The sequence below is a fragment of the Moschus berezovskii genome, chromosome 3 (genome assembly GCF_049115385.1).
Source record: "Moschus berezovskii isolate FMDL1 chromosome 3, NW_MosBer_1.0, whole genome shotgun sequence".
NCBI classification, from domain to species: Eukaryota; Metazoa; Chordata; class Mammalia; order Artiodactyla; family Moschidae; genus Moschus; species Moschus berezovskii.
In genome coordinates this window covers 3,892,720-3,963,701 of record NC_142462.1, presented here as the reverse complement: position 1 = coordinate 3,963,701, position 70,982 = coordinate 3,892,720, and positions in this window count along the sequence as shown.

The following is a 70,982-nucleotide window of genomic DNA, read 5'->3' as shown; positions in this document are numbered from 1 at the left end:
TTACTTCAGGGAACTCAGTTCCCCTTTTGTGTTGGAAGGGGAACTTCTAGAGTACTCTCGAGCCATTAAATGGAAATATTACCTCTTCTCGATTTGAGTCCATAAAGTGTGTTCTCCTATCCACTGAGGTCGGAGGTTAGAGCACATTCTGAGTCGCCTATTTGGAGTAAGTTACACTTTTTCCTATCAAGCGGGATGTGGGATTTCTCTTGAGATTCTGCAGCGCAAAATTTCCTCATCTCACTTTGAGGGGATAATTTTGTTGTGTTTCTCGAATTGCTGTGAGAAGCTGGTGATACTTCTCGAGTGTGCGAGGGGAACCTCAGGAACTCACTCGACTTACTTCAGGATAGTCAGGTCCCATTTTGTGCTGGAAGGGGAACTTCCAGATTACTCTCGAGCCCTTTAATGTTAATAGTGCCTCTTCTCGATTTGAGTCCTTAAAGTTTTTTCTCCTCTCTACTGGGGACGGAATTTAGAGAACTTTCAGAGTGCCATAAAGTTTGTCAAGTACCATTTTGCCTTTCAAGCGGGAATGTGGATTTTCCCTTGAGATTCTGCAGCGCAAAATTTCCTCATCTCATATTGAGGGGATAATTTTGTGGTGTTTCTCGAGTTGCGGCGGGAAGCTGGGGGTAATTCTCGAGTTGGGACGGGGACTTCAGGAACTTTCTCGGGTTGCTTCAGGGAAGTCAAGTCTCCTTTTTTGTTGGAAGGGGACTTCCAGATTACTCTCCAGCCTTTAATGGGAATATTTCTTATTCTCGATTTGAGTCCATAAAGTTGTTTTCCTCTCCACAGGGGAAGGATGTTAGGGAACATTAGGAGTCGCATAAACGAAGTCAATTACCCTTTTGCCTTTCAAGCGGGAATGTGGGATTTCTCTTGAGATTGTGAACCGGAAAATTCCTCATCTCACATTGAGAGGTTACTTTTGTGGTGTTTCCCTAGGTGCGGCTGGAAGCTGGGGGTACCTCTCGAGTTGCGACGGGCACCTCAGGAACTCGCTCGGGTTGCTTTACGGTAGTCAGTTCCCCTTTTGTGTCGGAAGGGGGACTTCTGGTTTACTCTCGAGCTGGAAGAGGGGAAGCTGAGGGTACTTACTTCTCGAGTTTGGATGGGGACCTCAGTACCTCGCTCGGGTTACTTCAGTGAAGTCAGGTCCCCTTTTGTGTTGGAAGGGGAATGTCCTGTTTACTCTCGAGCTGTTAAATGGGAATTAGTGCTCATCTCAAATTGAGTCCATAATTTTGTGGTGTTTCACGAACTGCGGCGGGAAGCTGAGGGTACTTTTCCAGTTGCGACGGGGACCTCATGAACTCGCTCAGGTAGCTTCAGGGAAGTCAGGTCCCCTTTTGTGTTGGAAGGGTAACTTCCGATTTACTCTCGAGCCGTTAAGGGGAAAAGGTCTCATCTCGAATAGAGTCCATCAAATGTGTTTTCCCTCAATGGGGACTAATGTTAGTGAAATTTCTGAGTTTCATAAAGGGCGTGAAGTACCCTTTTGCCTTTCAAGAGGGAATGTGGTATTTCTCTTGAGATTCTGCAGCGGAAAATTTCCCATCTCTCATTGAGTGGATAATTTTCTGGTGTATCTCGAGTTGCGGCGGGAAGCCTGGGGCACTGCTCGAGTTGCGACGTGCACCTCAGAAACTCGCTCGTGTTGCCTCAGGGAAGACAGGTTCCCTTTGGTGTTGGAAGGGGAACTTCCGGTTTACTCTCGAGCCCTTAAATGGAAATATGGGCTCATCTCGAATTGAGTCCATAAAGTGTGTTCTCCTGTCCAATGGGAACGGCTGTGTGAGGGAACTTTGTGAGCCGCATAAAGGGTGTCAAGTACCTTTTGCCTTTCAAGAGGGAATGTGATATTTCTCTAGAGATTCTGCAGTGCAAAATTTCCTCATCTCGCATTGAGGGGATAATTTTGTGGTGTTTTTCCAGTTGTGGCGGAAATCTGGGGCTACTGTTCAAGTTGCGACGGGGACCTCAGGAACTTGCTCAGGTTTCTTCAGGGAAATCAGGTCCCCTTTTGTGTTGGAAGGGGAACTTCCGGTTTACTTTCGATCTGTTAAATGGGAATAGGGACTCATCTCGAATTGAGTGCATAAAGTGTGTTCTCCTGTCCAATGGGGACGGCTGTGTAAGTGAACTTTCTGAGTCGCACAATGGGTTCCAAGTACAATTTTCCTTTCAAGAGGGAATGTGGTATTTCTCTTGAGATTCTGCAGCGCAAAATTTCCTCATCTCGCATTGAGGGGATAATTTTGTTGTGTTTCTGGAACTGCGGCAGGAACCTGAGGGTACTTCTTGAGTTTCAACGGGGACTTCAGGAAATCGCTCGGCTTGCTTCAGGGCAGTCAGGTCCCCTTTTGTGTTGGAAGGTGATCTTCCGATTTCCTCTCGAGCCATTAAGGGGAAAATGTCTCATCTCGAATAGAATCCATCGAATGTGTTTTCCCTCAATGGGGACTAATGTTTGTGAAATTTCTGAGTTTCATAAAGGGTGTGAAGTACCCTTTTGCCTTTCAAGAGATGGAATGTGGTGTTTCTCTTGAGATTCTGCAGCGCAAAATTTCCCATCTCTCATTGAGGGGATAATTTTCTTGTGTATCTCGAGTTGCGGCGGGAAGCCTGGGGCACTGCTCGAGTTGCGACGTGGACTTCATACACTCGCTCGTGTTGCCTCAGGGAAGACAGGGCCCTTTGGTGTTGGAAGGGGAACTTCCGGTTTACTCTCGAGCCCTTAAATGGGAATACGGGCTCATCTCGAATTGAGTCCATAAAGTGTATTCTCCTGTCCAATGGGAACGGCTGTGTGAGGGAACTTTCTGAGTCGCATGAAGGTTGTCAAGTATCTTTTGCCTTTCAAGAGGGAATGTGATATTTCTCTAGAGATTCTGCAGCGCAAAATTTCCTCATCTTGCATTGAGGGGATAATTTTGTGGTGTTTCTCGAGTTGTGGCGGGAATCTGGGGCTACTGTTCGAGTTGCGACAGGGACCTCAGGAACTCGCTCAGGTTGCTTCAGGGAAGTCAGGTCCCCTTTTGTGTTGGAAGGGGAACTTCGGATTAACTCTCGAGCCGTTAAGGGGAATAGGGTCTCATCTCGAATAGAGTCCATAAAATTTGTTTTCCTGTCCAATGGGGAAGGCTTTGTGAGGGAACTTTCTGAATCGAATAAAGGGTGTCAAGTAACCTTTTGCCTTTCAAGAGGGAATGTGGTATTTCTCTTGAGATTTTGTAGCGTAAAATTTTCTCATCTAGCATGGAGGGGATAATTTTGTTGTGTCTTGTGTTGCGGCGATTAGCCTGGGGTACTTCTGGAATTACTACAGGGACCTCAGGAACTCGTTCGAGTTGCGTCAGCGAAGTCAGTTCCAATTTGGTGTTGGAAGGCGAAGTTCCGGTTTACTCTCAAGCCGTTAAATGGGAATAGGGCCTCATCTCGAATTGAGACCATAAAATATGTTCTCCTCTCCAATGGGGAATGATGTTAGTGAAATTTCTGAGTCGCATAAAAGGTGTCAAGTACACTTTTGCCTTTCAAAAGGGAATGTGGTATATCTCTTGCAATACTACAGCGCAAATTTTCTTCATCTAGGAATGAGGGAATAATTTTCTGGTGTTTCTCGAGTGGCGGCGGGAAGTTGGGGGTACTTCTCGAGTTGTGGCGGGGACCTCAGTAACTTGCTTGGGTAGCTTCAGGGATGTCTGGTCCCCTTTCTTATTGGAAGGAGATTTTTCGTGTTACTCTCAAGCCGCTAAATGGAAATAGGGGCTCATCTCGAATTGAGACCATAAAATGTGTTCTCCTCTCCAATGGGGACTGATTTTAGTGAAATTTCTGAGTCGCATAAAGGGTGTCAAGTACCCTTTTTCCTTTCAAGAGGGAATGTGGTATATCTCTTGAGATTCTGCGGCACAAAATTTTCTCATCTCCCATTGAGGGGATAATTTTGTGGTGTTTCTCCAGTTGCTGTGTGAAGCTGGGAATACTTCTTGAGTTGCGACGGGAACCTCAGGAACTCGTTCGGGTTGCTTCAGGGAAGTTAGTTCCCATTTGGTGTTGGAAGGGGAACTTCTGGTTTACTCTCGAGCCGTTAAATGGGAATAGGGGCTCATCTCGAATTGAGTCCATAAAGTGTGTTCTCCTCTCCAATGGCGCCTGATGTTTGTGAAATTTCTGAGTCGCATAAAGGGTGTCAAGTAAATTTTTGCCTTTCAAGATGGTATGTGGTTTTTCTCTTGAGATTCTGCAGTGCAAAATTTCCTCATCTCGCATTGAGGGGATAATTTTGTGGTGTTTATCGAGTTGCTGCGGGAAGCTAGGGGTACTTCTCGAGGTGCCACTGCTACCTCGGGAACTCGCTCCGGTTGCTTCAGGGAAGTCTGGTCCCCTTTCTTGTTGGAAGGGGATTTTTCGGTTTACTCTCGAGACGCTAAATGGGAATAGGGGCTCATCTCGAATTGAGTCCATAAAATGTGTTCTTCTCTCCAAAGGGGACTGATGTTAGTGAAATTTCTAAGTCGCATAAAGGGTGTCAAGTACCCATTGCCTTTCATGAGGGAATTCGGTATTTCTCTTGAGATTGTGCAGCGCAAAATTTCCTCATCTCGCATTGAGGGAATAATTTTGTGGTGTTTTTCAGGTTGCGGCTGGAAACTGGGGGTACTTCTCAAGTTGAGACCCGGACCTCAGGAAATCGCTCGTGTTTTTTCAGGGAAGTCAGGTCCCCTTTTGTGTTGGAAAGGGAACTTCCGGTTTATACTCTATCCATTAAATGGGAATAGGGGCTCATCTCGAATTGAGGTCATAAATTGTGTTTTCCTTTCCAATAGGGACTGATATTAATGAAATTTCTGAATCGCATAAAGAGTGTCAAGTACTCTTTTGCCTTTCTGATGGAATGTGGTTTTTCTCTTTAGATTCTGCGGTGCAAAATTTCCTCATCTGGCATTGAGGGGATAATTTTGTGGTGTTTCTCGAGTTGCCGCGGGAAGCTGAGGGTATTTATCGAGTTGGGATGGGGACCTCAGTACCTCGCTCGGGTTACTTCAGGGAAGTCAGGTCCCCTTTTGTGTTGGAAGGGGAACGTCCTGTTTACTCTCGAGCTGTTAAATGGGAATTAGTGCTCATCTCAAATTGAGTCCATAAAGTGTGTTCTCCTCTCCAATGGGGACTGATATTAGTGAAATTTCTGAGTCGCATAAAGGGTGTCAAGTACCCTTTTGCCTATCAAGAGGGAATGTGGTATTTCTCTTGAGATTCTGCAGCGCAAAATTTCCTCATCTTTCATTGAGTGCATAATTTTTTGGTGTTTCTCGAACTGCGGCAGGAAGCTGAGGGTACTTTTCCAAGTGCGACTGGGACCTCAAGAACTCGCTCAGGTTGCTTCAGGGAAGTCAGGTCCCCTTTTGTTTTGGAAGGGGAACTTCCGATTTACTCTCTAGTCGTTAAGGGGAAAAGGTCTCATCTCGAATAGAGTCCATCAAATGTGTTTTCCCTCAATGGGGACTAATGTTAGTGAAATTTCTGAGTTGCATAAAGGGTGTGAAGTACCCTTTTGCCTTTCAAGAGGGAATGTGGTACTTCTCTTGAGATTCTGCAGGGCAAAATTTCCTCATCTCTCATTGAGGGGATAATATTACGGTGTATCTCGAGTTGCGGCGGGAAGCCTTGGGCACTGCTCGAGTTGCGACGTGGACCTCAGATACTCGCTCTGGTTGCCTCAGGGAAGTCAGGTCCCCTTTGGTGTTGGAAGGGTAACTTCCGGTTTATTCTCGAGCCGTTAAATGGGAATACGGGCTCATCTCGAATTTAGTCCATAAAGTGTGTTCTCCTGTCCAATGGGAATGACTTTGTGAGGGAACTTTTTGAGTCGCATAAAGAGTGTCAAGTACCCTTTTGCCTTTCAGAGGGAATGTGGTATTTCTCTTGAGATTCTGCATTGCAAAATTTCCTCATCTCACATTGACGGGTTAATTTTGTGGTGTTTCTCGAGTTGTGGCAGGAAGCAGGGGATACTTCTCGAGTTGCGGTGGGGACTTCAGGAAATCTCTCGGGTTGCTTCAGGGAAGTCTGGTCCCCTTTCTTGTTGGAAGGGGATTTTTCAGTTTACTCTCGAGCCGCTAAATCGGAATAGGGTCTCATCTCGAATTGAGTCCATAAAGTGTGTTCTCCTCTCCAATGAGGACTGATGTCAGTGAAATTTCTCAGTCGCATAAAGGGTGTCAAGTACCCATTGCCTTTCATGAGGGAATGTGGTATTTCTCCTGAGATTGTGCAGCGCAAAATTTCCTCATCTCACTTTGAGGGAATAATATTGTGGTGTTTTTCGGGTTGCGGCTGGAAACTGGGGGTACTTCTCGAGTTGCGACATGGACCTCAGGAAATCACTTGGGTTTTTTCAGGGTAGTCAGGTCCCCTTTTGTGTTGGAAGGGGAACTTCCGGTTTACTCTTGAACCGTTGAATGGGAATAGGGGCTCATCTCGAATTGAGTCCATAATGTTTGTTCTCCTCTCTAAGAGGGACTGATATTAATGAAATTTCTGAGTCGCATAAAGGGTGTCAAGTAACCTTTTTCCTTTCAAGACGGAACGTGCTATTTCTCTTGAGATTCTGCGGCACAAAATTTCCTCATTTCCCATTGAGGGATAATTTTGTGGTGTTTCTCGAGTTGCGGCGGGAAGCTGGGGTTACTTCTCTATTTGCGACGGAGACCTCAGGAACTCACTCGAGTTACTTCAGGGAAGTCAGGTCCCGTTTTGTGCTGGAAGGGGAATTTCCGGATTACTCTCCAGCCCTTTAAGGGCAATAGGGCCTCTTCTGGAATTGAGTCCATAAAGTGTGTTCTCCTCTGCAATGGGGATGGATTTAGGGAACTTTCTGAGTGGCATAAAGTGTGTCAAGTACTGTTTTGTTTTTCAAGCGGAAATGTGGGAATTCTCTTGAGATTCAGCATTGCAAAATTTCCTCATGTCGCTTTGAGGGTATAATTTGGTGGTGTTTCTCGAATTGCGGCGGGAAGCTGGGGTTACTTCTCTATTTACGACTGAGACCTCAGGAGCTCCCTCGAGTTACTTCAGGGAAGTCAGGTCCCCTTTTGTGCTGGAAGGGTAATTTCTGGATTACTTTCAAGCCCTTTAATGGGAATAGGGCTTCTTCTCGAGTTGAGTCCATAAAGTGTGTTCTCGTCTCCAATGGGGACGGATGTTAGGGAACTTTCTGAGTGGCATAAAGTGTGTCAAGTACCCTTTTGGCTTTCAAGCGGGAATGTGGGATTTCACTTGAGATTCTGCAGCGCAAAATTTCCTCATCTCGCATTAGGGGGATACTTTTGTGGTGTTTCTCATATTGGGGCAGGAAGCTGGGGGTACTACTCGAGTCGCGACGGGGACATCAGGAACTCACTCATGTTACTTCGGGGAAGTCGGTCCCCTTTTGAGCTGGAAGAGGAACTTCCGGAATACTCTCGAGCCCTTTAATGGGAATAGGGCCTCTACTCGAGTTGAGTCCATAAACTGTGTTCTCCTCTCCAATGGGGACGGATGTTAGGGAACTTTCTGAGTGGCACAAAGTGTGTCAAGTACCCTTTTGCATTTCAAGCGGGAATGTGGGATTTCACTTGAGATTCTGCAGCACAAAATTACCTCATCTCGCATTGACGGAATAATTTTATGGTGTCTCTCGTGTTGCGGCGGGAAGCTTGGGGAATTCTAGAGTTGCGACGGGGAACTCAGGAACTCGCTCCGTTTTTTTCGTTGAAGTCAAGACACCTTTTGTGTTGGAAGGGGAACTCTGGATTACTCTCGAGCCGTTAAACGGGAATAGGGCCCCTTCTCGAGTTGCATCCATAAAGTGTGTTCTCCTCTCCTAAGGGGATGGATGTTACGGAACTTTCTGAGTGCTACAAAGTGTGTCAAGTACACTTTTACCTTTCAGGCGGGAATGTGGGAATTCTCTTGAGATTCTGCAGCGCAAAATTCCCTCATCTCGCATTGATGGGATAATATGGTGGTTTTACTCGAGTTGCGGCGGGAAGCAGGGTGTAATACTTGAGTTGCGACGGGGACCTCAGGAACTCACTCTAGTTACTTCGGGGAACTTAGGTCGCATTTTGTGCTGGAAGGGGAACTTCCGGATTACTCTCCAGCCCTTTAATGTGAATAAGCCCTCTTCATGAGTTGAGTCCATAAAGTGTGGTCTCCTCTCCAATGGGAACGGATGTTAGGGAACTTTCTGAGTGGCATAAACTGTGTCAAGTACCCTTTTGCCTTTCAAGTGGGAATGTGGGATTTCATTTGAGATTCTGCAGCTCAAAATTACCTCTTCTTGCATTGACGGGATAATTTTGAGGTGTCTCTCTTGTTGCGGCGGGAAGCTTGGGGTATTACTCGAGTTGCAACGGGGACCTCAGGAACTTGCTCCGGTTTCTTCAGGAAAGTCAGGTTCCCTTTTGTGCTAGAAGGGGAACTTCCGGATTACTCTCGAGCCCTTTAATGGGAATAGGGCCTCTTCTCGAGTTGAGTCCATAAAGTGTGTTCTCCTCTCCAATGGGTACGGATGTTAGGGAACTTTCTGAGTGGCATAAAGTGTGTCAAGTATGCTTTTGCCTTTCAGGCAGGTATGTGGAATTTCTCTTGAGATTCTGCAGCACAAAATTTCCTCATGTCGCATTGAGGGGATAATAATGTGGTGTTTCTCGAATTGCGGCGGGAAGCAGGGGGTACTTCTCAGGTTGCGACGGAGACCTCAGGAACTCACTCGGGTTGCTTCAGGGAAGTCAGGTCCCCTTTGGTGTTGAAAGGGCAACTTCCGGTTTACTCTCAGGCCTTTAAATGGGAAAAAGGAATCATCTCGAATTGAGTGCATAAAGTGTGTTCTCCTCTCCAATGGGGACTGATGTTACTGAAATATCTGAGCTGCGTAAAGTGTGTCAAGTACCCTTTTGCCTTTCAAGAGGGAATGTGGTATTTCTCTTGAGATTCTGCAGCCCAAAATTTCCTCATGTCGCTTTGAGGGTATAATTTGGTGCTGTTTCTCGAATTTTTGCGGGAAGCTGGGGTTACTTCTCTAGTTGTGACGGGGACATAGGAACTAACTCGAGTTACTTCAGGAAAGTCAGGTCCCTTTTTGTACTGTAAGGGAAACTTCCGGATTACTCTCGAGCCCTTTAATGGGAATAGGGCCTCTTCTCGAGTTGAATCCATAAAGAGTGTTTTCCTCTCCAATGGGGACAGATGTTAGGGAACTTTCTGAGTGGCATAAAGTGTGTCAAGTATCCTTTTGCCTTTCAGGCGGGAATGTGGGATTTCTCTTGAGAATCTGCAGCGCCAAATTTCCTCATGTCGCATTGAGGGGATAATTAGGTGGTGTTTCTCGATTTGCGGCGGGAAGCTGGGGGTATTTCTCGAGTTACAAAGGGGACCTCAGGAACTCACTCAAGTTACTTCGGGGAACTCAGGTCGCATATTGTGCTGGAAGGGGAACTTCCGGAATACTCTGGAGCCCTTTAATGAGAATAGGGCCTCTACTCCAGTTGAGTCCATAAAGTGTGTTCTCCTCTCCAATGGGGACTGATGTTAGCGAACTTTCTGAGTGGCAAAAAGTGTGTCAAGTATCCTTTTGCCTATCAAGCGGGAATGTGGGATTTCACTTGAGATTCTGGAGCGCATAATTACCTCATCTCGCATTGACGGGATAATTGTGTAGTTTTTCTCATTTTGCCCTGGGAAGCTTGGGGTATTTCTCCAGTTGCGACAGGGACCTCAGGAACTCACTCCGGTATCTTCAGGGAAGTCAAGTCCCCTTTTGTGTTGGAAGGGGAACTCAGGATTACTCTCGAGCCTTTAATTGTGAATAGGGGTCATCTCGAATTGAGTCCATAAAGTGTGTTCTCCTCTTCAATGGGGACGACTGTTTGAGGGAAATTTCTGAGTCTCACCCGGCGGTGCAGACACGAGAGATGACGTCCCCTCCAGCGTAGACACAAGAGAAGCCTTCCCTGCTTGCGCAGACGGGAGAGACCCCAGCTCCTCCTGCGCAGTTTCCAAGTCGATGGCCCCGCACGTGCAGACTCGAGAGTCACCGGCCCCGTCCGCTCAGACCCTAGAGTCCCGGGAACCTCCCACGCAGACACGAGAGACCCAGGCCCCGACAGGGCAGTCTTGAGAAAAGCCGGCCTCGTCCGCGAAGACGCGAGAGAACCGGGCCCCGCAAGGGCAGACACGAGAGACCCCGGACCCACCCGTGCAGACGCGGGAATCGCCGGCCCCGCCCACGCAGACGCGAGCATAGTTGCGAGAGATGCAGGCCCTGGCGCAACCGACCATGCAAAGATGCGTGGCATTGAGGAGTTTCCCCATGCCTGAGGCAATGGAAGGCGGCCAAGAGGAGGTACCCCACGTCCAATAGGTGGTGGCTGTGTGGGGGAGGGCCGAGAGGAGATACTCACGTTCAAAGACAGAAGGGGCAGCCTTGAGAACATACCCCTCATCCAAAGTAAGGTGCAGCAGCTGAGCTTTCTTGGAACAGCTGTGAAGACATATCCCACACCCAAGGTAAGAGAAATTTAAAGAAGATGGTAGGTATTGCGAGGGGGCATCAGAGGGCAGACACACTGAAATCATAAACAGAGGAATCTAGTCAATCTGATCACATGGACCACAGCCGAATGTGGTCCACTGGAGAAGGAAATGGCAAACCACTTCAGCATACTTGCCTTGAGAACTCCATGAACAGTATCAAAGGGCAAAATGACAGGATACTGAATGAGGAATTTCCCAGGTCGGTAGGTGCCCAGTATGCTACTGGAGATCAGTGGACAAATAACTCTAGAAGGAATGAAGGGATGGAGCAAAAGCAAAACCAGTACCCAGTTGTGGATGTGACCGGTGATAGAAACAAGGTCCGGTGCTGTAAAGAGCAATATTGCATAGGAACCTGGAATGTTAGGTCCATGAATCAAGGCAAATTGGAAGTGTTCAAACAGGAGATGGCAAGAGTGAACATAGACATTCTAGGAATCAGGGAATTAAAATGGACTGGAATGGGTGAATTTAACTCAGATGACCATTATATCTACTACTGTGGGCAGGAATCCCTTAGAAGAAATGGAGTAGCCATCATGGTCCACAGAAGAGTCCGAAATGCAGTACTTGGATGCAATCTTAAAAACGACAGAATGATTTCTGTTCGTTTCCAAGGCAAACCATTCAACATTACAGTAATCCAGGCCTATGCCCCAACCAGTAACACTGAAGAAGCTTTTGTGCCTTTCAAGAGGGAATGTAGTATTTCTCTTGAGATTCTGCATCGCAAAATTTCCTCATGTCGCATTGAGGGGATAATTTTGGGGTGTTTCTCAAGTTGCAGCGGAAAGCTGGGGGTGATTCTCGAGTTGCGACGGGGACCTCAGGAACTCGCTCCGGTATCTTCAGGGAAGTCAAGTCCCCTTTTGTGTTGGAAGGGGAACTCAGGATTACTCTCGAGCCTTTAATTGTGAATAGGGGTCATCTCGAATTGAGTCCATAAAGTGTGTTCTCCTCTCCAATGGGGACGGCTGTGTGAGGGAACTTTCTGAGGCGCATAAAGGTTGTCAAGTACCCTTTTGCCTTTTAAGAGGGAATGTGGTATTTCTCTTGAGATTCTGCAGCCCAAAATTTCCTCATCTCGCATTTAGGGCATAATTTTGTGGTGTTTCTCGTGTTGCGGCGGGAAGTTCGCTGTACTTCTCAAGTTGCGACGGGGACCTTAGGAACTCGCTCGGGTTGCTTCAGGGATGTCAGGTCCCCTTTGGTGTTGGAAGGGGAACTTCCAGTTTACTCTTGAGACATTAAATGGGAATAAGGACTCATCTCGAATTGCAACCAAAAAGTGTGTTCTCCTGTAAAATGGGGAAGAGTGTGTGATTGAACTTTTTGAGTCGCATAAAGGGTGTCAAGTACCCTTTTGCCTTTCAAGAGGGAATGTCGTATTTCTCTTGAGATTCTGCAGCGTAAAATTTCCTCATCTCGCATTGAGGGGATAATTTTGAGATGTTTCCCGAGTTGCGGCGTGAAGCTGGGGGTACGTTTCGAGTTTCGACGGGGACCTCAGTAACTCGTTGCAGTTGCTTCAGGGAAGTCAGGTCCCCAGTGGAGTTGCAAGGGGAACTTCCGGTTTACTCTCGATCCGTTAAATGGGAATAGGAGCTCAACTCGAATTGAGTCCATAAAGTGTGTTCTCCTGTCCAATGGGGACGACGGTGTAGGGAACTTTCTGATTCACATAAAGGGTGTCAAGTACCCTTTTGCCTGTCAAGAGGGAACGGGGTATTTCTCTTGAGATTCTTCTGCGCAACATTTCCTCATCTCGCATTGAGGGGATAATTTTGTGGTGTTTCTCGAGTTACGGCGGGAAGCTGGGGGTACTTCTCGAGTTGCGACGGGGACCTCAGGAACTCGCTCGGGTTGCTTCAGGGAAGTCAGTTCCCCTTTTGTGTTGGAAGTGGAATTTCCGGGTTACTCTCAAGCCATTAAATGGGAATAGCGCTCATCTCGAATTGAGTCCATAAAGTGTGTTCTCCTCTCCAATGAGAACGGCTGTGTGGGGGAACTTTCTGAGTCGCATAAAGGGTGTCAACTACCCTTTTGCCTTTCAAGAGGGAATGTGGTATTTCTCTTGAGATTCTGCAGCACAGAATTTCCTCATCTCGCATTGAGGGGATAATTTTGTGGTGTTTCTCGAGTTTGGCGGGAAGCTGGCGGTACAACTCGAGTTGCAAAGGGGACCTCTGGAACTTGCTCGGGTTGCTTCAGGGAAGATAGGTCCCCTTTTGTGTTGGAAGGGGAACTTCTGGTTTACTCTTGGTCCGTTAAATGCGAAAAGGGGCTCATCTTGAATTGAGTCCATAAAGTGTGTTCTCCTGTCCAATGGGGACGACTGTTTGAGGGAACTTTCTGAGTCGCATAAAGGGTGTCAAGTACCGTTTTGCCTTTCAAGAGGGAATTTAATATTTCTTTCGAGATTATCAACGCAAAATTTCCTCATCTCGCATTTAGGGCATAATTTTTCGGGGTTTCTCGAGTTGCGGCGGGGACCTAAGGAACTCGCTCGGGTTGCTGCAGGGATTGCAGGTCCCCTTTGGTGTTGGAAGGGGAAATTCCGGTTTACTCTTGAGCCGTTAAATGGTAATAGGGGCCCATCTCGAATTGATTCCGTAAAGTGTGCTCTCCTCTCAAATTCGGACTGACATTAGTGAAATATCTAAGAGGCATAAAGGGTGTCAAGTACCCTTTTGCCTTTCAAGAGGGAATGTGGTATTTCTCTTGAGATTTACCAGGGCAAAATTTCCTCATCTCGCATTGAGGGGATAATTTGGTGGTGTTTCTCGAGTTGCGGCGGGAAGCTGGGGGTAGTTCTCGAGTTGTGACGGGGAACGCAGGAACTCACTCCAGTTGCTTCAGGGAAGTAAGGTCACCTTTTGTATTTGAAGCGGAACTTCTGGTTTACTCTCGAGCCATTATTTCCGAATAGGGCCTCATCTCAATTTGAGTCCATAAAGTGTGCTCTCCTCTCCAGTGCGGACTGATGTTAGTGAAATTTCTGAGTCGCATAAAGGGTGTCAAATACTCTTTTGCCTTTCAGGAGGGAATGTGGTATTTCTCTTGAGATTCTGCAGCGCAAAATTTCCTCATCTCACATTTAGGGCATAATTTTTTGGTATTTCACGAGTTGCGGCGGGAACCTGGGGGTACTACTCGAGTTGCAATGGGGACCTCAGGAACTCGCTCAGGTTGCTTCAGGGAAGTCAGGTCTCCTTTGGTGTTAGAAGGGGAATCTCTGGTTTACTCTCGAGGCGTTAAATGGGAAAAGGGGCTCATCTCAAATTGAGTCCATAAAGTGTGTTCTACTGTCCAATGGGGACGGCTGTGTGAGGGAACTTTCTGAGGCGCATAAAGTGTGTCAAGTACACTTTTGCCTTTCAAGAGGAAATGTGGTATTTCTCTTGAGATTCTGCAGCCCAAAATTTCCTCATCTCGCATTTAGGGCATAATTTTGTGGTGTTTCTCGTGTTGCGGCGAGAAGTTCGCTGTACTTCTCAAGTTGCGACGGGGACCTTAGGAACTCGCTTGGGTTGCATCAGGGATGTCAGGTCCCCTTTGGTGTTGGAAGGGGAACTTCCAGTTTACTCTTGAGCCGTTAAATGGGAATAAGGACTCATCTCGAATTGAAACCATAATGTGTATTCTCCTGTAAAATGGGGACGGCTGTGTGAGGGAACTTTCTCAGTCACATAGAGGGTGTCAAGTTCGCTTTTTCCTTTTAATAAGGAATGTGGTAAGATGAAAGTGAAAGAGGAGAGTGAAAAGGTTGGCTTGAAGCTCAACATTCAGAAAACAAAGATCATGGCATCTGGTCCCATCACTTCATGGGAAATAGATGGAAAAACAGTGGAAACAGTGTCAGACTTTGTTTTTTTGGGCTCCAAAATCACTGCAGATGCTGATTGCAGCCATGAAATTAAAAGACGCTTGCTCCTTGGAAGGAAAGTTATGACCAACCTTGATAGTATATTAAAAAGCAGAGACATTACTTTGCCGACCAAGGTCCGTCTAGTCAAGGCAATGGTTTTTCCCGTGGTCATGTATGGATGTGAGAGTTGGACTGTGAAGAAAGCTGATCGCCGAAGAATCGATGCTTTTGAACTGTGGTGTTGGAGAAGACTCTTGAGAGTCCCTTATTCTGCAAGGAGATCCAACCAGTCCATTCTAAAGGAGATCAATCCTGGATGTTCATTGGAGGGACTGATGCTAAAGCTGAAACTGCAATACTTTGGCCACCTCATGAGACGAGTTGACTCACTGGAAAAGACTCTGATGCTGGGAAAGGTTGGGGGCGGGAGGAGAAGGGGACGACGGAGAATGAGATGGCTGGATGGCATCACCAACTCTGTGGACATGAGTTTGAGTGTACTCCGGGAGTTGGTGATGGACAGGGAGGCCTGGCGTGCTGTGATTCATGGTGTCGCGGAGAGTCGGACACGACTGAGCGACTGAACTGAACTGAACTGAACTGTGGTAATTCTCTTGAGATTCTGCAGCACAAAATTTCCTTATCTCGCATTGATGTGATAATTTTGTAGTGTTTACCGATTTGTGGCGGGAAGCTGAGGGTACTTCTCGAGTTGCGACGGGGACCTCAGGAACTAGCTCGGGTTGCTTGAGGGAAGTCAGATCCCCTTTTGTGTTGGAAGGGGAACTTCCGGTTTCCTCTCGAGCCATTAAATGGGAATAGGGGCTCAGCTCGAATTGAGTCCATATACTGTGCTCTCCTCTCCAAAGCGGTGTGATGATATTGAAATTTTTGAGTCGCATAAAGGGTGTTAAGTACCCTGTGCCTTTCAAGAGGGAATGTGGTATTTCTCTTAGATACTGCAGTGCAAAATTTCCTCATCTCGCATTGAGGTCATAATTTTTTCGTGTTTCTCGAGTTGCGGCGGGAACCTGGGGGTACTACTCGAGTTACAACGGGGACCTCATGAACTCGCTCTGGTTGCGTCAGGGAGGTAAGTTATCCTTTGGTGTTAGAAGGGGACCTCTGGATTACTCTCGAGCCGTTAAAAGGGAATAGGGGCTCATCTTGAATTGAGACCAAAAAGTGTGTTCTCCTCTCCAATGGGGACGGCTGTATGAGGGAATTTTCTGAGTCGCATAAAGGGTGTCAAGTACCATTTTGCCTTTCAAGAGGGAATGTGGTATTTCTCTTGAGATTTTGCAGCACAAATTTTCCTCATCTCACATTGAGGGGATAATTTTGTGGTGTTTCTCAAGTTGCGGCGGGAATCTGGGGGTACATCTCAAGTTGCGACCAGGACCTCAGGAACTCGCTCGGGTTTCTTCAGGGAAGTCAGGTGCCCTTTGGTGTTGGAAGGGGAACTTCCGGTATAATCTGCAGCCGTTAAATGGGAATAGGGGCTCATCTCGAAATGAGACCAAAAAGTGTGTTCTCCTCTCCAATGGGGACGGCTGTATGAGGGAATTTTCTGAGTCGCATAAAGGGTGTCAAGTACCATTTTGCCTTTCAAGAGGGAATGTGGTATTTCTCTTGAGATTTTGCAGTGCAAAATTTCCTCATCTCGCATTGAGGGGATAATTTTGTGGTGTTTCTCAAGTTGCGGCCTGAAGCTTGGGGTACTTCTCAAGTTATGACGGGGACCTCAGGAACTCTCTCGGCTTGCTTCAGGGAAGTCAGTTAACCTATGATGTTGGAAGGGGAACTTCTGGTTTCCTCTCGAGCCGTTACATGTGAATAGGGGCTCATCTCGAATTGAGTACATAAAGTGTGTTCTCCTCTCCAATGGGGATGGTTGTGTGAGGGAATATTCTGAATCGCATAAAGGGTGTCAAGTACCCTTTTGCCTTTCAAGTGGGAATATGGGTCTTCTCTTCAGATTCTGCAGCGCAAAGTTTCCTCATCTAGCATCGAGGGGATAATTTTGTGGTGTTTCTCGAGTTGTAGCGGTAAGCTGGGGGTACTTTACGAGTTGCGACGGTGACATCAGGAAGTCGCTCGGGTTGCTTCAGGGAATTTAGGTCCCCTATGCCGTTGTAAGGGGAACTTCCGGTTCCCTCTCGAGCGGTTAAATGGGAATAGGGGCTCACCTCGAATTGAGTCCATAAAGTGTGTTCTCCTTTCCAATGACAATGGCTGTGTGAGGGAACTTTCGAGTCGCATAAAGGTTGTCAAGTACCCTTTTTCCTCTCAAGAGGGAATACGATATTTCTCTTGAGATTCTGCAGCCCAAAATTTCCTCATCTCGCATTGAGGGGATAAATTTGTGGTGTTTCTTGAGTTGTGGCGGAGAGCATAGGGGTACTTCTCAAGTTGCGACGGGGACCTCAGCAACTCGTTCGGCTTGCTTCAGGGAAGTCAAGTCCTCTTTTTTGTTGGAAGGGGAACTTCAGGTTTATTCTCGAACCGTTAAATGGGAAAGGTGGCTCATCTCGAATTGAGTCCATAAAGTGTGATCTCCTGTCCGATCGGAACGTCTGTGTGAAGGAACTTTTTGAGTCGCATAAAGGGTGTCAAGTACACTTTTGTCTTTCAAGAGGGAAGGTGGTATTTCTCTTGAGATTCTGCATCGCAAAATTTCCTCATCTGGCATTGAGGGGATAATTTTGTGTTTTTTCTCAAGTTGCGGTGGGAAGCTGGGGGTAATTCTCGACTTGCAACTGGGACCTCAGGAAATCGCTCGGGTTGCTTCAGGGAAGTTAGGTCCCCTTTGTTGTTAGAAGGGGAACCTCCGGTTTACTCTCAAGCCGTTAAATGGAAATAGGGGCTCATCTCAAATTGAGTTCATAAAGTGTGTTCTCCTGTCCAATGGGGACGGCTGTGTGAGGGAACTATCTATTCGCATAAAGGGTGTCAAGTACCCTTTTGCCTTTCAAGAGGGAATGTGGTAATTCTCTTGAGATTCTGCAGCGCAAAATTTTCTCATCTTGCATTGACGGGATAAGTTTGTGGTTTTTCTCTAGTTGTGTTTGGAAGCTGGTGGTACTTCTCGAGTTGCGACGGGGACCTCAGGAACTCGCGTGGGTTGCTTCAGGGAAGTCAGGTCCCCTTTGGTGTTGGAAGGGGAACTTCCGGTTTACTCTCGAGCCGTTAAATGGGAATAGGGGCTCCTCTCGAATTGAGTCCATAAAGTGTGTTCTCCTCTCCAAAGGGGACGGCTGTGTGAAGGAACTTTCTGAGTCGCATAAAGGGTGTCAAGTACACTTTTGCCTTTCAAGAGGGAATGTGGTATTTCTCTTGAAATTCTGTAGCGCAAAATTTCTTCATCTCGCATTGAGGGGATAATTTTGTGGTGTTTCTCCAGTTGCGGTGGGAAGCTGGGGGTAGTTTTCGAGTTGCGATGCGAACCTCAAGAGCTCGCTCGAGTTGCTTGAGGGAAGTCAGGTCTACTTTGGCGTTGGAAGGGGAACTTCCGGTTCCCTCTCGAGCCGTTAAATGGGAATAGGGGCTCATCTCCAATTGAGTCCATAAATTGTGTTCTCCTCTCCAATGGGGAAGCCTTGTGAGGGAATTTTCTGAGTCGTATAAAGGGTGTCATGTACACTTTTGCTTTTCATTAGGAATGTGGGATTTCTCTTGAGATTATGCAGGGAAAATTTCCTCATCTAGCATTGAGGGAATAATTTTGTGGTGTTTCTCCTATTGAGGCGGAAAGCTTGGGGTACATCTCGAATTGTGACGTGAACCTCAGCAACTCTCTTGTATTGCTTCAAGGAAGTTACTTCCCCTTTTTTAGTGCAAGGGTTTTTTCTTCATTACTCTCTAGACGTTAAACGGAAATAGGGCCTCTTCTCGAGTTGAGTCCATAAAGAGTGTTCTCCTCTCCAATGGGGACGACTGTGTGAGGGAAATTTCTGAGTCGCATAAAGGGTTTCAAGTACCCTTTTTCCTTTCAAGCAGGAACATAGGATTTCTCTTGAGATTCTGCAGTGTAAAATTTCCTCATCTCACATTGATGGGATAGTTTTGTGGTGTTTCTGGAGTTTCGGCAGGAATTTGGGGGAACTTATCGAGTTGTGACAGGGACCTCAGTAACTCGCTCGGTTTTTTCAGGGAAGTCAGGTCCGCTTTTGTGTTGGAAAGGGAATTTCAGGATTTCTCTCCATCAGTTAAATGGGAATAGGGCCTACTCTCAAGTTTATTCCATAACGTTTGTTCTCCTCTCCAATGGGGACGACTGTGTGAGGGAATTTTCTGAGTCTCATGTGGTGGCGCAGATGCGAGAGATGCCGTCCTCTCCCACGCAGACGCAAGAGAAGCCTTCCCTGCCTGCCCAGACGCGAGAGACCCCGGCCCCTCCCATGCAGACGCGAGAGACACAATCCCCACCCACGCAGATGCCAAGGTCGCTGGCCCCGCCTGCGTAGACGTGAGAGACGCAGGCCCTGGTACAACCTACCATGCAAAGATGCGTGGCCATGAGGAGTTACCCCACGACTGAGGCCAGAGCAGGCAGCCAAGAGGAGGTACCCCACGTCCAATAGGCGGTGGCTGTGCGGGGGAGGGCCGAGAGGAGCTACTCACATTCAAAGACAGGAGGGGCAGCCTTGAGGACATACCCCTCATCCAAGGTAAGGTGCAGCAGCTGCGCTTTCTTGGAGCAGCTGTGAAGACATATCCCACACCCAAGGTAAGAGAAACTCAAAGAACATGGTAGGTATTGCGAGGGGGCATCAGAGGGCAGACACACTGAAATCATAACCACAGGAATCTAGTCGATCTGATCACATGGACCACAGCCGAATGTGGTCCACTGGAGAAGGCAATGGCAAACCACTTCAGTATACTTGCCTTGAGAACCCCATGAACAGTATCAAAGGGCAAAATGACAGGATACTGAATGAGGAATTTCCCAGGTCGGTAGGTGCCCAGTATGCTACTGGAGATCAGTGGACAAATAACTCTAGAAGGAATGAAGGGATGGAACAAAAGCAAAACCAGTAACCAGTTGTAGATGTGACCAGTGATAGAAGCAAGGTCCGGTGCTGTAAAGAACAATATTGCATAGGAACCTGGAATGTTAGGTCCAGGAATCAAGGCAAATTGGAAGTGGTCAAACAGGAGATGGCAAGAGTGAACGTCGACATTCTAGGAATCAGGGAATTAAAATGGACTGAATGGGTGAATTTAACTCAGATGACCATTATATCTACTACTGTGGGCAAGAATCCCTTAGAAGAAATGGAGTAGCCATCATGGTCAACAAAAGAGTCCGAAATGCAGTACTTGGATGCAATCTTAAAAACGACAGAATGATTTCTGTTCATTTCCAAGGCAAACCATTCAACATTACAGTAATCCAGGCCTATGCCCCAACCAGTAACACTGAAGAAGCCGATGTTGAACGGCTCTATGAAGACCTACATGACCTTTTAGAACTAACATCCAAAAAAGATGTCCTTTTCATTATAGGGGACTGGAATGCAAAAGTAGGAAGTCAAGAAACACCTGGAGTAACAGGCAAATTTGACGTTGGAGCACGGAATGAAGCAGGGCCAAGGCTCATAGAGTTTTGTCAAGAGAACGCACTGGTCATAGCAAACACCCTCTTCCAACAACACAAGAGAAGACTCTACACGTGGACATCATCAGATGGTCAACACCAAAATCAGATTGATTATATTCTTTACATCCAAAGACAGAGAAGCTGTATACAGTTAGCAAAAACAAGACCAGGAGCTGACTGTGGCTCAGATCATGAACTCCTAATTGCCAAATTCAGACTTAAATTGAAGAAAGTAGGGAAAACCGCTAGACCATTCAGATATGACCTAAATCAAATCCCTTATGATTATACAGTGGAAGTGAGAAATAGATTTAAGGGACTAGATCTGATAGATAGAGTGCCTGATGATCTCTGGACGGAGGTTCATGACATTGTAGAGGAGACAGGGACCAAGAGCCTCCCCATGGAAAAGAAATGCAAAAAAAGCAAAATGACTGTCTGAGGTGGCCTTACAAATGGCTGTGAAAAGAAGAGAAACGAAAAGCAAAGGAGAAAGTGAAAGATAAAAGCATTAGAATGAAGAGTTCCAAAGAATAGCAAGGAGAGATAAGAAAGCATCCCTCAGTGATCTATGCAAAGAAATAGAGGAAAACAACAGAATAGGAAAAACAAGACATCTCTTCAAGAACATTAGAGATTCCAAGGGAACATTTCATGCAAAGATGGGCTCGATAAAGGAAAGAAATGGTATGGACCTAACAGAAGCAGAAGATATTAAGAAGAGGCGGCAAGAATACACAGAAGAACTGTACAAAGAAGATCTTCACGACCAGGATAGTCACGAAAATGTGATCACTGACCCAGAGTCAGACATCTTGGAATGTGAAGTCAAGTGGGCCTTAGAAAGCATCACTAGGAACAAAGCTAGTGGAAGTGATGGAATTCCAGTTGAGCTATTTCAAATCTTGAAAGATGATGCTGTGAAAGTGCTGCACTCAATATGCCAACACATTTGGAAAACTCAGCAGTGGCCACAGGACTGGTAAAGGTCAGTCTTCATTACAATCTCAAAGAAAGGCAATGCCAAAGAATGCTCAAACTACCGCACAATTGCACTCATCTCCCACTCTGTTAAAGTCATGCTCAAAATTCTCCAAGCCAGGCTTCAGCAATATGTGATCCGTGAACTCCCAGATGTTCAAGCAGGTTTTAGAAAAGGCAGAGGCACCAGAGATCAAATTGCCAACATCTGCTGGATCATGGAGTAAGCAAGAGAGTTCCAGAAAAACATCTATTTCTGCTTCATTGACTATGCCAAAGCCTTTGACTGTGTGGATCAAAATAAACTGTGGAAGATTCTGAAAGAGATGGGAATCCCAGACCACCTGAACTGCCTCTTGAGAAACCTGTATGCAGGTCAGGAAGCAACAGTCAGAACTGTACATGGAACAACAGACTGGCTCCAAATAGGAAAAGGAGTGCGTCAAGGCTGTATATTGTCACCTTGCGTATTTAACTTATATGCAGAGTACATCATGAGAAATGCTGGGCTGGAAGAAGAACAAGCTGGAATCAAGATTGCTGGGAGAAATATCAATAACCTCAGATATGCAGATGACACCACCCTTAGGGCAGAAAGTGAAGAGGAACTCAAAAGCCTCTTGATGAAAGTGAAACAGGAGAGTGAAAATGTTGGCTTGAAGCTCAACATTCAGAAAACAAAGATCCTGGCATCTGGTCCCATCTTTTCACTGGAAATAGATGGAAAAACAGTGGAAACAGTGTCACACTTTATTTTGGGGGGCTCCAAAATCACTGCAGATGCTGATTGCAGCCATGAAAATAAAAGGCGCTTATTCCTAGGAAGGAAATTTATGACCAACCTTGATAGTATATTAAAAAGCAGAGACATTACTTTGCCAACCAAGGTCAGTCTTATCAAGGCTACGGTTTTTCCCGTGGTCATGTATGGATGTGAGAGTTGGACTGTGAAGAAAGCTGATCGCCGAAGAATTGATGCTTTTGAACTGTGGTGTTGGAGAAGACTCTTGAGAGTCCCTTGTACTGCAAGAAGATCCAACCAGTCCATTGTAAGGGAGATCGATCCTGGGTGTTCATTGGAAGGACTGATGCTATAGCTGCAACTGCAATACTTTGGCCACCTCAGGCGACGAGTTGACTCACTGGAAAAGATTCTGATGCTAGGAAAGTTTGGGGGCGGGAGGAGAAGGGGACGACAGAGAATGAGATGGCTGGATAGAATCACCGGCACTGTGTACAAAAGGTTGAGTGAACTCCGGGAGTTGGTGATGGACAGGGAGGCTTGACGAACAGTGAATCGTGGGGTCGCGGAGAGTCGGACAAGACTGAGCGACTGAACTGAACTGAAATGAATAAAGTGTGTCAAGTACCCTTTTGCCTTTCAGGCGGAAATGTGGAATTTCTCTTGATTGTGCAGCACAAAATTTCCTCATCTCGCCTTGAGGGGATAATTTTGTGGTGTTTATGGAGTTGTGGCGGGAAGATAGGGGTACTTCTCGAGTTGTGACGGGGACCTCAGGAACTCGCTCCGGTTGATTCATGGAAGTCAAGTCTGCTTTTGTGCTGGAAGGGGAACATCCGGAATACTCTTGAGCCCTTAAATGGGAATAGGGCTGCTTCTTGAATTGAGTAAAGAAATTGTGTTCTCCTCTCCAATGGGGAAGGCTGTGTGAGGGAACATTCTGAGTCGCATAAAGGGTGTCAAGTACCCTTTTGCCTTTAAAGAGGGAATGTGGGTTTTCTCTTTAGATTCTGCAGCGAAAAATTTTCTCATCTCGCATTGAGCGGATAATTTTGTGGTGTTTCTCAAGTTGCGGCGGGAAGTTGGGGGTACTACTCTAGTTGTGACAGGGACCTCCGGTACTTGCTTGGGTCACTTCAGGGAAGTCAGGTCCCTCTTTTTGTTGGAAGGGGATATTCTGGATTACTCTCGAGCCGTTCAAAGGGAATAGGGCCGCTTCTAGATTTGAGCCCATAAATGTGTTCTCCTCTCCAATGGGGACGTCTGTTTGAGGGAAGTTTCTGAATCGTATAAACGGAGTCAAGTACCCTTTTGCCTTTCAAGTGGGAATGTGGATTTTCCCTTCAGAATCTACACTGCAAAATTTCCTCATCTCGCATTCCGGGAATAATTTTGTGGTGTTTCTCGAGTTGCGGCCGAAAGCTGGGGGTACTTCTCGAGTTGCAATGGGGACACCAGGAACTCTCTCAGGTTGCTTCAGGGAAGTCACGTCCCCTTTTGTGTTGGAAGGGGAACTTTCGGATTGCTCTGGAGCCTTTAAATGGGAATAATGCCTCTTCTCGATTTGAGTCCATAAGTTGTTCTTCTCTCCAAAGAGTACGGATATTAGGGAACATTATGAGTAGCATAAAGGGAGTCAATTACGCTTTTGCCTTTCATGCTGGAATGTGGGACTTCTCTGGAGATTCTGCAGCGCAAAATTTCCTCCTCTCGCATTAAGGGGACAATTTTGTGGTGTTTCTCAAATTGCGGTGGGAAGCTGGCGGTACTTGTCGAGTTGGGACAGGGACCCTAGGAAATCACTAGAGTTACATCAGGGAAGTCAGGTCCCCATTTGTGCTGGAAGGGGAACTTCTGGATAACTCTCGAGCCCTTTAATGGGAATAGGGCCTCTTCTCGAGTTGAGTCCATAAAGTGTGTTCTCCTCTCCAATGGGGATGGATGATAGGGAACGTTCTGAGTGGTATAAAGTGTGTCAAGTACACTTTTGCTTTACAAGCGGGAATGTGGGATTTCTCTTGAGATTCTGCAGTGCAAAATTTCCTCATATCGCATTGAGGGGATAATTTTGTGGTGTTTCTCAAATTTCGGCGGGAAGCTGGGGGTACTTCTCGAATTATGACGGGGACCTCAGTAACTCCCTCGAGTTACTTCCGGGAACTCAGGTCGCATTTTGTCCTGGAAGGGGAACTTCCGGATTACTCTCGAGCCCTTTAATGGGAATAGGTCCTCTTCTGGATTTGAGTCCATAAAGTGTGTTCTTCTCTCCAATGGCGATGGATGTTATGGAACTTTCTGAGTGGCATAATGTGTGTCAAGTACCATTTTGCCTTTCAAGCGGGAATGTGGGATTTCTCTTGAGATTCTGCAGCGCAAAATTTCCTCATGTCGCATCGAGGGGATAATTTTGGGGTGTTTCTCGAATTCGGCGGGAAGTTGGGGGTATTTCTCGAGTTGCGACGGGGACCTCAGGAACTCACTCCAGTTACTTCAGGGAAGTCAGGTCACCTTTTGTGCTGGAAGGGGAACTTCCGCATTACTCTCGAGCCCTTTAATGGGTTTTGGCCTCTTCTCGAGTTGCGTCTGTAAAGTGTGTTCTCCTCTCCAATGGGGATGGATGTTAGGAAACTTTCTGAGTGGTATAAAGTGTGCCAAGTACCCTTTTGCCTTTCAAGCGGGAATGTGGGATTTCACTTGAGATTCTGCAGCGCAAAATTTCCTCAAGTCGCATTGAGGGGATAATTAGGTGGTTTTTCTCGAGTTGCAGCGGGAAGCAAGGTTTAATTCCTGAGTTGTGACGGAGACCTCAGAAATTCACTCTAGTTACTTCGGGGAACTCAGGTCGCATTTTCTGCTCGAAAGGGAAAATCCTGATTATTTTCGAGCCCTGTAATGTGAATAGGGGCTCATCTCGAATTGAGTCCATAAAGTGTGTTCTCCTCTCCAATGGGGATGGACGTTAGGGAAATTTCTGAGTGGTATAAAGTGTGTCAAGTACACTTTTGCCTTTCAGGCAGGAATGTGGGGTTTCTCTTGAGATTCTGCAGTGCAAAATTACTTCATCTCGCATTGAGAAGATAATTTGGTGTTGTTTCTCGAGTTGCGGCGGGAAGCAGTGTGTAATTCTTGAGTTGCAACGGGGACCTCAGGTACTCCCTCGGGTTGCTTCAGCAAAGCCAAGTGCCCTTTGTGTTGAAAGGGAAACTTCCGGATTACTCTTGAGCTGTTAAATGGGAATATTGCCTCTTTTCGATTTGACTCCATTAAGTGTGTTCTCCTCTCCAATGAGGACTGATATTAGGGACCGTTCTGAGTTGCCTCAAGGGAGTCAATTTCCCTTTTGCCTTTCAAGCAGGAAATTGGGATTTCTCTTGAGATTCTGCAGCGCAAATTTTCCTCATCTCGCATTGAGGGGATAATTTTATGGTGTTTCTCGAATTGCGGCGGGAAGCTGGGGGGTACTTCTCGAATTAAAAACGGGGAACTCAGGAACTCACTTGAGTTACTTCGGGGAACTCAAGTCCCCTTTTGTGCTGGAAGGGGAACTTCCAGATTACTCTCGAGCCCTTTAATGGGAATAGGGCCTCTTCTGGAATTGAGTCCATAAAGTGTGTTCTCCTCTCCAATGGGGATGGATGTTAGGGAAATTTCTGAGTGGCATAAAGTGTGTCAAGTACTGTTTTGCCTTTCAAGCGGGAATGTGGGAATTCTCTTGAGATACTGCAACGCAAATTTCCTCATGTCGCTTTGAGGGTATAATTTGGTCGTGTTTTTCGAATTGTGGCGGGAAGCTGGGGTTACTTCTCTAGTTGCGATGGGGACCTCAGGAACTCACTTGAGTTACTTCAGGGAATTCAGGTCCCCTTTTTTGCTGGAAGGGGAAATTCCGGATTACTTTCGAGCCCGTTAATGGGAATAGGGCATCTTCTCGAGTTGAGTCCATAAAGTGTATTCTCCTCTCCAATGGGGACAGATGTTAGGGAACTTTCTGAGTGGCATAAAGTGTGTCAAGTACCATTTTGCATTTCAAGCTTGAATGTGGGATTTCACATGCAATTCTGCAGCGCAAAATTACCTCATCTCGCATGTTGGGATAATTTTGTGTTGTCTCCCCTGTTGCGGCGGGAAGTTTGGGGAATTTCTCTAGTTGTGACAGGGCCTCAGGAACTCGCTCTGGTTTCTTCAGGGAAGTCAAGTCCCCTTTGGTGTTGAAAGGGGAACTCCGGATTACTCTCGATCCTTTAAATGTGAATAGGGGCTCATCTCGAATTGAGTCCATAAAGTGTGTTCTCCTCTCCAATGGGGACTGATGTTAGTGAAATTTCTGAGGCGCATAAAGGGTGTCAAGTACCCTTTTGCCTTTCAAGAGGGAGTGTGGTATTACTCTTGAGATTCTGCAGCGCAAAATTTCCTCATCTCGCATTGAAGGGATAATTTTGGAGTGTTTCTCGAATTCGGCGGGAAGCTGGGGTACATCTCGAGTTGCGACTGTTTGAGGGAATTTTCAGAGTCTCACCCAGCGGCTTAGATGCGAGAGATGCCATACCCTCCCGCGCACATGCAAGAGAAGCCTTCCCAGCCTGCCCAGACGCGAGAGACCCAGGCACCTCTTGTGCAGACCCAAGAGACAACGGCCCCAACCGCACAGACGCCAGAGTCGCCAGCTCCGCCCAGGAAGATTCAAGAGACAGCGGCCCCGCCCGCGCAGAACCTGGAGATGCTGGCCCCTTCCGGGTATATGTGAGTGACACTGGCCCCGCCAGCGCAGACGTGAGAGTCGCCGGCCCCCCGCTCAGGCCCTAGAGTCCTGGGCCCCGCGCGCGCAGACGCGAGAGAAGCAGTCCCTGCCTGCCCAGTCGAGAGACGCTGGCCCGGCCCTCGCAGTCGTGAGAGACACAGGCCCTGATGCAACCGGCCATGCAAAGATGCCTGGCCATGAGGAGTTACCCCACAGCTGAGGCCAGGGCATGTGTCCAAGAGGAGGTACCCCACGTCCAATAGGCGGTGGCTGTGTGGGGGAGGGCCGAGAGGAGCTACTCAAGTTCAAGGTCAGGAGGGGCAGCCTTGAGGACATACCCCTCATCCAAGGTAAGGTGCAGCAGCTGAGCTTTCTTGGATCAGCTGTGAAGACATAGCCCACACCCAAGGTAAGAGAAACTCAAAGAACATGGTAGGTATTGCGAGGGGGCATCAGAGGGCAGACACACTGAAATCATAATTACAGGAATCTAGTCGATCTGATCACATGGACCACAGCCGAATGTAGTCCACTGGAGAAGGGTATGGCAAACCACTTCAGTATACTTGCCTTGAGAACTCCATGAACAGTATCAAAGGGCAAAATGACAGGATAATAAATGAGGAATTCCCCAGGTCGGTAGGTGCCCAGTATGCTACTGGAGATCAGTGGACAAATTACTCTAGAAGGAATGAAGGGATGGAGCAAAAGGAAAACCAGTACCCAGTTGTGGATGTGACCATTGATAGAAGCAAGGTCCGGTGCTATAAAGAGCAATATTGCATAGGAACCTGGAATGTTAGGTCCATGAATCAAGGCAAATTGGAAGTGGTCAAACAGGAGATGGCAAGAGTGAACATAGACATTCTAGGAATCAGGGAATTAAAATGGACTGGAATGGGTGAATTTAACTCAGATGACCATTATATCTACTACTGTGGGCAGGAATCCCTTAGAAGAATTGGAGTAGCCATCATGGTCAACAAAAGAGTCCGAAATGCAGTACTTGGTTGCAATCTTAAAAACGACAGAATGATTTCTGTTCGTTTCCAAGGCAAACCATTCAACATTACAGTAATCCAGGCCTATGCCCCAACCAGTAACACTGAAGAAGCCGAAGTTGAACGGTTCTATGAAGACCTACAAGAACCTTTAGAACTAACACCCAAAAAAGTTGTCCTTTTCATTATAGGGGACTGGAATGCAAAAGTAGGAACTCAAGAAACACCTGGAGTAACAGCAAATTTGGCCTTGGATCACGGAATGAAGCAGGGCCAAGGCTCATAGAGTTTTGTCAAAAGAACGCACTGGTCATAGCAAACACCCTCTTCCAACAACACAAGAGAAGACTCTACACATGAACATCACCAGATGGTCAACACCAAAATCAGATTGATTATATTCTTTGCAGCTAAAGACAGAGAAGCTATATACAGTTAGCAAAAACAAGACCAGGAGCTATCTGTGGCTCAGATCATGAACTCCTAATTGCCAAATTTAGACTTAAATTGAAGAACGTTGGGAAAACCCCTAGACCATTCAGATATGACCTAAATCAAATCCCTTATGATTATACAGTGGACGTGAGAAATAGATTTAAGGGAGTAGATCTGATAGATAGAGTGCCTGATGAACTCTGGACGGAGGTTCGTGACATTGTACAGGAGACAGGGACCAAGAGCATCCCCATGGAAAAGAAATGCAACAAAAGCAAAATGACTGTCTGAGGTGGCCTTACAAATAGCTGTGAAAAGAAGAGAAGCGAAAAGCAAAGGAGAAGGGAAAGATATAAGCATTAGAATGCAGAGTTCCAAAGAATAGCAAAGAGAGATAAGAAAGCTTTCGTTGGTGATCAATGCAAAGAAATAGAGGAAAACAACAGAATAGGAAAAACAAGAGACCACTTCAAGAACATTAGAGATTCCAAGGGAACATTTCATGCAATGATGGGCTTGATAAAGGATAGAAATGGTATGGACCTAACAGAAGCAGAAGATATTAAGAAGAGGCGGCAAGAATACACAGAAGAACTCTCCAAAAAAATCATCACGACCAGGATAGTCACGAAAATATGATCACTGACCTGGAGCCAGACATCTTGGAATGTGAAGTCAAGTGGGCCTTAGAAAGCATCACTAGGAACAAAGCTAATGGAAGTGATGGAATTCCAGTTGAGCTCTTTTCAAATCTTGAAAGATGATGCGGTGAAAATGCTTCACTCAATATGCCAACAAATTTGGAAAACTCAGCAGTGGCCACAGGACTGGTAAAGGTCAGTCTTCATTCCAATCCCAAAGAAAGGCAATGCCAAAGAATGCTCAAACTACTGCACAATTGCACTCATCTCACAGGCTGGTAAAGTCATGCTCAAAATTCTCCAAGGCAGGCTTCAGCAGTATGTGATCCGTGAATTCCCAGATGTTCAAGCAGGTTTAAGAAAAGGCAGAGGCACCAGAGATCAAATTGCCAACATCCGCTGGATCATGGAGAAAGCAAGAGAGTTCCAGAAAAACATCTATTTCTGCTCATTGACTATGCCAAAGCTTTTCACTGTGTGGATCACAATAAACTGTGGAAGATTCTGAAAGAGATGGGAATCCCAGACCACCCGAGCTGCCTCTTGAGAAACCTGTATGCAGGTCAGGAAGCAACACTCAGAACTGGACATGGAACAACAGACTGGCTCCAAATAGGAAAAAGATTACCTCATGGCTGTATATTGTCACCTTGCTTATTTAACTTCTATGCAGAGTACATCATGAGAAATGCTGGGCTGGAAGAAGCACAAGCTGGAATCAAGATTGCTGGGAAAAATATCAACAAACTCCGATATGCAGATGACACCACCCTTAGGGCAGAAAGTGAAGAGGAACTGAAAAGCCTCTTGTTGAAAGTGAAAGAGGAGAGTGAAAAGGTTGGCTTGAAGTTCAACATTCAGAAAACAAAGATCATGGAATCTGGTCCCATCACTTCACTGGAAATAGTTGGAAAAACAGTGGAAACAGTGTCAGACTTTATTTTTTTGGGCTCCAAAATCACTGCAGATGCTGATTGCAGCCATGAAATTAAAAGGCGCTTTTTCCGAGGAAGGAAAGTTATGAACAACCTTGATAGTATATTAAAAAGCAGAGACATTACTTTGCCAACCAAGGTCCGTCTAGTCAAGGCTGTGGTTTTTCCCGTGGTCATGTATGGATGTGAGAGTTGGACTGTGAAGAAAGCTGATCGCCGAAGAATTGACGCTTTTGAACTGTGGTGTTGGAGAAGACTCTTGAGAGTCCCTTGTACTGCAAGAAGATCCAACCAGTCCATTCTAAGGGAGATCAATCCTGGGTGTTCATTGGAAGGACTGATGCTAAAGCTGAAACTGCAATACTTTGGCCACCTCAGGCGACGAGTTGACTCACTGGAAAAGATACTGATGCTAGCAAATGTTGCGGGGTGGAGAAGGGGACGACAGAAAATGAGATGGCTGGATAGAATCTCTGACTCTGTGGACATGAGTTTGAGTGAACTCCGGGAGTTGGTGATGGACAGGGAGGCTTTGCGAACAGTGATTCAGGGGGTGTCGGAGAGTCTGACACGACTGAGCGACTGAAATGAACTAAACTGAAAAAAGTGTGTCAAGTAACCTTTTGCCTTTCAGGAGGGATTGTGGAATTTCTCTTGATTGTGCAGTGCAAAATTTCCTCATCTCGCCTTGACGGGATAATTTTGTGGAGTTTCTCGAGATGCGGCGGGATGCTGGGGGTTCTTCTCGAGTTGCGACGGGGACCTCAGGAACTCGCTCGGGTTGCTACAGGTCCCCTTTTTTGTTGGAAGTGGAACTTCGCGATTACTCTCGAGCCTTTAAATGGGAATTGGCCTCTTCTGGAATTGAGTTCATAAAGTGTGTTCTCCTCTCCAATGGGGACGGCTGTGAGAGTGAACTTTCTGAGTCGCATAAAGGGTGTCCAGTACACTTTTGCCTTTCAAGCGGTAATGTGGGATTTCTCTTGGGATTCGGGAGCGCAACATTTCCTCATCTCGCATTGAGGGAATAATTTTGTGGTGTTTCTCGAGTTGCGGCGGGAAGCTGGGGTTACTTCTAGAGTTACGACGGGGACCTCAGCATCTCGCTCGAGTTGCTTCAGAGAAGTCAGGTCCCCTTTTGTGCTGGTAGGGGAACTTCTGGATTACTCTCGAGCCCTTAAATGGGAATAGGGCCACAACTCAAGTTGAGTCCATAAACTGTGTTCTCCTCCCCAGTGGGGACGGCTGTGTGAGGAACTTTCTGAGTCGCATAAATGGTGTCAAGTACCCTTTTGCCTTTCAAGCCGGAATGTGGGATTTCTCTTGAGATTCTGCAGCGCAAAATTTCCTCATCTCGCATTGAGGGGATAATTAAGTGTTGTAACTTGTGTTGGTGCAGGAAGCTGCGGATTCTTCTCTTTGTGATGGAGATATCAGGAACTAGCTCGGATTGCTTCAGGGAAGTCAGCTCCACTTTTGTGTTGCAGGAGGAACTTCCGGATTACTCTCGAGCCCTTAAAAGCGAATAGTGCCTCTTCTCCAATAGAGTCCATAAAGAGTGTTCTCCTCTCCACTGAGGACGGATGTTAGGGACCATTCTGAGTCGCCTCAAGGGAGTCAAGTACCCTTTTGCCTTTCAAGCGGGAATGTGGGATGACTCTTGAGATTCTGCAGCGCAAAATTTCCTCATCTCGCATTGAGGGGATAATTTTGTGGTGTTTCTCGAGTTGCTGCGGGAAGCTGTGGGTTCTTCTCGAGTTGGGACGGAGACCTCAGAACCTCGCTAGGGTTGCTTCAGGGAAGTCAGGTCCCCTTTGATGTTGGAAGGGGAACTTCTGGTTTACTGGCGAGCTATTAAATGGGAATAGGGGCTCACCTCGAATTGAGTCCATAAAATGTGTTCTCCTGTCCAATGGGGACGGCTGTGTGAGGCAAATTTCTGAGTCGCATAAAGGTTGTCAAGTACCTTTTGCATTTCAAGGGGGAATGTGGTATTTCTCTTGAGATTATGCAGCGCCAAATTTCCTCATCTCGTATTGAGTGGATGATTTTGTGGTGTTACTCGAGTTGCGGGGGGAAGCTGGGAGTACTTATCGAGTATCCACGCGGAACTCAGGAAATCGCTCGGGTTGCTTCAGGGAATTCAGGTCCCCTTTGGTGTTGGAAGGGAATCTTCTGGTTTACTCTCGAGCCGTTAAATGGGAATAGGGCCTCATCTCCAGTTTATTCCATAAAGTGTGTTCTCCTCTCCAATCGGGACTAATGTTGGTGAAATTTCTCAGTCCCATAAAGGGTGTCAAGTACCCTTTGCCTTTCAAGAGGGAATGTGGTATTTCTCTTGAGATTGTGCAGCGCAAAATTTCCTCATCTCACATTGAGGGGAAAATTTTGTGGTGTATCTCGAGCTACCACGGGAACCTCGGGGTACTTCTCGAGTTGCAACCGGTACCTCAGGAACTCTCTAGGGTTTCTTGAGGTGAGTAGTTCCCCTTTTGCGTTAGAAGGGGAACTTCAGGTTTACTCTCGAGCCGTTAAATGGGAATAAGGGCTAATCTCGAATTGAGTCCATAAAGTGTGTTCTCCTTTCCAATGGGGACGGCTGTGTGAGAGAACTTTATGAGTAACATAAAGGTTGTGAAGTACTCTTTTGCCTTTCAAGAGAAATTGTGTTATTTCTCTTGAGATTCTGCAGTTCAAAAATTCCTCATCTCACATTGAGGGAATAATTTTGTGTTGTTTCTCGAGTTGCGGCGGGATGCTGGGGGTTCTTCTCGAGTTGCGACAGGTACCTCCGAAACTCGCTCGGGTTTCTTCAGGGAAGGCAGTTCCCCTTTTTGTTGGAAGGGGGACATCCAGTTTACTCTCGAACCGGTAAATGGAAATAGGGCCTCATCTCCAATTTATTCCATAATGTGTTTTTCCTCTCAATACGGTATTAAAGTTAGTGAAATTTCTCATCGCATAAAGGGTGTCAAGTACACTTTTGCCTTTCAAAAGGGAATGTGGTATTTCTCTTGATATTCTGCATCACAATTTTCCTCTTCTCGCATTGAGGTGAAAATTTTCTGGTGTTTCTCGAGTTACGGCTGGAAGCTGAGGGTACTTCTCTAGTTGTGATGGGGACTTCAAGAACTCGCTCAGGTTGATTCAGCTAAGTCAGGTCCCCATTGGTGTTGTAACGGGAACTTCCGGTTTACCCTCAAGCAGTTATATGGGAATAGGGGCTCATCTCGAATTGAGTCCATAAAGTGTGTTCTCCTCTCCAATGGGGAGTGAAGTTAGTGAAATGTCTGAGTCGCATAAAGTGTCAAGTACACTTTTGCCTTTGAAGCGGGAATGTTTTATTTCTCTTGAGATTCTGCAGCCCAAAATTTCATCATCTCGCATTGACGTGATAATTTTGTGGTGTTTCTCAAGTTGGAGCGGGAAGCTGGGGGTACTGCTGGAATTGCGACAGGGACCTCAGGAACTCGCTCGGGTTGCTTCAGGGAAGTCAGGTCCCATTTTGTGTCGTAAGGGGAACTTAGGGTTTACTTTCGAGACGTTAAATGGGAATAGCGGCTCATCTCGAATTGAGTCCATAAATTGTGTTCTCCTCTCCAACGGGGAAGGCTTTGTGAGGCATCTTTGTGAGTCGCATAAAGGGTGTCAAGTACCCTTTTGCCATTCAAAAGGGAATATGTTATTTCTCTTGAGATTCTGCAACGCGAAATTTCCTCATCTCGCATTGAGGGGATAATTTTGTGGTGTTTCTCGAGTTGCGGCGGGAAGCTTGGTGTAATGCTCGAGTTGGGACGGGGAACTCAGGAACTCGCTCGGGTTGCCTCAGGGAAGTCAGGTCCCCTTTTGTGTTGTAAGGGTAACTTCCTGTTTACTCTCGAGAAGTTAAATGGGAATAGGGCCTCATCTCGAATTGAGTCCATAAAGCCTCTTCTCCTGTCCAATGTGGAAGGCTGCCTGAAGGCACTTTCTGCGTTGCATAAAGGGTGTCAAGTACCTTTTGCATTTCAAGGGGGAATGTGGTATTTCTCTTGAGATTATGCAGCGCAAAATTTCCTCATCTCGTATTGAGTGGATGATTTTGTGGTGTTACTCGAGTTGCGGGGGAAAGCTGGGAGTACATATCGAGTATCCATTCGGAACTCAGGAAATCGCTCGGGTTGCTTCAGGGAATTCAGGTCCCCTTTGATGTTGGAAGGGGATCTTCTGGTTTACCCTCGAGCCGTTAAATGGGAATAGGGCCTCATCTCCAGTTTATTCCATAAAGTGTGTTCTCCTCTCCAATCGGGACTAAATTTAGTGAAATTTCTCAGTCGCATAAAGGGTGTCAAGTACACTTTTGTCTTTCAAGAGGGAATGAGGTATTTCTCTTGATGTTCAACAGCGCAAATTTCCTCATCTTGCATTGAGGAGATAATTTTCTGGTGTTTCTCGAGTTACGGCGGGAAGCTGAGAGTACTTCTCTAGTTTTCACGGCGACCTCAGGAACTCGATCGGGTTGCTTCAGGGAAGTCAGGTCCCCTATGTTGTTGGAAGGGGAACTTCCGGTTTACTCTCGAGCCGTTAAATGGGAATAGGATCTCAACTTGAAGTAAGTCCATAAAGTGTGTTCTCCTGTCCAATGGGGACGGCTGTGTGAGGGAACGTCCTGAGTCACATAAAGGGTGTAAGTACCCTTTTGCCTTTCAAGAGGGAATGTGGTATTTCTCTTGAGATTCTGCAGCGCAAAATTTCCTCATTTCTCTTTGAGGGGATAATTTTCTGGTGTTTCTCGAGTTGCGGCGGTAAACTGGGGGTACTTCTTAAGTTGGGACGCAGACCTGAGGAATTCGCTCGGGTTTCTTCAGGGAAGTCAGGTCCCCTTTTCTGTTGGAAGGGGAACTTCCGGTTTACTCTTGAGCCGTTAAATGGGAATAGGGGCTCATCTCGAATTGAGTTCATAAAGTGTGTTCTTTCCAATGTGGACTGATGTTAGTGAAATTTCTGAGTCGAATAAAGGGTGTCATATACACTTTTGCCTTTCAAGAGGGAATGTGGAATTTCTCTTGAGATTCTGCAGCGCAAAATTTCCTCATCTCGTATTGAGGGGATAATTTTGTGGTGTTTCTGGAGTTGCGGCAGGAAGCTGGGGTTACTTCTCGAGGTGAGACGGGGACCTCAGGAACTCGCTCTGGTTGCTTCACGTAACTCAGGTCACCTTTTGTGTTGGAAGGGGAATTTCGGTTAACTCTCCAGCCGTTAAATGGGAAAAGGGATTCATCTAGAATTTAGTCCATAAAGTTTGTTCTCCTCTACAATGGGGATTGATGTTAATTAAAATTCTGAGTTCTATAAAGGGTTTCAAGTACCCTTTTGCCTTTAGAAAAGGAATGTGGTATGTCTCTTGAGATTCTGCAGCGCAAAATTTCCTCATCTCGTATTGAGGGGATAATTTTGTGGTGTTTCTCGAGTTGCTGCGGGAAGCTGTGGGTTCTTCTCGAGTAGCGACGGTGACCTCAGGAATTCGCTCGGGTTGCTTAGGGGAAATCATGTCCCCTTTGATGTTGGAAGGGGAACTTCTGGTTTACTGGCGAGCTATTAAATGGGAATAGGAGCTCACCTCGAATTGAGTCCATAAAGTGTGTTCTCCTGTCCAATGGGGACTGATGTTAGTGAAATTTCTGAGTCTCATAAAGGGTGTCAAGTACCCTTTTGCCTTTCAAGGGGGAATGTGGTATATCTCTTGAGATTCTGCAGCGCAAAATTTCCTCATCTCACTTTGAGGGGATCATTTTTTGGTGTTTCTCAAGTTGCGGCTGGAAGCTTGGGCTACTTGTCGAGTTGCGATGGGGACCTCAGGAACTCCCTCGGGTTGCTTTAGGGAAGTCAGGTCCCCTTTTGTTTTGGAAGGGGAAATTCCGGTTTACTATCAAGCACTTAAATGGAAATAGGGCCTCATCTCGAATTGAGCCCGTAAAGTGATACTCCACTCCAATGGGCACGACTGTGTCAGGGAACATTCTGAGTCGCATAAAGGCTGTCAAGTAACCTTTTGCCTTTCAACAGGGAATGTGGGATTTCTCTTGAGATTCTGCAGCGCAAAATTTACTCAACTCACATTGAGGGGATAATTTTGTGGTATTTCTCGAGTTGCGGCGGGAAGATCGGGGTATTTCTTGAGTTGCGACGGGGAACTCAGGAACTCGCTCGGGTTGCTTCAGGGAGGTCAGGTCCCCTTTTTTGTTGGAAGGGGAACTTCCGGATTATTCTCGAGCTGTTAAATGGGAACACTGCCTCTTCTCGAGTTGAGTCCATAAAGTGTGTTTTCCTCTCCAATTGGGACGTCTGTGTGAGGGAAATTTGTATGTCGCATAAAGGTTGTCAAGTACCCTTTTGAATTTCAGTCGAGAATGTGGGATTTCTCTTGAATAGTGCTGCGCAAAATTTCCTCATCACGCATTGAAGCGATAATTTTCTGTTGTTTCTCCTGTTGAGGCGAGAAGCTGCGGGAACTTCTCGAGTAGTGACGAGGACCTCAGGAACTCACTCTGGTTACTTTAGGCATGTCAGGTCCCCTTTTGTGTTGGTAGGGGAACTTCGCCATTACTCTCGAACCCTTAAAAGGGAATAGGGCCTCTTCTAGAGTTGAGTCCATAAAGTGTGTTCTCCTCTTTAATGGGGACAGCTGTGTGAGGGAAATTTATGAGTCGCCTAAAGGCTGTCAAGTACCCTTTTGATTTTCAGGCGGGAATGTGGAATTTCTCTTGAATTGTACAGTGCAAAACTCCCACATCTCGCAATGAGCGGATAATTTTGTGGTGTTACGCCTGTTGAGGCCCGAAGTTGGGGGTACATCTTGAGTTGCGACGGGGACGTCAGGAACTCGCTCGGATTCCTTCAGGGAAGTAAATTTCCCTTTTGTGAAGTAGGGGAAACCTCAGGATTACTCTCGAACCGTTAAAGGGGAATAGCGCCTCTTCTCGTGTTGAGTCCAAAAAAGTGTATTTTCCTCACCAATGGGGACGGCTCTGTGAGGGAACTTTCTGAGTCTCACAAAGTTTGTCAAGTACACTTTTGCCTTTCTAGAGGGAATGTGGGATGTCTCTTGAGATTCTGCAGCGCAGAATTTACTCAACTCACATTGAGGGGATAATTTTGTGGTGTTTCTCGATTTACGGCGGGAAGTCGGGTACTTCTCGAGTTGCGACGGGGACCTCAGGAACTCGCTCGGGTTGTTCCAGAGAAGTCAGGTTTCCTTTTGTGTTGGAAGGGAAACTTCTGGATTACTCCCAAGACGTTAAATGGGAATAGGGCCTCTTCTAGAGTTGAGTCCTTAAATTGTGTTCTCTCCAAAGAGGACGTCTGTTAGGGAACTTTCTGAGTCGCATAAGTGTGTCAAATAACCTTTTGCCTTTCAAGCAGAAATGTGGGATTTCTCTTGAGATTCTGCAGCACACAAATACTTCATCTCGCATTGAGGGAATAATTTTGAGGTGTTTCTCCAGTTGGGCCTGGTAGGTGGAGTATTTTACGAAATGTGACTGGGACCTCAGGAACTTGCTCGGGTTTCATCAGGGAAGTCAGTTCCCTTTTTGTTGGGAGGAGAACGTTCGGAATACACTCGAGCCGTAAATGGGAATAGGGCCTCTTCTCGAGTTGAGTCCATAAAGTGTGTTCTCCTCTCCAATGGGGCCGGCTGTGTGAGCGAACGTTCTGAGTCGCATAAATGGTGTCAAGTACCATTTTGCCTTTCAAGAAGGAATGTAGTATTTCTCTTGAGATTCTGCAGCGAAAAATTTCCTCATCTCGCATTGAGAGGATAATTCTGTGGTGTTTCTGGACATGGGGAGGGAAGCTGGGAGTACTTCTCGAGTTGCGACGGGGACCTCAGGAACTCGCTCGGGTTTCTTCAGGGAAGGAAGGTCCCCTTTTGTGTTGGAAGGGGAACTTCCGGTTTACTATCAAGCACTTAAATGGAAATAGGGCCTCATCTCAAATTGAGCCTGTAAAGTGATACTCCACTCCAATGGGCACGGCTGTGTCAGGGAACATTCTGAATCGCATAAAGGGTGTCAAGTAACATTTTGCCTTTCAACAGGGAATGTGGGATTTCTCTTGAGGTTCTGCAGTGCAAAATTTACTCAACTCACATTGAGGGGGAAATTTTGTGTTGTTTTTTCAGTTACGGCGGGAAGCTAGGAGTACTTCGAGATTTGCGACAGGGACCTCAGGAACTCGCTCGGGTTGCTTCAGGGAATGCAGGTCCCCTTTTGTTTTGGAAGGGGAACTTCCGGTTTACTCTCGAGTGTTAAATGGGAATAGGTCCTCAACTCGAATTGAGTCCATAAATTGTGTTCTCCTGTCCAATAGGGTCGTCTGTGTAATGGAACTTTCTGAGTCACATAAAGGGTGTCAAGTACTCTTTTGCCGTTCATGAGGGAATGTCGTATTTCTTTTGAGATTCTGCAGCATAAAATTTCCTCATCTCGCATTGAGGGCATAATTCTCTGGTGTTTCTCGAGTTGCGGCGGGAAGTAGGGGGTACTTCCTGAGTTGCGACGGGGACCTCAAGAACTCGCTCGGAGTGCTTCAGGGAAGTCAGGTCCCCTTTTGTGTTGGAACGGGAACTTCCGAATTACCCTCCAGCCGTTAAATGGGAATATGGCCTCATCTCGAACTGAGTCCATAATGTGTGTTCTCCTCTCCAATTGTGACTGTTTTTAATAAAATTTCTGTTTCGCAAAAAGAGTGTCAAATACCCTTTTGTCCTTCAAGAGGGAATGTGGGATTTCTCTTGAGATTCTTCAGCGCAAAATTTCCTCATCTCACATTGAGGCGATAATTTTGTGTTGTTTCTCGAATTACGGCGAGAAGCTGGGGTACTTCTCGAGCTGCGACGGGGACCTCAGTAACTCACTCGAGTTACTTCAGGGAAGTCAGGTCCCATTTTGTGCTGACGGGGAACTTCCGGATTACTCTCGAGCCCTTTAATTGGAATATGGCCTCTTTTCGATTTGAGTCCATAAAGTGTGTTCTCCTGTCCAATGGGGATGGCTGCGTGAGGGAACTTTCTGAGTCGCATAAAGGGTATCAAGTACCCTTTTGCCGTTCAAGAGGGAATGTGGTATTTCTCTTGAGATTCTGCAGTGCAAAATTTCTTCATCTCGCATTCAGGGTATAATTTTGTGGTGGTTTTCCAGTTGCGGGGGGAAGCTGGGGGTACTTCTCGATTTGCGACGGGGATGTCAGGAACTCTCTCAGGTTTCTTCAGGGAAGGCAGATCCCCTTTGGTCTTGGAGGGGGAACTTCCGGTTTACACTCGACCTCTTAAATGGGAATAGGGCATCATCTCAAATTGAGTCCGTAAAGGGTTTTCTCCTCTTCAATGGGGACGGCTGTGTGAGGGAACTTTCTGAGTCGCATAAAGGGTGTCAAGTAACTTTTGCATGTCAAGACGGAATGTGGTATTTCTCTAGAGATTCTGCAGCGCAAAATTTCCTCATCTCGCATTGAGGGGATAATTTTCTGGTGTTCCTCGAGTTGCGACCGGAAGATGGGGGTATTTCTCGAGTTGCGACGGGGACCTCAGGAACTCTCTCGGGTTCCTTTAGGGAAGTCAGGTCCCGCTTTGTGTTGGCAGGGGAACTTCCTGTTTACTCACGAGCCGTTAAATGGGAAAAGGGCATCATCTCGAATTGAGTCCATAAACTGAGTTCTCCTCTCCAATGCGGTCAGCGGTGTGAGGGCACTTTCTGAGTCGCATAAAAGGTGTCAAGTACCCTTTTGCCTTTCAAGAAGGAATGTGTTAATTCTCTTGAGATTCTGCAGGGCAAAATTTACTCATCTCGCATTGAGGGTATAATTTTGTGGTGTTTCTCGAGTCGTGGCGGGGACCTCAGGAATTCGCTCGGGTTCCTTCAGGGACGTCAGGTCCCGCTTTGTGTTAGCAGGGGAACTTCCAGTTTACTCTCGAGCCTTTAAATGGGAAAAGGGCCTCAACTCGAATTGAGTCCATAAAGTGTGTTCTCCTCTCCAATGGGGACTGATGTTTGTGATATTTCTGAGTCTCATAAAGGGTGTCAAGTACCCTTTTACCTTTCAAGAGGGAATGTGGTATGTTTCTTGAGATTCTTCAGCTCAAAATTTCCTCATCTCGCATTGAGGGAATGATTGTGTGGTGTTTCTCGATTTGTGGCCGGAAGCAGTGGGTACTTTTCGAATTGCGACAGGGACCTCAGAAACTCGCTCGGGTTTCTTCAGGGAAGTCAAGTCCCCTTTTGTGTTGGAAGGGGAACTTCTGGATTACTCTCGAGCTGTTAAATGTGAATATTTCCTCTTCTCGATTTGAGTCCATAAAGTGTGTTCTCCTCTCCACTGAGGACGGATGTAAGGGAACATACTGAGTCACATAAATGGAGTCAAAAACCCTTTTGCCTTTCAAGCAGGAATGTGGGATTTCTCTTCAGCTTCTGCAGCTCAAAATTTCCTCGTCTCACATTGAGGGGATAATTTTGTGGTGTTTCTCGAATTGCGGCGGGAAGCTGTTGGCACTTCTCCAGTTGCGATGGGGACATCAGGAACTCACTCGAGTTACTTCAGGGAAGTCAGGTTCCCTTTTGTGCTGGAAGGGGAACTTCCGGATTACTCTCAAACCCTTTAATGGGAATATTGCCTCTTCTCAATTTGAGTCCATAAAGTGTGTTCTCCTCTCCACTGAGTACGGATATAGGGAACCCTCTGAGTGCCATAAATTGTGTCAAGTTCCCTTTTACCTTTCAAGCTGAAATGTGGGATTTTCTTGAGATGCTGCAGCACAAAATGACCTCTTCTCGTATTGAGGGGATAATTTTGTGGTGTTTCTCGAATTGCGGTTGGAAGCAGTGGTTACTTCTTAGTTGCGACGGGAACCTCAGGAACTCACTCGAGTTACTTCAGGAAAGTCAGGTCCCCTTTTGTGCTGGAAGGGGAACTTCTGCATTACTCTCAAGCCCTTTAATGGGAATATTGCCTCTAGCAGATTTGAGTCCATAACGTGTGTTCTCCTATCCACTGAGGACGATGTTAGGGAACATTCTGAGTCGCCTAAAGGGAGTCAAGTACCCTTTTGCCTTTCAAGCGGGAATGTGGGATTTCTCTTGAGATTCTGCAGCACAAGATTTCCTCATCTCGCAATGAGTGGATAATTTTGTGGTGTTTCACGAGTTGAGGCGGGAAGCTGGCGGAACTTCTCGAGTTGCGACGGGGATCTCAGGAACTCACTCGAGTTACTTCCGGGAAGTCAGGTCCCCTTTTGTGCTGTAAGGGGAACTTCTGGATTACTCTCGAGCACTTTAATGTGAATAGGGCCTCTTCTTGAGTTGAGTCCATAAAGTGTGTGTTCCTCTCCAATGGGGAAGGATGTTAGGGAACTTTTTGAGTGGCATAAAGTGTTCAAGTACCCTTTTGCTTTTCAGGCGGGATGTGGTATTTTCTTGAGATTCTACAGCACAAAATTTCTCATCTCGCTTTGAAGGGATAATTTTGTGGTGTTTCTCGAATTGCTGTGGGAGCTGGGGGTACTTCTCGAGTTGCGACGGGGCCCTCAGGAACTCACTCGAGTTACTTCAGGGAAGTCAGGTCCCCTTTTGTGCTGGAAGGGGAACTTCTGGTTTACTCTCGAGTCCTTTAATGCGAATAGGGCCTTTCTTGAATTGAGTCCATAAAGTGTGTTCTCCTCTCCAATGGGGACTGATATTACTGAAATTTCTGAGTCGCATAAAGGGTGTCAAGTACCCTTTTGCCTTTCAAGTGGGAATGTGGTATTTCCCTGCAGATTCTGCAGTGCAAAATTTCCTCATCTCGCATTGAGGGGATAATTTTGTGGTGTTTCTCGAGTTGTGGCGGGAAGATTGTGATACTTCGGAAGTTGCGACGGAGACCTCAGGAAATCGCTCGGGTTGCTTCAGGGAAGTCAGATCCCCTTTTGTTTTGGAAGGGGAACTTCAGGTTTACTCTCTAGCTGTTAAATGGGTTTAGGTCCTCAACTCGAATTGAGAACATAAAGTGTGTTCTCCTGGCCAATGAGGACGGCTGTGTGATGGAACTTTCTGAGTCGCATAAAGGGTGTCAATTACTCTTTTGCCTTTCAAGAGGGAATGTGGTATTTCTCTTGAGATTCTGCAGTATGAAATTTCCTCATCTCGCATTGAGAGGATAATTCTGCGGTGTTTCTCTTGTTGCGCCGGGAAGTTGGGGGTACTTCTCAAGTTGCGACGAGGACTTCAGGAACTCGCTAGTGTTGCGTCAGGGAAGTCAGGTCCCCTTTTGTGTTGGAAAGGGAACTTCCGGTTTACTCTCGAACTGTTAAATGGGAATATGGCCTCATCTCGAATTGAGTCCATAAAGTGTGTTCACCTCTCCAATGAGGACGGCTGTGTGAAGGAACTTTCTGAGTCGCATTAAGGGTGTCAAGTATCCTTTTTCCTTTCAAGAGGGAATGTGGTATTTCACTTGAGATATTGCAGCTCAATATTTCCTCATCTGGAATTGAGGGGATTATTTTGTGGTGCTTCTCGAGTTGCGGTGTGAAGCTGGGGGTACTTCTCGAGTTGCGACGTGGACCTCAGGAACTCGCTCAGGTTTCTTCAGGGAAGTCAGGTCCCCTTCTTTGTTGGAAGGGAAACTTCCCGTTTACTCTCGAGCCGTTAAATGGGAATATTGCCTCATCTCGAACTGAGTCCATAAAGTGTGTTCTCCTCTCCAATTGTGACTGTTTTTAATAAAATTTCTGAGTCGCATCAGTTCAGTTCAGTTCAGTCGCTCAGTCGTGTCCGACTCTCCGCGACCCCATGAATCACAGCACGCCAGGCCAGCCTGTCCATCCCCAACTACCGGAGTTCACTCAAACTCATGTCCACAGAGTCGGTGATGCCATTCAGCCATCTCATTCTCTGTCATCCCCTTCTCCTCCTGCCCCCAAACTTTCCCAGCATCAGAGTTTTTTCCAGTGAGTCAACTCGTCGCATGAGGTGGCCAAATTATTGCAGTTCCAGCTTTAGCATCAGTCCCTCCAATGAACACCCAGGATTGATCTCCTTTAGAATGGACTGGTTGGATCTCCTTGCAGTATAAGGGACTCTCAAGTGTCTTCTCCAACACCACAGTTCAAAAGCATCAATTCTTCGGCGATCAGCTAAAGGGTGTCAAATACCCTTTTGCCCTTCAAGAGGGAATGTGGCATTTCTCTTGAGATTCTTCAGCGCAAAATTTCCTCATCTCGCATTGAGGGGATAATTTTGTGTTGCTTCTCGAATTGCGGCGGGAACCTGGGGCTACTTCTCGAGTTGCGACGGGAACCTCAGGAACTCACTCGAGTTACTTCAGGAAAGTCAGGTCCCCTTTTGTGCTGAAGGGGAACTTCCGGATTACTCTCGAGCCCTTTAATGGGAATAGGGCCTCTTCTCGAGTGGAGTCCGTAAAGTGTGTTCTCCTCTCCAATGGGGATGGATGTTAGGGAACTTTCTGAGTGGCATAAATTGTGTCAAGCACTCTTTTGCCTTTCAAGCAGATATGTGGGATTTCTCTTGAGATTCTGCAGAACAAAATTACCTCATTTCGCAATGAAGGGATAATTTTGTGGTGTTTCTCCAGTTGTGGCGGGAAGCAGGGGGTACTTTTCGAGTTGCGACGGGGACCTGAGGAACTCGCCCGGGTTGCTTCAGCGAAGTCAAGTCCCCTTTTGTGTTTGAAGGGGAACTTCCGGATTACTCTCGAGCCGTTAAATGGGAATATTGCCTCTTCTCGATTTGAGTACATAAAGTGTGTTCTCCTCTCCCCTGACGACGGATGTTAGGGACCATTCTGAGTCACCTAAAGGGAGTCAAGTACCTTTTGCCTTTCAAGCGGGAATGGGGCATTTCTCTTCCGATTATGTAGCGCAAAATTACCTCATCTCACATTGAGTGGATAATATTGTGGTGTTTATTGAGTTGCGGCGGGAAGCAGGGGGAACTTCTCAAGTTGCGACGGGATCTCAGGAACTCGCTCGGGTTGTTTCATCGAAGTCAAGTCACCTTTTGTGGTTGAAGGGGAAATTCCGGATTACGCTCGAGCCGTTAAACGGTAATATTGCCTCTTCTCGATTTGAGTCCATAAAGTGTATTCTCCTCTCCACTGAGGACGAATGTTAGGGACCATTCTGAGTCCCCTCAAGGGAGTCAAGTACCCTTTGCCTTTCAAGCGGGAATGTGGTATTTCTCTTGAGATTCTGCAGCGCAAAATTTCCTCATCTCGCAGTTAGAGGATAATTTTTTGGTGTTTCTCGATTAACGGCAGGAAGCTCGGGGTACATCTCGAGTTGCTACTGAAATCTCAGGAACTCGCTCTGGTTGAATCAGTGAAGTCAGTTTCCCTTCTGTGTTGGAAGGGGAACTTCCGATTTACTCTCGATCCATGAAAAGGGAATAGGGCCTCATCTCTAATTGAGTCCATAAAGTGTGTTCTACTCTCCAATGGGGACAGCTGTGTGAGGGAACTTTCTGATTCGCATAAAGGGTGTCAAGTTCCCTTTTGCCTTTCAAGAGGGAATGTGGGATTATTTTTGAGATTATGCAGCTAAAAATTCCTCATCTCGCATTGAGGGGATAATTTTTTGATGTTTCACGAGTTGTGGCGCGAAGATGGGGGTACTTCTCGAGGTGCGACTGGGACCTCAGAAATGCACTTCAGTTGCTTCAGGGAAATCATGTCCCCTTTTGTGTTGGAAGGGGACCTTCCAGTTTACTCTCGAGTCGTAAAATGCGAATAGGACCTCATCTCTAATTGAGTCCTTAATGTGTGTTCTCCTCTCCAATGGGGACTGATGTTAGTCAATTTTCTGAGTCGCATAAAAGGTTTGAAGTACCCTTTTGCCTTTCAAGAGGGAATGTGGTATTTCTCTTGAGATTCTGCAGGGTTATATTTCCTCATCTTGCTCTGGGGGGATAATTTGGTTTAGTTTCCTGATTTATGGCGGGAAGCTGGGGGTAATTCTCGAATTGCGACCGGGACCTCAGGTCCTTGCTCGGGTTTCTTCAGGGAAGGAAGGTCATCTTTTGTGTTGGAAGGGGAACTTCCGGTTACTCTTGAGCCCTTAATTGGGAATAGGGCCTCATCTCGAATTGAGTCCATAAAGTGTGTTCTCCTCTGCAATGGGGACAGCTGTGTGAGGGAACTTTCTGAGTCGCATAAAGGGTGTCAAGTTCCCTTTTGCCTTTCAAGAGGGAATGTGGGATTACTCTTCAGATTATGCAGCGAAAAATTCCTCATCTCGCATTGAGGGGATAATTTTGTGGTGTTTCTCGAGTTGCGTCGGGAAGCTGGGTGTCGTTCTCAAGTTGCGACTGGGACCTCAGGAACTCGCTGGGGTTGCTTCAGGAAAGTCAGTTCCCCTTATATGTTGGAAGGGCAACTTCCGGTTTATTCTCGAGCCGTTAAATGGGCTTAGGGCCTCATCTCGAATTGAGTCCATAAAGTGTATTTTCCTGTCCAATGGGGACGGCTGTGTGAGGGAACTTTCTGAGTCGCATAAAGGGTGTCAAGTACCTTTTGCCTTTCAAGCGGGAATGTGGGATTTCCTTGAGATTTTGTAGCACAAAATTTGCTCATCTCGCATTGAGGGGATAATTTTGTGGTGTTTCTCGAGTTACAGCGGGAAGCTTGGTGTACTCCTCGAGTTGTGAAGGGGACCTCAGGAACTCGCTCTGATTGCTTCAGGGAAGTCAGGTCCCCTTTTTTGTTGGTAAGGGAACTTCCGGTTTACTCTCGAACTGTTAAATGGGAATAGGGGCTCATCTCGAATTGAGTACATGAAGTGTCTTCTCCTCTCCAATTGGGACTGATGTTAGTGAAATTTTTCAGTCACATAAAGGGTGTCAGGTACCCTTTGCCTTTCAAGAGGGAATGTGGTATTTCTCTTGAGGTACTGCACCGCAAACTTTCCTCATCTCGCATTGAGGGGATAATTTTTTGTTGTTTCTCGAGTTGCGTCGGGAAGCTGGGGGTACTTTTCGAGTTGCGACGCGGACCTCAGGAACTCGCTCGGGTAGCTTCAGGGAAGTCAGGTCCCCTTTGATTTGGAAGGGGAATTTCCGTTTTACTGTCGAGCCCTTAAATGAGAAAAGGGGCTCATCTAGAATTGAGTCCATAAAGTGTGTTCTCCTCTCCAATGGGGACGGCTGTGTGAGGGAAATTTCTGAGTCGAATAAAGGGTGTCAAGTACCTTTTTGCCTTTCAAAAGGATATGTGGTATTTCTCTTGAGATTCTGCATCGCAAATTTTCCTCATCACGCATTGAGGGAATAATTTTGTCATGTTTCTCGAGTTGCGGAGGGAAGCTGTGGGTACTTCTCGAGTTGTGAGTGGGATCTCAGGAACTCGCTCAGGTTGCTTCAGGTAAGTCAGGTCCCCTTGGGTGTTGGAAGGGGAATTTACGTTTTCCTCTCGAGCCCTTAAATTTGAACAGGGGCTCATCTCTAATTGAGTCCATAAAGTCTGTTCTCCTCTGCACTGAGGACGGATTTGAGGGAACATTCTGAATCGCATAAAGGGAGTCAAGTAGCCTTTTGCCTTTCAATCGGGAATGTGGGATTTCTCTTGAGATTCTGCAACGCAAAATTTCCTCATCTTGCATTGAGGGTCAATTTTGTGGTGTTTTCGAATAGTGTCGGGAAGTTTGGGATACTTCTCGAGTTGCAACAGGACCTCAGGGACTCTCTCGGGTTGCTTCAGCGAAATGAATTCCCCTTCTTTTTTGGAAGGGGAACTTCCGAATTGCTCTCGAGCCGTTAAATGGGAATATTGCCTATTCTCGATTTGAGTCCATAAAGTCTGTTTTCCTCTCCACTGAGGACTGATGTTATGGACCATTCTGAGTCGCATACAGGGAGTCAAGTACCCTTTTCCCTTTCAAGCGTGATTGTGATATTTCTCTTGAGATTCTGCAGTGCAAATTTTCCTCATCTCGCATGGAGGGGATAATTCTGTTGTGTTTCTCGAATTGCAGCGGGAAGCTGTGGTTACTTCTCGAGTTGCGACGGGGACCTCAGGAACTCACTCTAGTTACTTCAGGGAAGTCAGGTTCAATTTTGTGCTGGAAGGGCAACTTCCGGATTACTCTGAAGCCCTTTAATGGAAATAGGGCATCTTCTCAGGTTGAGTCCACAAAGTGTATTCTCCTCTCCAATGGGGACGGATATCAGGGAAGTTTCTGAGTGACATAAACTGTGTCAAGTACACTTAAGCCTTTCAAGCGAGAATGTGGGATTAATCTTGAGATTCTGCAGCGCAAAATTACCTCATCTTGCATTGAGGGGATAATTTTGTGGTGTTTCTCGAGTTGCAGCGGGAAGCAGGGGGTACTTATCGAGTTGCAATGGGGACCTCAGGATTCGCTCGCGTTGCTTCAGGGATGTCAAGTCCCCTTTTGTTTCGGAAGGGGAACTTCCAGATTACTCTCCAACCTTTAATTGAGAATATTGACTCTTCTCCATTTGAGTCCATAAATTGTGTTTTCCTCTCCACTGAGGATGGAGGTTAGGGACCATTCGGAGTAGCATAAAGGGAGTCATGTACCCTTTTGCCTATCAAGCGGGAATATGGGATTTCTCTTGAGATTCTGCAGCGCAAAATTTCCTCATCTCGCGTTGAAAAGATAATTTTGTGGTGTTTCTCGAATTGCGGCCGGAAGCTGTGGTACTTCTCAAGAAGCGACGGGAACCTCAGGAACTCACTCGAGTTTCTTCAGGAAAGTCCGGTCCCCTTTTGTGCTGGCAGGGGACCTTCCGGATTTCTCTCGAGCCTTTTAATGGGAATAGGGCCTCTCCTCGATTTGAGTCCATAAAATGTGTTCTCCTCTCCAGTGAGGACGGATGTTAACGACCATTCTGAGTCGCCTAAAGGGAGTCAAGTACACTTTTGCCTTTCAAGCGGAAATGTGGTATTTCTCTTGAGATTCTACAGCGCAAAATTTCCTCATCTCGCATTGAGGGGATAATTTTCTGGTGTTTCTCGAGTTTCGGCGGGAACCTGGGGGTACTTCTCGAGTTGCCACGGGGACCTCCGGAACTCGCTCGGGTTGCTTCATGGATGTCAGGTCCCCTTTTGTGTTGGAAGGGGGAACTTCCGGTTTACTCTCCAGCCGTTAATTGGGAATAGGGCCTCATCTCGAATTGAGTCCATATAGTGTGTTCTCCTCTCCAATGGGGACTGAAGTCAGTGAAATTTCTGGGTCGTTTAAAGGGTGTCAAGTACCCTTTTGCCTTTCAAGCGGGAATGTAGTATTTCTCTTGAGATTTGGCAGCTCAAAATTTCCTCACCTCGCATTGACGGGATAATTTTGTGGTGTTTCATGAATAGCGGTGAGATGCTGGGGGTACTTCTTGAGTTGCGACGGTGCCCTCAGGAACTCGCTCGGGTTTCTTCAGGGAGGTCAGGTCACCTTTTGTGCTGGAAGGGAAACTTCTGGATTACTCTCGAGCCTTTAAATGGGAATATTGTCTCTTCTCGATTTGAGTCCACAAAGTGTGATCTCTCTCCACTGAGGACGATTGTTAGGGAACATTCTGAGTCCCCAAAAGGGAGTGAAGTACCCTTTTGCCTTTCAAGCGGTAATGTGGGATTTCTCTTGAGATTCTGCAGTGCAAAATTTCCTCATGTCCCATTGAGGGGATAATTTTGTGGTGTTTCTCCAATTGCGGCAGGAAGCTGGAGGTACTTCTTGTATTGCGACAGGGACCACAGGAATTCAATCGAGTTACTTCAGGGAGGTCAGGTCCCCTTTTGTGGTGGAAGGGTAACTTCCGGATTACTCTCGAGCCCTTTAATGGGAATATGGCTTCTTCTCGCATTAGGTCCATAAAGTGTGTTCTCCTCTCCAATAGGGACGGAAGTTAGGGAACTTTCTGAGTGGCATAAAGAGTCTCAAGTACACTTTTGCCTTTCAAGCGGGAATGTGGGATTTCTCTTGAGATTCTACAGTGCAAAATTTCCTCATCTCGAATTGAGGGGATAATTTTGTGGTATTTCTCGAATTGTGGCGGGAAGCTGAGGGTACTTCTCGAGTTGCGATGGGGACCTCAGGAACTCGCTCGAGTTACTTCAGGGAAATCAAGTCCCCTTTTGTGCTGGAAGGGCAACTTCCGGATTACTCTTGAGCCGTTAAATGGGAATATTGCCTCTTCTCGATTTTAATCCATAATGTCTGTTCTCTTTCCAATGAGGATGGATGTTAGGGACCATGCTGAATCGCCCAAAGGGAGTCAGGTACCCTTTTGCCTTGCAAGAAGGAATGTGGGATTTCTCTTGAGATTCTCCAGTGCAAAATTTCCTCATCTCGCATTGAGGGGATAATTATGTGGTGTTTCGCGGTTGCGAGGAGATGCTGAGGGTACTTCTCGAATTGCGACGGGGACCTCAGGAACTCACTCGAGTTACTTCAGGGAAGTCTTGTCCCCTTTTGTGCTGGAAGGAGAACTTCTGGATTACTCTCGAGCCCTTTAATGGGAATAGAGCCTCTTCTCGTGTTGAGTCCCTAAAGTGTGTTGTCCTCTCCAATGGGGACGGATGTGAGGGAACTTTCTGAGGGGCATAAAGTGTGTCAAGGACACTTTTGCCTTTCAAGCGGGAATGTGGGATTTCTCTTGAGATTTTGCAGGGCAAAATTAACTAACCTCGCATTGCTGGGATAATTTTGTGGTGTTTCTCGAGTTGCGGCGGGAAGCAGGGTGTACTTCTTGAGTTGCGACGAAAACCTCAAGAACTCCCTCGGGTTGCTTCAGGGAAGTGAAGTCCCCTTTTGTGTTGGAAGGGGAGCTTCCGTATTGCTCTCGAGCTGTGAAATGGGAATATTGCCTCTTCTCGATTTGAGTCCATAAATCTGTTCTCCTCTCCACTGAGGATGGATGTGAGGGAACATTCGGAATTGCATAAAGGGAGTCAAGTAGCCTTTTGCCTTTCAATCGGGAATGTGGGACTTCTCTTGAGATTCTGCAGCGCAAAATTTCCTCATCTCGCATTGAGGGTCAATTTTGTGGTGTTTTCGAATAGTGGCGGGAAGCTGGGGGTACTTCTCGAATTACGACAGGACCTCAGGGTCTCGCTCGGGTTGCTTCAGGGAAGGCAAGTCCCCTTTTGTTTCAGAAGGGAAACTTCCAGATTACTCTCCAGCCTTTAATTGGGAATATTGACTCTTCTCCATTAGAGTCCATAAATTGTGTTCTCCTCTCCACTGAGGATGGAGGTTAGGCACCATTCGGAGTCGCATAAAGGGAGTCAAGTACCCTTTTGTCTATCACGCGGGAATATGGGATTTCTCTTGAGATTCTGCAGCGCAAAATTTCCTCATCTCGCGTTGAAAAGATAATTTTGTGGTGTTTCTCGAATTGCGGCCGGAAGCTGTGGTACTTCTCGAGAAGCGACGGGAACCTCAGGAACTCACTCGAGTTACTTCAGGGAAGTCCGGTCCCATTTTGTGCTGGCAGGGGACCTTCCGGATTTCTCTCGAGCATTTTAATGGGAATAGGGCCTCTCCTCGATTTGATTCCATAAAGTGTGTTCTCCTCTCCAGTGAGGACGGATGTTAACGACCATTCTGAGTCGCCTAAAGGGAGTCAAGTACACTTTTGCCTTTCAAGGGGAAATGTGGTATTTCTCTTGAGATTCTACAGCGCAAAATTTCCTCATCTCGCATTGAGGGCATAATTTTGTGGTGTTTCTCGAGTTGCGGCGGGAACCTGGGGGTACTTCTCGAGTTGCCACGGGGACCTCCGGAACTCGCTCGGGTTGCTTCATGGATGTCAAGTCCCCTTTTGTGTTGGAAGGGGAAACTTCCGGATTACTCTCGAGCCATTAAATTGGAATAGGGGCTCATCTCGAATTGAGTCCATAAAGTGTTTTCACCTCTCCAATGGGGACGGCTGTGTAAGGGAAATTTCAGAGTCGCATAAAGGGTGTCAAGTACCCGTTTGCCTTTCATGAGGGAATGTAGCATTTCTCTTTAGATTCTGCAGCGCAAAATGTCCTCATCTCGCATTGACTCGACAGTTTTGTGGTGTTTCTCGAGTTCTGCATGAAGCTGGGAGTACTTCTCAAGTTGTGACGGGGACCTCAGTAACTCGCTCGGGTTACTTCCGGATAGTCAGGTCCCGTTTTGTGTTGGAAGGGGAACTTCCGGTTTACTCTCGAGCCATTTATTGGGAATAGGGGCTCATCTCGAACTGAGTCCATAAAGTGTTTTCTCTTCCACAATGGGGACTGATGTTAGTGAAATGTCTGATTCGCATAAAGAGTGTCAAGTACCCTTTTGCCTCTCAAGCGGGAATGTTTTATTTTTCTTGAGATTCTGCAGCCCAAAATTTCCTCATCTAGCATTGACGCGATAATTTTGTGGTGTTTCTTGAGTTGGGGCGTGAAGCTGGGAGTACTGCTAGAGTTGTGACAGGGACCTCAGGAACTCGCTCGGATTTCTTCAGGGAAGTCAGGTCCCATTTTGTGAAAGAAGGGGAACTTCCGGTTTACTCTCGAGCCGTTAAATGGGAATAGGGGCTCAACTCGAATTGACTCCATAAAATGTGTTCTCCTCTCCAATGGGGATGGCTGTGTGAGGAAACTTTCTGAGTCGCATAAAGATTGTCAAGTACACTTTTGCCTTTCAAGAGGGATCGTGGTATTTTTCTGGAGTTTTGGAAGCGCAAAATAACCTCATCTCACATTGTGGGGATAATTTTTAGTGTTTCTCGAGTTGCGGTAGTAACCTGGGAGTACTTCTCGAGTTGCGACGGGGACCTAAGGAACTCGCTTTGGTTGCTTCAGGGAAGTCAGGTCCCCTTGTGTGTTTGAAGGGGAATTTCCGGTTTACTCTAGAGCCATTAAATGGGAATAGGGCCTCATCTCGAAGTGAGTCCATAAAGTGTGTTCTCCTTTCAAATGGGGACCGCTGTGTGAGGAACTTTATGAGTCACATAAAGGGTGTGAAGTACACTTTTGCCTTTCAAGAGAGGATGTGGTATTTCTCTTGAGATTCTGCAGTTCAAAAACTCATCATCTTGCATTGAGGGGATAATTTTGTGTTGTTTCTCGAGTTGCGGCGGGACGCGGGGGCTACTTCTCGAGTTGCAACCGGGACCTCAGGAAATCTCTCTTGTTTCTAGAGGTGAGTAGGTCCCCATTTGCGTTAGAAGGGGAACTTCAGGTTTACTCTCGAGCCGTTGAAAGGGAATAGGTTCTAATCTCGAATTGAGTCCATTAAGTGTGTTCTCCTCTCCTATGGGGACTGATGTTAGTGAAATTTCTGAGTCACATAATGGGTGTCAAGCACCCTTTTGCCTTTCAAGAGGGAATGTGGTATTTCTCTTGAGATTTTGCAGCGCAAAATTTCCTCATCTCGCATTGAGGGGATAATTTTGTGGTGTTTCTCGAGTTGCAGCGGGAAGCTGGGGGTACTTCTCGAGTTGTGACGGGGACCTCAGGAACTCGCTCGGGTTGCTTCAGGGAATTCAGGTGCCCTTTGTTGTTGGAAGGGGAACTTCTGCTTTACTCTCCAGCCATTAAATGGAAATAGGGGCTCATCTCGAATTGAGTCCATAAAGTGTGTTCTCCTCCTCTATGGGGACTGATGTTAGTGAAATTTCTGAGTCGTATAAAGGGTGTCAAGTACCCTTTTGGCTTTCAAGACGGAATATAGTATTTCTCTAGATATTCTGCAGCGCAAAATTTCCTCATCTCGCATTGAGGGCATAATTTTGTGGTGTTTCCTGTGTTGTGGCGGGAAGCTGGGGGTACTTTTCGAGTTGCGACAGGGACCTCAGGAACTCGCTCCGGTTTCTTCAGGGAAGGAAGATCCCCTTTTGTGTTGGAAGGGGAACTTCCGGTTTACTCTCGAGCTGTTAAATGGAAATAGGGTCTCATCTCGAATTGAGACCATAAAGTGTGTTCTCCTCTCCAAGGGGACTGATGTAAGTGAAATTTCTGAAACACGGAAATGGTGTCATGTACACTTTTGCGTTTGCAGAGGGAATGTGGTATTTCTCTTGAGATTCAGCAGTTCAAAATTTCCTCATCTCGCATTGAGGGGATAATTTTGCGGTGTTTCACAAGTTGAGGCGGGAAGCTGGGGTTAATTCTCGAGTTGCGACAGGGACCTCAGGAACTCGTCGGGTTGCTTCAAGGAAGGTATGTCCCCTATTGTGTTGGAAATGGAACTTCCTGTTTCCTCTCCAGCTGTTAAATGAGAATAGGGGCTTATCGCGATTTGAGTCCAAAATGTGTGTTCTCCTCTCCAATGGGGACTGATGTTATTGAAATATCTGAGTCGCATAAAGGGTGTCAAGTACCCTATGCTTTTCAAGAGGGACTGTGGTATTTCTCTTGAGATGCTTCAGTGCAAAATTTCCTCATTTCGCATTGATTGGATAATTTTGTGGTGTTTCTCGAGTTGCGACGGGAAACTGGGGGTACTTATCGAGTTGCGACGGGGACCTGAGGAACTCGCTCGGATTGCTTCAGGGAAGTCAGGTCCCCTTTGGTGCTGGAAGGGAAACTTCTGGTTTACTCTCGAGCCGTTGAATGGAAATAGGGCCTCATCTAGAATTGAGTCCATAATGTGTGTTCTCTCCAATGTGCACGTCTGTGTGAGGGAACCTTCTGAGTCGCCTAAAGGGTGTCAAGTACCCTTTGCCATTCAAGAGGGAATGTGGGATTAATTTTGAGATTATGCAGTGAAAATTTCCTCATCTCCCATTGAGGGGATAATTTTATGATGTTTCTGAGTTGCGGCAGGAAGCTGGGGGTGATTCTCGAGTTGCGACGGGCACCTGAGGAACTCGCTCCTGTTTCTTCAGGGAAGTCAGGTCCCGTTTTGTGTTGGAAGGTGAATTTCAGGTTTACTCTCGAGCCGTTAAATGGGAATAGGGGCTCATCTCGAATTGAGTCCATAAAGTGTGTTCTCCTGTTCAATGGGGACGGCTGTGTGACGGAAATTTCTGAGTCGCATAAAGGGTGTCAAGTACCCTTTTACCTTTGAAGAGGGAATGTGATATTTGTCTTGAAATTCTGCAGCGCAAAATTTCCTCATCTCCATTGAGGGGATAATTTTGTGGTGTTTCTGAGTTGTGGCGGGAAGCTGTGGGTACTTCTTGATTTGCGACGGGGACCTCAGTCACTCGCTTGGGTTGCTTCAGGGATGTCAGGTCCCCTTTTTTGTTGGAAGAGGATCTTCCGGGTTACTCTCGAGCCGTCAAATGGGAATAGGGGCTCATCTCGAATTAATTCCATAAAGTGTGTTCTACTCTCCAATGGAAACGGCTGGTTGAGGGAACATTCTGTGTCACATAAAGGGTTTCAAGTACCCTTTTGCCTTTCAAGACGGAATGTGGTATTTCTCTTGAGATTCTGCAGCGAAAAGTTTCCTCATCTCACATTGAGGGAATAATTTTGTGGTGTTTTACGAGTTGCGACAGGAAGCTGTGGGTACTTCTCGAGTTGCGACGGGGACCTCAGGAACTCGCTCGGGTTGCTTCAGGGAAGTCAGGTCTCCTTTGGTGTTGGAAGGCGAACATCCGGTTTACTCTCGAGCCGTTAAATGGAAATAGGGGCTCATCTCGAATTGAGTCCATAAAGTCTATTCCCCTCCCAATGGGATCGGCTGTGTGAGGGAAATTTCTGAGTCACATGAAGGGTGTCAAATACCCTTTTGCCTTTCAAGAGGGAATGTGGTATTTCTCTTGAGATTCTGCAGCACAAAATTTCCTCATCTCGCATTGAGGGGATAATTTTGTGGTGTTTCTCGAGTTCCGGCGGGAAGCTGTGGTACTTCTCGAGTTTCGACGCGGACCTCAGGAACTCGATTGATTTGCTTGAGTTTAGTCAGGTCCCCTTTGGTGTTGGAAGGGGAACTTCCGGTTTACTCTCGAGCTGGTAAATGGCAATAGGGGCTCATCTCGAATTGAGTCCATAAAGTGTGTTCTCCTCTCCAATGGGGACGGCTGTGTGAGGGAACTTTCTGAGTCGCATAAAGGGTGTCAAGTACCCTTTTGCCTTTTAAGAGGGAATGTGATATTTCTCTTGAAATTCTGCAGGGCAAAATTTCCTCACCTCGCATTGAGGGATAATTTTTTGGTGTTTCTCAAGTAGCGGTGGGAAGCTGGCGGTACTTCTCGAGTTGCGACTGGGACCTCAGGAACTCGCTCAGGTTTCTTCAGGGAAGCCAGGTCCCTTTTTTTTTTTTTTTTTTGGAAGGGGAACATCAGGATTACTCTCGAGCTGTTAAATGTGAATTGGCATCTACTCGAGTTGAGTCCAAATATTGTGATTTCCTCTCCAATGGCGATGGCTGTGTGAGGGAACTTACTGAGTCACTTAAATGGTGTCAAGCTCCCTTTTGCCTTTCAATCGGGAATGGGGAATTTCTTTTCAGATTCTGCCTCGCAAAATTTCCTCTACTCACGTTGAGGGAAGATTTCTGTTGTGTTTCTTGAGTTTCGTCGGGAAGCTTGGGGTAATTCTCAAGTTGCGATGGGGACTTCAGGAACTCTCTCGGGTTGCATCAGGGAAGTCAGGTCCCCTTTTGTGTTGGAAGGGGAACTTCGAGATTCCTCTCGAGCTGTTAAATGGGAATTGGCCTCTTCTCGACTTGAGTTCATAAAGTGTGTTCTCCTCTCCACTAGGGACGGTAGTTTGAGGGAACATTCTGAGTCTCATAAAGGGTGTCAAGTAACCTTTTGCCTTTCAAGAGGGAATGTGGTGTTTCTCTTGAGATTCTGAAACCCCGAATTTCCTCTTCTAGCATTGTTGGATAATTTTTGGTGTTTCACGTTTTGCGGCGGGAAGCTGGGGGTACTTCTGGAGTTGCGATGGAGACCTAAGGAACTCTCTCATGTTCCTTCAGGGAAATCAGGTCCCCTTTTCTATTGGAAGGGGAACTTCCGGATTACTGACCAGCCATTAATTGTGAATAGGGCCGCTTCTCGAGTTGAGTCCATAAATTGTGTTCTCCTCTCCAATGGGGACGGCTCTGTGAGGGAACTTTCTGAATCACATAAACAGTGTCAAGAACCCTTTTGCCTTTCAGGCGGGATTGTGGGATTTCCCTCGAGATCTGCCACACAATATTTCCTCATCTCGCATTGGGGGATAATTTTGTGGTGTTTCTCGACTTGCGGCGGAAACCTGGAGGTACTACTCAACTTGCGACGGAAACCTCAGGAACTCGGCCGGGTTCCTTGAGGGAAGTCATTTCCCCTTTTGTGTTGGAAGGGCTACTTCGGGATTACTCTCAAGCCGTTTAATGGGAATATTGCCACTTCTCGAGTTGAGTCCATAATTGTGTTTTCCTCTCCAAAGGGGACGGCTGTTTGAGGGAAATTTCTGAGTCTCATATACTGTCTCATGAACTCTTTTTTTTTTTTTAAGCGGGAATGTAGGATTTCTCTTGCGATTCTGCAATGCAAAATTTCCTCATCTCGCAAGGAGGGAATAATTTTGTAATGTTGCTTGAGTTGTGGCGGGAAGCTGGGGATACTTCTCGAATTGTGACATGGACCTATGGAACTCGCTAGTGTTGCTTCAGAGAAGTCAGGTCCCCTTTTGTGTTGGAAGGGGAATTTCGGCATTAGTCTCGAGCCTTTAAATGGGAATAGGGCCTCTACCCGAGTTGAGTTAATAAAGTGTGTTTTCTTCTCCAATGTGGACGGCTGTGTGAGGGAACATTCTGGGTCGCATGAATGTCTTGTACCCTTTTGCCTTTTATGTAGAAATGTGGGATTTGCCTTGAAATCTGCATGAAAATTTCCTGAACTCGCATTGGGGGATAATTTTGTGGTGTTTCTCAGTTTGCAGCGGGAAGCTGGGGGTACTTCTCGAGTTGTGACGGGGAACTCAGGAACTCGTTTGGTTTGCTTCTTGGAAATCAGGTCCCCGTTTTTGCTGGAAGGGGAATTCCGGATTACTCTCGAGCTGTTAAATGGGAATAGGGCCTCTTCACGAATAGATTCCATAAAGTGTGTTCTCCTCTGTAAAGGGAATGCAAGGTGAGGGACCTTTCTGAGTCGCATAAAGGTTGTCAAGTAACCTTTTGCCTTTCAAGCGGGAATGTGGGATTTCTCTTGAGAGTCTGCGGTGCAAAATTTCCTCTTCTCGCATTGAGGGGATATTTTCTAGTGGTTTTTCTCTAGTTTCAATAAAAGGGTGGGGTTACTTCTCGAGTTGCGATGGGGATCTAAGGAACTCGCTCAGGTTTCTTCAGGGAATTCAGGTCCCCTTTTGTGTTGGAAGGGGAATTTCCGGATTACTCTCGAGCCGTTAAATGGGAATAGGGCCTCTTCTCGAGTTGAGTCCAAAAAGTGTGTTTTCCTCTCCAATGGGGACGGCATTTGGGGGGAAATTTCTTAGTCTCATAAAGGGTGTCAAGTACACTTTTGCCTTTTTTACAGGGAATGTGGGATTTCTCTTGAGATTCTGCAAGGCAAAATTTCCCCATCTCGCATTGAGGGGATTATTTTGTTGTGTCTCTCCAGATTCAGCGAGAAACTGGGTGTACTTGTCGAGTTGCGACGGGGACCTCAGAAAAGAGCTCGGGTATCCTCAGGGAAGTCAGTTCCCCTTTTGTGAAGGAAGGGGAACTTTGGGATTACTCTTGAGCCGTTAAATGGGAATAGGTCCTCTTCTCGAGTTGAGTCCATAAAGTGTGTTCTCCTCTCCAATGGGGACGGATGTTAGGGAACTTTCTGAGTCGCATAAATGGTGTCAAGTACCGTTTTGCCATTCAAGCGGGAATGTGGGATTTCTCTTGAGATTCTGCAGCGCAAAATTTCCTCATCTCACATTGAGGGGATAATTTTTTTGTGTTTCTCGAGTTGCCGCGGGATGCTCCGGGTACTTCTCAAGTTGAGAAGGGGATCTCAGGAACTCGCTCAGGTTGCTTAAGGGAAGTAAGTTCCTCTTTTGTGAAGGAAGGGGAACTTCGGGATTACTCTCGAGCCCTTAAATGGGAATAGGGACTCTTCTTGAGTTGAGTCCATAAAGTGTGTTCTCCTCTCCAATGGGGATGGCTGTGTGAGGGAACTTTCTGAGTCGCATAAAGGGTGTCAAGTAACCATTTGCCTTTCAAACGAGAATGTGGGATTTCTCTTGAGAATCTGCAGCGCAAAATTTCCTCATCTCGGATTGAGGGGATAATTTTGTGGTGTTTCTCTAGTTGGGGCCGGAGACTTGTGGTACTTCTCAAGTTGCGACCGGGACCAAAGGTACTCGCTAGGGTTGCTTCAGGAAAGTCAGTTCCCCTTTTGTGTTGGAAGTGGAACTTCCGGATTAATCTCGAGCCATTAAAAAGGAATAGGTAGTTTTCTCGAGTTGAGTCCATTAAATGTGTTCTCCTCTCCAATAAGGACGGCAGTGTGAGATAAATTTCTGCTTCACATGAAGGGTGTCAAGCTCCCATTTGCCTTTAATGGGGGAATGTGGGATTTCTATTGAGTTTCTGCAGCGCAGAATTTCCTCAACTCGCATTGAGGTAATAATTTTGTGGTCTTTCAACAGTTGCGGCCGAAAGGTGGGGGTACTACTCCAGTTGCGACGGGGACCTCAGGAACTCGATCGAGTAGCTTCAGGCAATTCAGGTCCCCTTTTCTGTTGGAAGGGGAACTTCAGTGTTAGTCTCGAGCCGTTAAATGGGAATAGGGCCTCTTCTGAGTTGAGTACAAAAAGTGTGCTCTTCTCTCCAATGGGGACGGATGTTAGGAAAATTTCTGAGTCGCATAAAGGGTGTCAATTACCATTTTACCTTTCAAGAGTGTTGTGCTAATTCTCTTGAGAATCTGTAGCGCAAAATTTCCTCATCTCGCATTGAGGGGATAATTTTGCGGTGTTTCTCAAGTTGCGTCGGGAAGCTGGGGATACATCTCAAGTTGAGACGTAGACCTCAGGAACTCTTTTGGTTTGCTTCTGGGAAGTCAGGTCCCCTTTTTTGTTGGAATGGGAACTTACTGATTTATCTCCAGCCATTAAATGGGAATAGGGCTTCTGCGCATGTTGAGTCGAGAAAGTGTCTTAACCTCTCCAATTGGGAGGGATATTAGGGAACTTTCTGAGTCGCATAAAGTGTGTCAAGTACCCTTTTTCATTCAAGCCGGAATGTGGGATTTCTCTTGAGATTCTGCAGCGCAAAATTTCCTCATCTCTCCTTGAGGGGATAATTTTGTGATGTTCCTCGAGTTGCGCTGGGAGGCAGGGGTACTTTTTGAGTTGTGATGGGGACCTCAGGAACTCGCTTGCGTTGCTTCAGGGAAGTCAGTTCCCATTTTGTGTTGGAAAGGGACCTTCCGGATTTCTCTCGAGCCGTTAAATGGTAATAGGGCCTTTACTCGTGTTGAGTCCATAAAGTGTTTTCTCCTCTCCAATGGGAACGGCTGTTAGGGAACTTTCTGAGTCGCATAAAGGGTGTCAAGAACACTTTTGCCTTTCAAGCGGGAATGTGGGATTTCTCTTGAATACTGCAGCACAAAATTTCCTCCTCTCACATTGAGGGGATATTTATTTGGTGTTTATCGAGTTTCCCCGGGAAGCTGGGGGTACAACACAAGTTGCGACGTAGACCTAAGGAACTCGCTTGGGTTGCTTCAGGAAGTCAGGTCCCCTTTTGTGTTGGAAGGGGAACTTCCGGGTTACTCTCGAGCCTTTAAATGGGAATAGGACCTCTTCTCAAGTTGAGTCCAAAAATTGTGTTCTCCTCTCAAATGGCGACGGCTGTGTGAGGGAATTTTTGGAGTCGCATGAAGGTTGTCAAGTATCCTTTTGCCTTTCACAGGGAATGTGGGATTTCTCTTGAGATTCTGCAGCGCAAAATTTCCTCATCTCGCATTGAGGGGATAATTTTGTGGTGTTTCTCGAGTTGCAGCGGGAAGCTGGGGGTACATCTCAAGTTGCGACGTAGACCTCAAGAAATCGTTCGGGTTGCTTCATGGAAGTCAGGTCCCCTTTTGTGTTGGAATGGGAACTTCCTAATTCCCTCCAGCCATTAAATGGGAATAGGGCCTCTGCTCATGTTGAGTCCATAAAGTGTCTTCTCCTCTCCAATGGTAACAGCTATGTGAGGGAACTTTCTGAGTCGCATAAAGGGTGTCAAGTATCCTTTTGCTTTTCAAGCGGGAATGTGGGATTTCTCTTGAGATTCTGCCGTGCAAAATTTCCTCAACTCGCATTGAGGGAATAATTTTGTGGTATTTCTTGAGTTGGGGCCGTAGGCTACGGGTACTTCTCGAGTTGCGACGGGGACCTAAGGAACTCGCTCAGGTTTCTTCAGGGAAGTCAGGTCCCCTTTTGTGTTGGAAGGTGAACTTCCGGATTATTCTCGAGCCATTAAATGGGAATAGGACCTCTTCTCGAGTTGAGTCCAAAAAGTGTGTTTTCCTCTTAAATGGCGACGGCTGTGTGAGGGAAATTTCTGAGTCGCATGAAGGTTGCCAAGTTCCCTTTGACCTTTCACAGGGAATGTGGGATTTCTCTTGAGTCTCTGCAGCGCAAAATTTCCTCATCTCGTATTGAGGAGATAATTTTGTGGTGTTTCTCGAGTTGCGGCTGGAAGCTGGGGGTATTTCTTGACTTGCGACGGGGACCTCAGGAATTTGATTGGGGAGCTTCAGAGAATTCAGGTCCCCTTTTGTGTTGGAAGGGGAACATCCGTTTTACTCTCAAGCCGTTAAATGGGAATTCGGCCTCTTCTCGAGTTGAGTCCATAAAGTGCGTTCTCCTCTCCAATGGGGACGGCTGTTTCCGGGAACATTCTGAGACCCATAAATGGTATTAAGTACACATTTGCCTTTAAAGAGGGAATGTGGGATTTCTCTTGAGATTCTGCAGCGTAACATTTCCTCATCTCACATTGATGGGATAATTTCTTTGTGTTTCTCGAGTTTCGGCTGGAAGCTAGGGGTACTTCTCGAGTTGAGAAGGGGATCACAGGAACTCAGTCGGGTTGCTTAAGGGAAGTAAGTTCCTCTTTTGTGAAGGAAGGGCAACTTCGGGATTACTCTCGAGCCCTTAAATGGGAATAGGGCCTCTTGTTGAGTTGAGTCCCTAAAGTGTGTTCTCCTCTCCAATGGGGACGGCTGTGTGAGGGAAATTTCTGCATAGCATTAAGGGTGTCAAGTACCCTTTTGCCTTTCAAGGCGGAATGTGGGATTTCTCTTGAGATTCTGCAGAACAGAATTTCCTTATCTCGCATTGAGGGGATAATTTTGTGGTGTTTCTCGAGTTGCGTCGGGAAACTAGGGGTACATCTCAAGTTGCGACATAGACCTCTGGAACTCGCTCGGCTTGCTTCAGGGAAATCAGGTCCCATTTTGTGTTGGAATGGGAACTTACTGATTACTCTCCAACCATTAAATGGGAATAGGGCAATTGCTCGTGTTGAGTCCATAAAGTGTCTTCTCCTCTCCAATGCTAACGGCTATGTGAGGGAACTTTCTGAGTCGCCTAAAGGGTGTCAAGTATCCTTTTTCTTTTCAAGCGGGAATGTGGGATTTCTTTGAGATTCTGCAGCGAAAATTTCCTCATCTCGCATTGAGGGGATATTTTTGTGGTGTCTCTCGAGTTTCCGCGGGAAGCTGTGGGTAATTCTCGAGTTATGACGGTGACCTCAGGAACTCGCTGGAGTTGCTTCAGGAAAGTCAGGTCCCTTTTGTGTTGGAACGGGTACTTCGAGATTAGTCTCGGGCCGTTAAATGGGAATAGGTCTTCTTCTCGAGTGAGTCCATAAAGTGTGTTCTTCTCTCCAATGGATCGGATGTTAGGGAACTTTCTGAGTCGCAAAAAGGGAGTCAAGCACAATTTTGCCTTTCAAGCGGGTTGTGCGATTTCTCTTGAGAATATCCAGGGCAAAATTTCCTCATCTCGCATTGAGGGGATAATTTTGTGGTTTTTCTCGAGTTGCGTCAGGATACTGGGGCTACATCTCAAGTTGCGACATAGACCTCAGGCACTCACTCAGGTTGCTTCAGGGAAGTCAGGTCCCCCTTTTTTTGGAAGGGGAACTTCATGACTACTCATGATCCGTTAAATTGGAATAGGGCCTCTTCTCGAGTTGAGACCATAAAGAGTTTTCTCCTCTACAATGGGGACGGATATTAGGGAATTTCCTGAGTCGCATAAATGGTGTCATGTACCCTATTGTGTTTCAACCGAGAATGTGGAATTTCTCTTGTATTTCTACAGCGAAAAATTTTATCATCTATTAACGAGGGGATAATTTTGTGGTGTTTCTCGAGTTGCGGCGGGAAGCTGAGGGTATTTCTCGAGTTGTGATGGGGCCCTCAGGAAGTCACTCGGGTTGCTTCAGTGAAGTCAGTTCCCCTTTTGTGTTGGAAGGGGAACTTCCGGATTACTCTCGAGCCGTTAAATCGGAATAGCGCCTCTTCTCCAGTTCAGTCCATAAAGTGTGTTCTCCTCTAAAATAGGGACGGGTATTAGGAAATTTTCTGAGTCGCATAAAGGGTGTCAAGTACACTTTTGCCTTTGAAAGGTTAATGTGGGCTTTCTGTTGAGATACTGCAGCACAAAAAGGATATCAATCATGGGTGTTCTTTGGAAGGACTGATGCTAAAGCTGAAACTGCAATATGTTTGCCACCTCATGCGACGAGTTGACTCACTGGAAAAGACTCTGATGCTGGCAAAGGTTGGGGGTGGGAGGAGAAGGGGACGACAGAGAATGAGATGGCTGGATGGCATCACAGACTCTGTGGTCATGAGTTTGAGTGTACTCCGGGAGCTGGTGATGGACAGGGAGGCCTGGCGTGCTGTGATTCTTGGGGTCCCCGGAGTTGGACACGACTGAGCGACTGAACTGTACTGAACTGAACTTTGTGGTGTGTCACGAGTTGCGATGGGAAGCTTGTTGTACTTTCCGAGTTTCGACGGGGACGTCAGGAACTCGCTCGGGTTGCTTCAGGGAAGTCAGGCCCCCTTTTGTGCTGTAAGGGGAACTTCGGGATTACTCTTGAGTCTTTAAACGGGAATAGGGCTTCTTCTCGAATTGAGGCCATAAAGTGCGTTCTCCTATCCAATGTGGATGTCTGTTAGGGAACTTTCTGTGTCGCATAAATGTTGTCAAGTACCCTTTTGTCTTTCAAGCAGGAATGTGAGATTTTTCTTGAGATTCTGGAGTGCAAAATATCCTCATCTCGCATTGAGGGGATAATTTTGGGGTGTTTCTCGAGTTGCGGTGGGACGCTGTCGGTACTTCTCGAGTCGACTAGGACCAGAGGAATTTGTTCGGGTTGTTTCAGAGAGGTCGGGTCCCCTTTTGTGTTGGAAGGGGCACTTCGGGATTACTGTCCTGACGTTAAATGGGAATAGTGCCTCTTTTCTATTGAATCCATAAAGTGTGTTCTCCTCTCCAATGGGGACGGCTGTGTGAGGGAACCTTCTGAATGGCATGAAAGGTGTCAAGTACACTTTTGCCTTTCAAGCGGGAATATGGGCTGTCTCTTGAGATTCTGCAGTGCAAAATGTCCTCATCTCGCATTTAGGGGATATTTTTCTGGTGTTTCTCAAAATTCGGCGGGAAGCTAGGGGTACTTCTCGAGTTGTGACGGGACCTCAGGAACCAGCTCGTGTTGTTTCAGGGAAGTCAGTTCCCCTTTGTGTTGGAAGGGGAACTTCGGGATTACTCTTGAGCAGTTAAATGGAAATAGGGCCTCTTCTCGAGTTGAGTGAATAAAGTGTGTTCTCCTCTTCAATGGGGATGCTGTGTGAGGGAACTTTCTGAGTCGCAAAAAGGGTGTCAAGTAACTTTTGCCTTTCAAGCGGGAATGTGGGATTTCTCTTGAGATTCTGCAGTGCACATTTTCCTCATCTCGCATTGAGGGGATAATTTTGTTTTGTCTCTCTAGTTGCAGTGGGAAGCTGGGGATACTTCTTGAGTTGTGATGGGGACCTCAGGATCTCGCTCGGGTTACTTCAGGGAAGTCAGGTCCTCTTTTTTGTTGGAAAGGGAACTTCCGGATTACTCTCAAGCCGTTAAATTGGAATACGGCCTCTTCTCGAGTTGAGTCCATAAAGTGTGTTCTTCTCTCCAAAGGGTACGGATGTTAGGGAATTTTCTAGTCGCATAAAGGGTGTCAAGTACCCTTTTGCCTTTCAAGAGGGAATGTGTTTTTTCTCTTGACATTCTGCAGCGCAAAATTTACTCATCTCGCATGACGGGATAATTTTGTGGTGTTTCTCGAGTTGTGGTGGGAATCTAGGGGTTCATCTCAATTTGCGACGTAGACGTCAGGAACTCGCTCAGTTTGCTTTAGGGAAGTCAGATCCCCTTTTGTGTTAGAATGGGAACTTACTGATTACTTTCCAGCAATTAAATGGGAATAGGGCTTCTTCGCGTGGTAAGTCCATAAAATGTCTTCTCCTCTCCAACTGGGACGGCTATGAGGAAAATTCCTGAGTCGCATAAATTGTGTCAAGTACCCTTTTTCTTTCAAGCGGGAATCTGGGATTTCTCTTGAGATTCTGCATCGCAAAATTTTCTCATCTCGCAGTGAGGGGATATTTGTCTGTTTTTTCTCGAGTTTTGGCGGGAAGCTAGGGGTACTTCTCGAGTTGCAATGCGGAATACAGGAACTTCATTGGGTTGCTTCAGGGAATTCAGGACCACTTTTTATGTTTGAAGGGGAACTTCGGGATTTTTCCCGAGCCGTTAAATGGGAATAGGGCCTCTTCTCGAGTTGAGTCCATAAAGTGTGTTCTCCTCTCCAATGGGGACAGTGATGTGAGGGAATTTTCTGAGTCGCATAAAGATTGTCAAGTAACCTTTTGCCTTTCAAGCGGGAATGTGGGATTTCTCTTGAAATTCTGCAGCGCAAAATTTCCTCATCTCCAATTGAGGGGATAATTTTTTGGTGTTTCTCTAGTTGTGGCGGGAAGGTGGGGGTACATCTCAAGTTGCGACGTAGACCTCTGGAACTCGCTCGGGTTGCTTCAGGGAAGTCAGGTCCCCTTTTGTGTTGGAAAGGGAACTTACTGATTACTCTCCAGCCATTAAATGGGAATAGGACCTCTGTTCTTGGTGATCCATAAAGTGTCTTTTCCTCTCCAATGGTAACGGCTATATGTGGGAAATTTCTGAGTAGCATTAAGGGTGTCAAGTAACCTTTTGCCTTTAAAGGGGGAATGTGGGATTTCTGTTGAGATTCTGCAGCGCAAATTTCCTCATCTCGCATTGAGGCGAAAATTTTCTGGTGTTTCTCGAGTTGCGGCGGGAACCTAGGGTACTTATCTAGTTGCGACGGGGACCTCAGGAACTCGCTCGGGTTGCTTCAGCGAAGTCAGGTCCCCATTGGTGTTGTAACGGAAACTTCCGGTTTACCCTCTAGCGGTTATATGGGAATAGGGGCTCATCTCGTATTGACTCCATAAAGTGTGTTCGCCTCTCCAATGGGGACTGATGTTAGTGAAATATCTGAGTCGAATCAAGGGTGTCAAGTACCCTTTTGCCTTTCAAGAGGGAATGTTTTATTTTTCTTGAGATTCTGCAGCCCAAAATTTCCTCATCTCGCATAGACGTGATAATTTTGTGGTGTTTCTCGAGTTGGGACGTGAAGCTGGGAGTACTGCTGGAGTTGCGACTGGGACCTCAGGAACTCGCTTGGGTTGCTTCAGGGAAGTCAGGTCCCCTTTTGTGTTGGAAGGGGAACTTCCGGTTTACTCTCGAGCCGTTAAATGGGAATAGGGGCTCATCGCGAATTGAGTCCATAAACTGCGTTCTCCTGTCCAACGGGGACGGCTGTGTATGTAACTTTCTTAGTCGCATAGAGTGTGTCAAGTACCCTTTTGCCTTTCAAGAGGGAATGTGGTATTTCTCTTGAGATTCTGCAGCGCAACATTTCCTCATCTCGCATTGAGGGCATAATTTTGTGGTGTTTCTCAAGTGCGGCGGGAAGCTGGGGTTAATTCTCGAGTTGAGACAGGGACCTCAGGAACTCGCTCGGGTTGCTTCAAGGAAGGTATGTCCCCTATTGAGTTGGAAGTGGAACTTCCTGTTTACTCTCGAGCTGTTAAATGAGAATAGGGGCTATCGCGAATTGAGTCCATAAAGTGTGTTCTCCTCTCCAATGGGGACTGATGTTAGTGAAATATCTGAGTCGCATAAAGCGTGTCAAGTACCCTATGCTTTTCAAGAGGGACCGTAGTATTTCTCTTGAGATTCTTCAGCGCAAAATTTCCTCATTTCGCATTGATTGGATAATTTTGTGGTGTTTCTCGAGTTGCGGCGGGAAGCTGGGTGTACTTCTCGAGTTGCGACGGGAACCTCAGGGACTCGCTCGGATTTCTTAAGGGAAGTCATGTCCCCTTTGGTTTTGGAAGGGAAACTTCTGCTTTACTCTCGAGCCGTTGAATGGGAATAGGGCCTCATCTAGAATTGAGTCCATAAAGTGTGTTCTCCTCTCCAATGGGGACGGCTGTGTGAGGGAACTTTCTGAGTCGCATAAAGGTTGTCAAGTACCCTTTTGCCTTTTATGCGGGAATGTGATATTTCTCTTGAAATTCTGCAGGGCAAAATTTCCTCACCTCGCATTGAGGGATAATTTTTTGGTGTTTCTCAATTAGCGGCGGGAATCTGGGGGTACTTCTCGAGTTGCGACTGGGACCTCAGGAACTCGCTCAGGTTGCTTCAGGGAAGCCAGTTCCTTTTTTTTTTTTTGCAAGGGGAACATCAGGATTACTCTCATGTGAATTGGCATCTTCTCGAGTTGAGTCCAAATATTGTGATTTCCTCTCCAATGGCGATGGCTGTGTGAGGGAACTTACTGAGTCACTTAAAGGGTGTCATGCACCCTTTTGCCTTTCAAGCGGGAATGGGGAATTTCTTTTCAGATTCTGCCTCGCAAAATTTCCTCTACTCGCGTTGAGGGAATATTTCTGTGGTGTTTCTTGAGTTTCGTCGGGAAGCTTGGGGTAATTCTCAAGTTGCGATGGGGACTTCAGGAACTCGCTCTGGTTGCATCAGGGAAGTCAGGTCCCCTTTTGTGTTGGAAGGGGAACTTCGAGATTCCTCTCGAGCTGTTAAATGGGAATTGGCCTCTTCTCGAGTTGAATTCATAAAGTGTGTTCTCCTCTCCACTAGGGACGGCAGTTTGAGGGAACATTCTGAGTCTCATAAAAGGTGTCAAGTAACTTTTGCCTTTCAAGAGGGAATGTGGGGTTTCTCTTGAGATTCTGAAACCCCGAATTTCCTCTTCTGGCATTGTTGGATAATTTTTGGTGTTTCACGTTTTGCGGCTGGAAACTGGGGGTACTTCTGGAGTTGCGACGGGGACTTAAGGAACACTCTCAGTTTGCTTCAGGGAAATCAGGTCCCCTTTTCTATTGGAAGGGGAACTTCCGGATTACTGACCAGCCATTAATTGTGAATAGGGCCGCTTCTCGAGTTGAGTCCATAAATTGTGTTCTCCTCTCCAATGGGTACGGCTCTGTGAGGGAACTTTCTGAGTCGCATAAACAGTGTCAAGAACCCTTTTGCCTTTCAGGCGGGATTGTGGGATTTCCCTCGAGATCTGCCACACAATATTTCCTCATCTTGCATTGGGGGATAATTTTGTGGTGTTTCTCGACTTGCGGCGGGAAGCTGGGGGTGCTACTCAACTTGCGATGGGAACCTCAGGAACTTTGCCGGGTTCCTTGAGGGAAGTCATTTCCCCTTTTGTGTTGTAAGGGCTACTTCGGGATTACTCTCAAGCCGTTTAATGGGAATATTGCCTCTTCTCGAGTTGAGTCCATAATTGTGTTTTCCTCTCCAATGGGGACGGCTGTGTTATGGAACTTTCTGAGTCCCATAAAGGGTGTCAAATTCCCATTTGCCTTTCAAGAGGGAATGTCGGATTTCTCTTGAGATTCTGCTGTGCAAAATTTCCTCATCTTGCATTGAGGGGATAATTTTGTGGTGTTTCTCAAGAAGCGGTGGGAAGATGGGGGTATTCCTCGAGTTGCGACGGGGACCTCAGGAACTCGCTTGGGTTGTTTCAGGGAAGCCAGGTCCCCTTTTTTGTTGGAAGGGGAACATCGGGATTATTCTCGAGCTGTTAAATGTGAATTGGCTTCTTCTCGAGTTGCATCCATAAAGTGTGATTTCCTCTCCAATGGGGACGGCTGTGTGAGGGTCCTTTCTGTGTCACTTAAAGGGTGTCAAGTACCCTTTTGCCTTTCAAGCGAGAATGTGGAATTTCTCTTGAGATACTGCAGCACAAAATTTCCTTATCTCTCATTGAGGGGATAATTTGTTGTGTTTCTCGAGTTGCGCCGGGAAGCTGCGGGTACTTTTCGAGTTGCGACGGAGACCTCAGAAACACACTCAGTTTGCTCTAGGGAAGTCAGTTCCCCTTTTGTGTTGGACGGTGAACTTCGGGATTACTCTCGAGCACTGAAATGGGATTAGGGCCTCTTCTCGAGTTGAGTGCAAAAAGTGTGTTTTCCTCTCCAAAGGGGACGGCTGTTTGAGGGAAATTTCTGAGTCTCATATACTGTGCATGAACCCTTTTTTTTTTTAAGCGGGAATGTCGGATTTCTCTTGCGATTCTGCAACACAAAATTTCCTCATCTCGCAAGGAGGGAATAATTTTGTAATGTTGCTCGAGTTGTGGCGGGAAGCTGGGGGTACTTCTCAAATTTTGAGGGGGACCTATGGAACTCGCTAGTGCTGCTTCAGAGAAGTCAGGTCCCCCTTTGTGTTGGAAAGGGAATTTCGGCATTAGTCTCGAACCTTTAAATGGGAATAGGGCCTCTACCCGAGTTGAGTCCATAATGTGTGTTCTCCTCTCCAATGGGAACGGCTGTGTGAGGGATCTTTCTGAGTCGCATAAAGGGTGTCAAATACCCTTTTGGCTTTCAAGCAGGAATGTGGGATTTCTCTTGAGATTCTGCAGTGCAAAATTCCTCATTTCGCATTGAGGAGATAATTTTGTGGTGTGTCGAATTGCAGCGGGAAACTGAGGGTAGTCCTCGAGTTGCGATGTGGACAACAGGAAATCTCTCAGGTTTTTTCAGGGAAGTCAGGTCCCGTTTTGTGTTGGAAAGGGAATGGCGGAATTACTCTTGAGCCGTTAAATGGGAATAGGGGCTATTCTCGAGTTTAGTCCATAAATTGTATTCTCCTCTCCAATGTGGACGGCTGTGTGAGGGAACTTTCTGGGTCGCATGAATGTCTTGTACCCTTTTGCCTTTTATGTAGAAATGTGGGATTTGCCTTGAAATCTGCATGAAAATTTCCTGAACTCGCATTGGGGGATAATTTTGTGGTGTTTCTCAATTTGCAGCGGTAAGCTGGGGGTACTTCTCGAGTTGCGACGGGGAACTCAGGAACTCGTTTTGTTTGCTTCTTGGAAATCAGGTCCCCTTTTTTGCTGAAAGGGGAACTTCCGGATTACTCTCGAGGTGTTAAATGGGAATAGGGCCTCTTCACAAATTGAGTCCATAAAGTGTGTTCTCCTCTGTAAAGGGAAAGCTAGGTGAGGGACCTTTCTGAGTCGCATAAAGGGTGTCAAGCACCTTTCGCCTTTCAATCGGGAATGTGAGATTTCTCTTGAGAGTCTACGGTGCAAAATTTCCTCTTCTCGCATTGAGGGGATATTTTCTAGTGGTTTTTCTCTAGTTTCAATGAAAAGCTGGGGTTACTTCTCGAGTTGCGATGGGGATCTCAGGAACTCGTTCAGGTTTCTTCAGGGAAGTCAGGTCTCCTTTTGTGTTGGAAGGGGAAATTCTGGTTTACTCTCGAGCCGTTAAATGGGAATAGGGTGTCTTCTAGAGTTGAGTCCATAATGTGTGTTCTACTCTCCAAGGCGAAAGCTGTTTGAGGGAACTTTCTGAGTCGCATAAAGGGTGTCAAGTACCCTTTTGCCTTTCAAACCTGAACGTGGGTTTTATCTTGAGATTCTGCAGCGAAAAATTTCCTCATTTGCAATGAGGGGATAATCTGTGGTGTTTCTTGAGTTGCGGCAGGAATCTGGGGGTACTTCTCAAGTCGCGTTGGGAAACTCAGGAACTCGCTAGGGTTGCTTCAGGGAAGTCAGGTCCCCTTTGTGTTGGAAGGGGAACTTCCGGATTACTCTCGAGCCGTTAAATGGGAATAGGGCCTCTTCTCGAGTTGAGTCCAAAAAGTGTGTTTTCCTCTCCAATGAGGACGGCTCTTTGGGGGAAATTTCTTAGTCGCATAAAGGGTGTCAAGTACCCTTTTGCCTTTTTTACAGGGAATGTGGGATTTCTCTTGAGATTCTGCAAGGCAAAATTTCCTCATCTCGCATTGAGGGGATAATTTTGTTGTGTCTCTCAAGATTCGGCGAGAAACTGGGTGTACTTGTCGAGTTGCAATGGGGACCTCAGGAACGTGCTCGGGTGTCCTCAGGGAAGTCAGTTCCCCTTTTGTGAAGGAAGGGGAACTTCGGGATTACTCTCGAGCCGTTAAATGGGAATATGTCCTCTTCTCGAGTTGAGTCCATTAAGTGTGTTCTCCTCTCCAATGGGGATGGATGTTAGGGAACTTTCTGAGTCGCATAAATGGTGTCAAGTAACCTTTTGCCATTCAAGCGGTAATGTGGGATTTCTCTTGAGAGTCTGCAGCACACAATTTCCTCATCTCACATTGAGGGGATAATTTTTTTGTGTTTCTCGAGTTGCGGAGGGATCCTGCGGGTACTTGTCGAGTTGAGAAGGAGATCTCAGGAATTCGCTCAGGTTGCTTAAGGGAAGTAAGTTCCTCTTTTGTGAAGGAAGGGGAACTTCGGGATTACTCTCGAGCCCTTAAATGGGAATAGCGCCTCTTCTTGAGTAGAGTCCATAAAGACTTTTGTCCTCTCCAATGGGGATGGATGTGTGAGGGAACTTTCTGAGTCGCATAAAGGGTGTCAAGTAACCATTTGCCTTTCAAACGAGAATGTGGGATTTCTCTTGAGAATCTGCAGCACAAAATTTCCTCATCTCGCATTGAGGGGATAATTTTGTGGTGTTTCTCAAGTTGGGGCCGGAGGCTTGTGGTAATTCTCAAGTTGCGACGGGGACCAAAGTTACTCGCTCGGGTTGCTACAGGAAAGTGAGTTCCCCTTTTGTGTTGGAAGGGGAACTTCCGGATTAATCTCGAGCCATTAAATGGAAATAGGTCCTTTTCTCGAGTTGAGTCCATTAAATGTGTTCTCCTCTCCAATAAGGACGGCTGTGTGAGATAAATTTCTTCTTTGCATGAAGGGTGTCAAGTTCCCTTTTGCCTTTCATGGGGGAATGTGGGATTTCTATTGAGTTTCTGCAGCGCAGAATTTCCTCAACTCGCATTGATGGAATAATTTTGTGGTCTTTCTACAGTTGCGACCGAAAGTTGGGGGTACTTCTCCAGTTGCGACGGGGACCTCAGGAACTCGATCAAGTAGCTTCCGGGAATTCAGGTCCCCTTTTGTTTTGGAAAGGGAACTTCCGAATTAGTCTCGAGC